Source organism: Hemicordylus capensis, chromosome 10 (genome assembly GCF_027244095.1).
Source record: "Hemicordylus capensis ecotype Gifberg chromosome 10, rHemCap1.1.pri, whole genome shotgun sequence".
In the NCBI taxonomy this organism is placed as follows: Eukaryota; Metazoa; Chordata; class Lepidosauria; order Squamata; family Cordylidae; genus Hemicordylus; species Hemicordylus capensis.
The window spans coordinates 5,378,455-5,439,402 of record NC_069666.1 but is presented as its reverse complement, the minus strand read 5'-3'; the positions used below and the strand labels follow the sequence as shown (position 1 = coordinate 5,439,402).

General features: G+C 46.4%; 1 protein-coding gene across 11 annotated transcripts; it reads left to right on the top strand.

Annotated features, from left to right (window-relative positions):
* The first annotated feature begins 532 nt into the window (after window positions 1-532).
* On the top strand, window positions 533-48,763 carry LOC128334698 (protein FAM169B-like). Of its 11 annotated transcripts, XM_053271722.1 has the most exons (11): window positions 591-682; window positions 2,867-2,927; window positions 16,959-17,092; window positions 18,147-18,269; window positions 22,179-22,278; window positions 32,061-32,146; window positions 34,354-34,528; window positions 39,579-39,761; window positions 43,488-43,616; window positions 46,881-46,957; window positions 47,773-48,763. In XM_053271722.1, the coding sequence occupies exons 4-11, from the start codon at window positions 18,258-18,260 to the stop codon at window positions 47,986-47,988; spliced, it is 978 nt and encodes a 325-aa protein (XP_053127697.1). In that variant the 5' UTR covers window positions 591-682; window positions 2,867-2,927; window positions 16,959-17,092; window positions 18,147-18,257; the 3' UTR covers window positions 47,989-48,763. The 11 variants fall into 11 exon arrangements, with proteins under 11 accessions (XP_053127695.1, XP_053127697.1, XP_053127702.1 ...); XM_053271727.1 differs by lacking the exon at window positions 18,147-18,269 and having other exon boundaries at window positions 16,959-17,096; XM_053271724.1 differs by lacking the exons at window positions 591-682; window positions 2,867-2,927 and adding an exon at window positions 1,118-1,487.
* The last annotated feature ends 12,185 nt before the right edge of the window (window positions 48,764-60,948 follow it).

Genomic DNA, 60,948 nt, shown 5'->3' with positions numbered 1-60,948 from the left:
TATGTATTATTTCTCTGTGTAAACCGCCCTGAGCCATTTTTGGAAGGGCAGTATAGAAATTGAATTAATAATAATAATAATAATAATAATGAGAATCACTTTTTTAAAAGGTGCCGCTTTGCTTAGTTAGCAGGGAAAGTGTGTGTGTGTATATAGTGTATGTATATAGCTTATTATATAATAGCTATATATTGCCGTGTGTGTGAATGTATGTATATATATCGAGGGGCGTCTCTCGAGCAGGGAGCTCCCCCGGCCGCCGGCCCTCGCTGTGCTTCCCCACGACGACTACGGCGGCCCTCGTCCTCAGGCACCGCGCGGGGGCCCATCCATCACAATCCCTCCCCACCGAGGAGGAGCCGCCGCCGCCGGGGCCTCCCCTCCTCCCTGCAGACGGGGGTCTTTCTCCACCACGGCTGCTTCGTTCTGTCGCTTTAGATCCAAAATAAAAATAAAAGGACGCCAGGAAGAACGGCGAGGGGGGGGGCAGGGCCGCACGGCTGCGTGGAGAGCAGCAGGGCTGTGAGGGGAACGGCGCGAAGGGGCGGGCGGGCGGAGGCGGGGGAGGGAGACGCCGCCGCCACCGCCACCGCCACCGCCACCGCCACCGCCGCCTCCTTCTCCGGGGAAGCGGAGATGGCGGCGCCTCAGAAGCGAGCGGGAAGCGCCGCCTCGGCTGCGGGTAAGGCGGAGGAGGAGGAGGCCGCGACGGCCGCCACAGGCAGGCGCGCCTCCCTCTTGATTTCTCCTTCCCTCTCTGGGCCCTCATGGCGGGGCCTGCCTTGGAGACTACAGCCCCCACACACCCCCGGCCGCAGTTTACTGTCGCTGAGGAGGATGGGGGTTGTAGGCCCACCAGGGAGGGGAGAGCCTCAGGTTGCGCGCGCACCCCCTCCCGCTTGACGTGCTTTTTCATTGGTTTTCCTTCTTTTCTCTCTTTCTCTCTCCCCCCCCCCCCATTCTGGGGACAATGCAGGTCGCTTTGTTTCTTTTCTTTTCTTTTCTTTTCTTACAGGCAGTATCTAGACCAGGGTTGGTTTGTTTGTTTTTAATTATTTTAATTTTAATTTTATCTTCTTTGTATCCTGCCTGACTGCAGTTTACACAAATAAGCACAGCAGGAACAGAATAAAACCCACTATTAAACAACAGTTTAAAATCTAAGACATTCAAAAATTACAGCAATTTGAAAAATTTAGACCGCAATTAAGAATTTGAAACTGCCTTACCCTCGGGTCCCCAGATGATGTTGGACTACAACTCCCATCAACCCCAGCTGCAAAAGCCATGGCTGAGGATGATGGGAGTTGCAGTTCTGTCCCGTCCAGTTCTGTTTATTTACGGTCACTGAGCAGAAAAATATATACATACAACTCAAACCGTAACAATAAACCAATCCACGTATTCATAGGGTACAACAATCCATTGTTGCAGTAGTCCAGCGATATCAGGGGAACCAAGGTTAAAAAACCCTGGTCTAGGCGGAGGTAAGCCCTGACTGTTCCATCATAGTGAATGGGACTTCATTTAGTCATGGATAAGTTATCTAATTAATTCCAGTGGTGCTTAGTTCCCTGTCTGGATGTTGTTGAACAACAACTACAATAATTAATAAACAAAATAAAAGTAAGCCATTTAGGGAGCCTATCTATCTTATTTTTTCTAATCCCATGCGTGGCAACTCTCACGAGAGTTTGCAAGCGAGCTGCTGGCAGGGGGAGGAAGGTGCCAGTGGGCAAGATAGCGGCAGGGGGAGGGGAGGAGAGAAAGCAGCAGAGCAGACGGGTGGAAGAAAATGGCAGCAATGGCGGGCAGGAAAAAAAATATGATGGCAGGGGAGCTAGAGGTGCAGATGTTCTGCACCCAGCCCAGCTAGTTTCATTTATTTCGCTGGCGGAATTCAGACTAAAGTTAGCCATGACTCAGCCCCACTGAAATTAATAAGACTTGAGAGTTAGTTAGTCATGACTAACATGCCTCATAGGAACATAGGAAGCTGCCATATACTGAGTGAGACCATTGGTCTATCTAGCTCAGTATTGTCTTCACAGACTGGCAGCGGCTTCTCCAAGGCTGCAGGCAGGAATCTCTCTCAGCCCTATCTTGGAGATGCCGCCAGGGAGGGAACTTGGGACTTAAATGCTCTTTCCAGAGCGGCTCCATCCCCTGAGGGGAATATCTTGCAGTGCTCACACATCAAGTCTCCCATTCAGATGCAACCAGGGCAGACCCTGCTTAGCTATGGGGACAAGTCATTCTTGCTACCACAAGACCAGCTCTCCTCTCCATTGAATTCAGTGATGCTTAAGACCCATTCACACATGATGTTCAAGACTCGCACAAGTGGACAGTGTACCCAGGTACAAATCTGTACACAGATATACAGTCATTCACACATTATGCTGAACGCAGGTACAGAAGTGTACTTCCTATCCATACCATGTGTTTGAAAGGCCTGCAACAGATTCACTTTTAACATGAAGACAGCAGGTACAGTCATTCACAGAAACACATGTACGAGTGTACCATGTCTGCATTGGGCTTGTGTCACCACTAATTTAGTCTGGATGCTTCCAGACTGGATATTTAGTCTGGATATAGATATATATAAATAAAATGGCTCCCTGTCCCCAAAGGGCTCACAATCTGAAAAAGAAACTTAAGACAGACACCAGCAACCAGAGGGATGGATAGGGCCAATTGCTCTTGCCCTGCTCAGGAAAAAGAATCGCCACTTTCAAAGGTGCTTCTTTGCTCAGTTCACAGCTTCCTCTGTTCGTACAGTACATTCATGTGTTTCTCTACTTGCTAATATTCTTGCAGTTCACGGAAATGTAAAATGACAACTGCCTTTTCTCACCCATAGGGCTTCCTTCTGCCCCATGGGATTTAAGTGTGGCCAGAAAAAACAAACTGCAGCTGAGCAGGTGAATTCTAAAGCGGCTGGTGTGGTATTGTGCAATTTGGAGTTATAAAAGAGCTTCAAGAAATACACAATATTTTCACATGCTACCTTCATATCCCCCCCCACCCCGCACTTCTCATTGCTCTAAATTAAATGGAAAAGCTACCCAGACTATATTGATTTAAAAATGTCTCTCTCGTATAGTACATAAACAAAATACAGAAGTGAAGCAAGGATTCCAGATCAAAAGGTATAACTTGTGAAAACACCCAGTGTTCTAGCATTCTTACTGGGCATGTATTTTCATCATTTGGAATGAATTTGTCCAGTGACTTTCAGGTTGGTAGGACACACCCACACCCACACCACACAGTCTCTACAAGTACACAGCCTTCTGCTCCTTTACACATTTGAAATCTTGCATTTTGAACTTATTAAATTGCAATATGGTGACTGGTTTTAGCAATGCAGTATTACCGACCACAGATGGTAAATAGCTCTGATGTAATTTTTACTGTCGTTCGTTCCTGTGAAACTTTACAAACATTTTCATAGAATTTGCAGAAAGCGCTGCCGTCCTTTTGTTGGGCTAGGCAACATCAAGCCAAATTAAATTAAAAACACTTTGTCTTGTTGGGATTCCTGCGGGGTCATGTGATGTTTCTGGTAAAGTTTGCCTTGCGGCGTTTTTCAATAAGTGCACGTTTGGTAGCAATTAAAGGTCTGTGTCCTTTAAGTAATGCTTATTAGTTCATAACAGATGCTGCTTAGATACATTTTGCTTTTTAATAGGCTCTGCTTTCAGATTAAACCTGGCTTGGGAAACAGAAAATTCAAAGGTATGGCGTCTCTTCTGCAAAACCTATGTCAAATTTCTGCTCTGAAATCAAGCCCTTAATTTTTCTTGGGTTTTCTTTTCTCCAAGTTACTTGTAAATTGTTTAATTGTATGTCAACCCCCACACCCTTTTTGTCTGCTATAGCAAATGTACTGGTCTCTGTATAGATTACTCTGTGGAAAATTAGTTTCTAAACAACAACTTCAAGCCTTGACAGATTTTATAGGATTTTCTTTTAAGAGCCAGATAATGGGCATTTGATAAAATTACCATACTTAGTGGTACGGATGTGCCCGAACCACGGTCTTAAGCGCAGTCCCAGCACCCCCAGGTAAATTAGGAAGCAAACGAAGAACACGAATACAACAAATATTTATATACCGCTTTTCAACAAAAGTTCCCAAAGCGGTTTCCATAGATATAAACAAATAAGATGGCTCCCTGTCCCCAAAGGGCTCATAATCTAAAAAAACAAAAACAAAACATAAGATAGACACCAGCAACAGCCACTGGAGGGCTGCTGTGCTGGGGATGGATATGGTCAGCTGCTCTCCCTCTGCTAAATAAAGAGAATCACCACTTTTAAAAGGTGCTTCTTTGCCTAGTTAGCAGGGGTTAAGTAGCTTCCTGCTGGGGTGGCGTATGTTCCAAAACGCCCCACGTGCCCTCAGCACACACATGACATCTGCACATGCGCGGATGCCATGTGCATGCTGACGGCACGCGGGGCTTTTTGGAACATACGCCACCCCCACAGGAAGCTGGAAAGGGCGGCGGAGAGCAGGTAATCACCTGTTCTCCTTTTCCTTAAAGTTCCCTTCCTATTTTCCCAGGGAGTGCTCGAATTGTGCTTCTGCAGATGCTTCTGTGCTTCTGCAGAAGTTTGGGCAGATATTCACCTTAGGGGATGGAGCCACTCTGGGAAGAGCATCTGCAGGTTCCAAAGTTCCCTCCCGGGCAGCATCTCCAAGATAGGGCTGAGAGACAGACTCCTGCCTGCAACCTTGGAGATGGATCAGTGGTCTGAGTTGGTATGAGAGAGATCCTTGGAGATTCTGCTGCCAGTCTGTGTAGACAATACTGAGCTAGGTGGACCTATGGTCTGACTCAGTATATGGCAGCTTCCTATGTTCCTATGTTCTTTTGCATCCTAGTGTCCAAGGATGCAATTCATCCAGCCCTGAAGACTTGAACTTGTGCAAGGTAGATGGGTGTTTCCTATCAGTTTTGGACTGCAATCCTGACCCTCACCATTCATATGGCTTTTGTGAGATTGCACACAGTTCCCCTTTTGGGAGAAGATGGAAACTCAGAGCCAAAGAGTGGAATTCTAAGCAAAGTACTTTATGATCCCTACCATTTGGTTGGGCTGACTGAAGTTGGATATGGGTTGGTCTAATTCAAGAGTGAATGAGAATCTAGTCGATTCGATCATCACTTTCCCATTTATCTCCCCCTCTTTGAGAAAAGTACAATGGGACAATGGTTCTACTTCAGATTCCTCTCTCGCCCTTGAAAAGCAAAGCATGCTCTCATCTTTTTACGATATAGCTGCACCTGGCTTCCCTTCTGTAGTCAAGGGTGTGCCACTGATTTTAAATTCCAGTTTTTCAAGACTCAGCATTTTTCAATTACTGTACACCGAATTGGTAATTATTTACAAGGCTTGTCAATCCAGATGTTTAGTTCTATGTGATACAACTTGTTTTCCCCCAAATGGGCTTATTTCAGTACGTGCGATAGTTTGGGTGTGTAGTGTTTAGTTTTTCAGATATATCATGGCTGCAGAAAAACAGTTTGACTGGGAAGGGGAGAAGAGGCTGCAACCTACTGGAATTCTTCTAGAAAAATCCGCAGCGCTGGGTGAATTCCAGGTTAACTTTAAGCCCCAAGAAATTGTTGTCTGTGGCTTCTTTTATTATGTTCCATTATTCCTGGAGTTAGTGACTCATGATCTGCATTAAACCTCCAAGCAGCAAATTATATGCAAGATACTTCTTAGGGCGAATTGGTTGCTGAATTATGGAGCAGGGAGGACCCCCAATCCAATTTTTTCCTGGAGGAGTTCCTTTAATAATGCTAATATGTGGTACTGATTATTGCTTGAAGCAGCAGGATTATATTCTTAGTAAGATTATTTTACCCAGTGTCCAAAGTGGGTTTCCTCTTCCATCCCCTGCTGTGATTGTAAAAGCCTAGAACCATGTGTGTTCCCGTTAGGCTGGAGTTACTTTGCAAAACCCCTGTTAAATAGTAACTGTCTAAATGTGGCTAAAATGGCTTAATTCCACAAAGAAAGGGTGGCGAGGGTGGGGTAACAAGCATGATCACTATTTGAAATTTGGTAATTACATGATTGGTATACTTAGAGGGGAAATAATTTGGTGATTTGTCATTTTGACAGCATTGGTGCTAGCTGTATATTGATAACATAAATAAGGTAACAGAGACTGGGTGGGAATTGATAAGAGCTGGGACTTACAGAGGAAGCAGCCTTATGCCGAGTCAGATCATTGGTCCATCTGGATCAATATTATCCTTGCTGACTGGCAGATAGGATCTTTAGGCTTTCAGGCAGGATTTTTCTCCAGCTCTACCTGGAGGCCTTACAGACGGAGCTTCTATCCTGAATCTCATTTGGAAGAGAGTGTGTGCATTCACACACCAGCCAAACTTACCCCGAAGTCCCTTCGAGATCCTTGGACCCACTTCACACACAAATCGGGCTTTGTAATGCAAATTCTCACTTAGCTTGACATATTTCTGGATGTTAAAAATGCTGGTTTTAAGCTACTTTTTCTGAGAACGCTGGAGCCAATAAGGAGAGGCACTGAGGTAGAATCATTAGCATGATAAGAGGGATGCTCTCTTTAGAAATGCAGATATCGCTCTTTAGGAAGCTCTCCCTCCCCCACAGTTGGCTAGAAGGAAAATACAGGCGCATGCCATGTGAACTAGTTTCAAAACAAAACCCGAGAGCAGAGGGGAGGGGCTGCTTCTCTCAATGCTGCAGGAATAGTTCGAAGTGGCTTCGCTCAATATTTACCCCGCAGTATGAAGCCAGGTGTGAATAACTCCCTGGAGATGCTGCTAGGGATTGAACCTGGGGCCTTCTGTATGCAAAGCAGATGCTCTGCTACTGATCAGGGGTGCACCTAGTCAGTTTTGTAGCTTGGACCTAGAGGGCTATGGAGGCCTCCCCCCACCCCTGCCGGCAAGGTCCCCTGAAAAAAGCGGTGACCTTTTTGGCCTGTTTGTCTGCCGATCTCCCCTGTTCTGTTTGGCTGGGAGTCTAGCTGAGCGGGCCTGCCTGTGGCCACTGGGCCACTTGCGACGGTGTGAGCATCACAGGTGCATGATGTCATGTATTTGTGATGCTCACGAGTTGCACTGCACAGGTGCCAGTGTTGTGAATGCGTAACATCACACACTTGTGGTGGTCGTGCTGTTGCACTGAGTAGACATAAGTGGCCCAGTGGCCACAGGCAGATCTGCTCGGTGCAGCAGTACAGGAGGAGAGCTGGTCTTGTGGTAGCAAGCATGACTTGTCCCCATAGCTAAGCAGGGTCCGCCCTGGTTGCATATGAATGGGAGACTTGATGTGTGAGCACTGCAAGATCTTCCCCTCAGGGGATGAAGCCGCTCTGGGAAGAGCAGAAGGTTTCAAGTTCCCTTCCTGGCTTCTCCAAGATAGGGCTGATGAGAGAGATTCCTGCCTGCAACCTTGGAGAAGCCGCTGCCAGTCTGTGAAGACAATACTGAGCTAGATGGACCAATGGTCTGACTCAGTATATGGCAGTTTCCTATGTTCCTATGAGATCGGCGGGCGAGTGCAGTGGACGCGGCTGACAGAGTCCCCCCCTCCACCAGGAGCCACTTGGAGCCCCTGGTACTGAGGACCGGACTTTGTCTCTGAAGTCCGGTCCAAAGACCGCAACTGCCACTGAGGCACAGTCCTTCCTCTGAAAATGCATGAATTTATGTTGGTTATGTAGAAATCTCTCTCGTACCAGCTCAGACCATTGCTCCATCTCCAAAGTTTCAAGCAGGAGTCTTTCTCAGCCCTACCTGGAGATGCTGCCAGGGACTGAACCTGGGACCTTAGGAACATAGGAAGCTGCCATATACTGAGTCAGACCATTGGTCTATCTTGCTCAGTTTTGTCTTCACAGACTGGCAGCGGCTTCTCCAAGGTTTCAGGCAGGAATCTCTCTCTCAGCCCTATCTTGGAGATGCTGCCAGGGAGGGGACTTGGAACCTAGATGCTCTTCCCAGAGTGTCTCCATCCCCTGAGGGGAATATCTTATAGTGCTCACACTTCTAGTCTCCCATTCATATGCAACCAGGGTGGACCCTGCTTAGCTTAAGGGGACAAGTCATGCTTGCTACCACAAGACCAGCAAAGCAGATACTCTTCCACAGAGCTATGGCCTCATGCCCTCTTCCTCTCTGCAGCACAAGTAAGATGAAATTACTATTAAAAAACCAGCCTTTGCAAATTCCACGTGGGTTGCAAGTCGGGAACCAGCTAGTGGAACGAGAGGGTGGTCCTTGAGGTTCACCTCGAGCATCGGCTGCCGCTGAACAAGTGGCAGGGCCTAGTTTCAGGGGCTGCTTAAGGACATTTTAGTTAGTAGCTTCTATAACTGAAATGCCACCAAAGACCGTTTTAAGCAAATAGACTGGTCTGAGCAATAACCTCTGGCCAGTTCTTGGAAGGCCTGGCTTGGAGAAGATGGGGACTGAGGGAGGGATCAATTATCTAAACTATATCCAGCAGCTCGATGGCCTTTTTGATTTTCACTTGTGGGGTTTCACATGAAAGCAGCACGGCATGTGTTTTCTGTTGTACTGAGGAGGATACATTCTTCTGGCTGCGGAATAATATTTCCTGCTTGCTTAAGCCCGTACTGAATCAGTAATGAGGCAATCTGGGCCTGTGGGTATGAACGATCATAATTTTAGTTCAGGACAGTAAATAACCATTCTCCAGTGGACCAGAGCCGTGGCTTTATCGTGGGGTTTACATGATGCGGTGATTGAGCAAGCCTGTCAGCGTTTGGCTTTCCCATCCGTCTTGGAGCTGGAGCAAAGGGAACTCGGTGGCCATTGTGTTTAACTCCAGGGCACGCGGTCTTCGTTTCACAAAATGCCTTGCTGTTTGATAGACTGCGTTCTAGCCAGATTGCCACCCTTGTGGTCTGTTAATATGGCAATGCGGCAGAGTACCACAACTGGCAATGCAGTGGTCTTCACAGGGGCGGAGCCACCATTGGGCCAACGGGTTCAAAGAACCCAGGCCGCGCCCAATCAGGGGCCGTGCCTCGTGGCCCCGACACGCCCCCCGTGTCTGATGTCAGATGCACATGGGCCACCGGTGGTCAGGCTTCACGCCTGGGTCTTCAACCTGTATCCGAGAGTAGGGATATAGGAAGCTGCTTTATACAGAGTCAGTCCATTGGTCCCCCTAGCTCCGGATTGTCTCCACTGACTGGTAGTGCCTCTCCAAGGTTTCAGGCAGGGATCTACCCAAGCCTGACCTGGAAATGCCAAGGATTCAACCTGGAACCTTCTGCGTGCCAAACAGAGACTCTGAACTGAGCTGTTCCTTGGAAGCTTTTCAGGGATTTCTCATAAGATCAGTAGCAGAGGACAAGCTTAGCTCACGGGCTCTCAAATTTGAGTCCCCAGACATTGTTGGACCAGAACTCCCAGGATGATGGGATTATAGTCCAACAGTATATGGGCACCCCCTGCTAACTGGGCAAAGAGGCACCTTTTACCATGGTGATTCTCTTTATTGAGCAGGAGGAGAGGAACTGGCCCGATCCACCCCCAGCGCAGTACCACCAGTGACTGTTGCTGGTGTCTATTTCATGTTTCTTTTTAGAATGTGAGCCCTTTGGGGACAGGGAGCCATCTTATTTATTTATTATTTCTCTGTGTAAACCGTCCTGAGCCATTTTTGGAAGGGCAGTATAGAAATCGAATTAATAATAATAATAATATCTGGCCTGCCAAATTTGAGAAACCCTAGCCCAGTACTGATGCCTTTCGCTTGTAATGTTGTGCACCTAAATGTTGGCTATGTTTTAGGAGACATTCTCAGGATCCAGCCAACATTACAGGCGAACTGAGTGTGCTTGTGAGACCTGGACGATCTCCCAATGCCAAGGCAGGGTTGCCAGATTCTGGCTTTCCGAATCTGGGCGCCTAATTTGCATATTATGTAAATTGGCTGGAAAATAATTTCTGCGCAGAAGAGTGACTGCATGTTTTGCTCCATAGCTCCACTTCTACAAGGGCTAGAGCTTAGCTTAAAAAAAAAAAAAGAAAAATCTGAAATCTGGGAGAATCTGGGTGGGCTAAGCAATCTGGGTGAGATGCTTAAAATCCGGTTGAAACCCGGAATTTCAGGGGACATGGCAACTTTAGCTAAAGGTGTCCATGGCGGATGCTTAGAGGTTCCTATGCAGGCAGTTGATGCAGAATGTGTGTCCTGAAGACAGAAAACTTAAAAAACCACAGTACTGTAGAATCAAAGATGTGGGAAGAGGCTTGAGGGTAATCTCTTCTGACCTCTGCCAGAAAGGCATGATTCCTTGTACCCAAAAGGAGTCCTCCTTCTGCCTTTTAATGGAGACTGGATTAATTGGTGCTGTTGCATAGGTTTGCTGCAATATTAAGGGCTTCTCCCTTTCCATCAATTCAGATCATCTCCTTGCTTTCGGAAGTCACATGGGTAACTGCTGGAGGCATGGCTTTTTTTGTGGTGGTGCCAACATATGGAACGCTCTAATGCCAGGCATGTTTTCCTGGCATTAATTTTGTTCTTTAGGCAGTGGGCAAAATCTGTTCTATTCTTGTGGGTTTTTAATGGCCATTATTTATTTATTTAATTTTTCTTATATACTGCCTCCTCCAAAGACTCTAGGCAGTGAACAACAAAATACCAATAACAATTAATTAAAATAAATCATCATCATCACCATCAGCCAATTACAAAAAGCAACTTTTCTGGGAACAGCCTACATTCTGCGATGATATCTGTAATAACAACAGCAACAACATTGATAATAAAATTCAGCCATCCCAGGTCCTTGGGAAGGCCTCGATGTGTGGATAAAACAAACCAGTCAATAACACCTGTCTTGACTGTGTAAACAATAAATAATAATAAAATAAATAAAATTAAAGGGCAAATGCCTGGCAAAATGGGTGGGTCTTAAAAAGGGCCTTAAAAACAGCCAGGGAGGGGGCTGAACGAATCTGGGGCAGGTGGTTCCTATGAAGTGGGGTGCTCTTTTATCTGCTGGCTTTGCTGTTTTATCTATGCTATAATTCCCTTTATTGTATCTGATTGCCGTTTATCATTGTTGGTCCTCTTTGAAACTGTTTTACGGCGAAAGTTGGAGTAGAAATGTTTACGTTGTTATTTAGAATATTTCGATGCCCCTTTTCAACCGAAATGTTCACAGAGTGTTTGCAGAACCAGAGGAATGAGCAGACCGTCTCCTGTCCCAGAGAGAGGAGATTCCAAATTGAATGTAAAAAGTAGCACAAGCCGCTGTAGGGGAGACACAAAGCTGGGCTGATTAGGGACAGTTGCTATCCTGCTGCGCTATATGATCCACTTTAAAAGGTGCCTCTTTGCCCAGTTACAAATGGTTTATAAATCTGTATTATAGATAATACATCCGACTGAAATCAATGAGACTGCTCCAGAAGTAAGCCAAGACAGAAGACGGGCTGCGTTTAAGATTTCAATGCAAATTTTAGCTGAAAACGGGGCACCTTTTTGGTCTTAAATAACAAGCTCTCTGGAACTTCCCCGACATTTCCATAACTGTCTTTATGAGAGTAAAAGAAAAACCCGAGAGAACAGCAATGTAAAATAGCCAGCATGTGTTATTTCCTTTAGATTTAACAAAACTATTTTCTTTGATCGGGAGGAAGCTAATTGCCGCATGCCGAAGAACGCCAGAGGCTGCTACCTAGTGGTTAAGACCTTTGTTGACATTGTTGCTGTAGAATCAGCCTGTGTGATGACATGACCTTGTTTACCAGCTTGGGTTATTTAAGATGGCAGCCCCTTTCGGCTCTGCAGAAATGCATCGGCCAGAATGTCTGGAATCCGTCAAATGCGAGAGGCCCCTTGTTCTAAATATACTCTCCGGATGGTTACACGGTACCTTTTCTGTGGCTGTGGCTGTGGCTGTGTGTGTTTTTTTAATGACTTTTCTTCCCCTTGCTCTGTTGATAAACTTTGTAATATGTATGTCCTTTTAACCAATTCAGAGTGGTTTATAGTAGCTTTTTTGGCTTGGGATCCTCCTTACCCATAGCTATGGAAGAATAGCTGTTTAAATGTAATCCAGCCACTTAATTTGGCTAAAGAAAGAAATAACTTCTTGGACTTTTGGAATCTCTAGTTACTGAGCTGTTGAAAGAGACGCGTCATAAGCCGCACATTTACAGAAAACAATAACTAAGCAGAAAAGGAAAATTGGCAAATGTGAATAGCACAATTCTCCCCCCCCTTTGGCAACTTCTGGATATTTTGGCTTTTGTTTCTCATCTAGAGTGGTTACCAAATCAACTCTTGCTGTTGCTGATGTAGAAAATACACAGGCCTATGACAGCATTATCTGTCCTTTCGTTATTTGCGCTTCGGAAAGTAGAACGGCACATGTTCATATTTCTGCACACATTTGGGGAAACTGAGATTACTGAAGTTGAAATTTTAAAAGGCAGCACTCTCTCTCCTATGGAAAAGTCAAATATCCATTTTTAGAAATCAATTACATTTGTGCCCCTAATTCGAAGGCATTTTTCTGTTAACAGTATTCTGGGTTCAGTGGAACATGAATGAAATTCTTGCCCATTTGTAGAAAACTGGCTTCATCTCAAGGCTGTAATTTGAAAACACGGAGGCAGGAAAAAACAGGATATTGGGCTGAAGGTGTTGCTCTGATACTTTCTGTCTATAGTATTAATCATCCTCATATTGATGTGTAGCAGACCCTTGTGAAGAATACTTACTTTCTAATATGTTTTGGAAGTTTCAGATTAGTTTGGAGTTGGCAGCATTGAATAAATGCCGCGTCTGTAATCCATGCATAAGTTGGACAGAAACTGTGCTTTGCAGCTACATATGTGGAATACCACACATCTCGCTGTTTATGGAAGCACACGCCCAGTCAACTTAAATCTGTGCATAAGAATTTTAAAAATAAGATGGATATCAATCCTGCAGGGCATTCCTCTACTCAGAAATATCTCATTAGCGCATTTAATAATAACGAAGCTTTGCATTTTGTTCCTAATGTAGAGTCGATCCCCTTTACCTTATATGGTGGTGGTTCAACATCCTTCTAGGAGGGTCCATCTACAACTCTCTCTCTTCTTTACAGTAAACCTTTTTCACTGCAAAGTGCGGGTTTATGCTTTGCAGTGGGAATTGACTGTGGTGAGGTTCTGCTTCTTTTCCCTGTAGTCGTCTCAAACACAAAGGTAATGAAAACCTCTGACAACGGGGCTCTATTTTGAGGTTTACTGTCCAACACTGACTCCACAGCATTGCAAGAAAGCTTCAGGCTTGAAGAACACTGCTGAAGGAGCCCGGAAAGTAATTTATGAAGCCTTTCAAAAACATTGTGCATAGCATGATGTGAATGCAGGCAAATTGTGTAAGGGTAGCCAGCCTGTTTCAGATCAGGAAGAGCGGCTTCCAGGGGGTGCGATTGGGAGAAGCGAAGTCGTGGGAAGAGGGCACTCATCACTTCCCCTGTTTGCTGTCTCCCCTGCTCCCAATCCCGCCCCGCCCGTGCTCCTCCCTCCCTCCCCACAAATGTGGTGAAAATATACATCTGCCTGTAATGTTAGGCCTTTTCAGATGTCACATTATAGAAGAGCTAAATGATTGTCTAGGGTGGTGTTGTGGCTGCCTGAACTGTGAGTGTTCATTAGACTGTGTATAGGAACACAGGGACAAGGGAAGCTGCTATATTTTGAGTCAGACCACTGGTCCATCTAGGTAGTGTGCCGTCAAGTTGATTTTGACTCCTGGCACTCACAGAGCCCTGTGGCTGTCTTTGGTAGAATACAGGAGGGGTTGACCATTGCCTCCTCCTGCGCAGTGTGAGATGATGCCTTTCAGCATCTTCCTATATCGCTGCTGCTCGATATAGCACCAGCGGGGATTCGAACTGGCAACCTTCTGCTTGTTAGTCAAGCATTTCCCCACTGCGTCCATCTAGCTCGGTATTACCTGTACTCACTGGCAGGCAGCGGCTTCTCCGAGGTTGCAGGCAGGTGTCTCTCCCAGTCCTGTCTGGAGATGCCAGGAACCTGGGACCTTCTGCATGCAAAGCATCTGCCTTACCACTGAGATATGGTCCTATCCTCATATATTTTCAAGCAGGCAGTGCTCAATGGCAGTCGCCCATCCAAATGCAAATCAAGGTGGACCCTGCTTAGAAAATGGGCAATTCATGTTCACTAACACAAGACCATGTCATGGGGTGGTTTTGCTCTAGTCCACTAAGCTCATAAATAGACAGCAATCCAGGACAAAGGTTGGAGAGGTGTCCCTCCCGCCCGCCCCACCAATAAATTCAAAGAAGAGTATTGGGAGGAAGGGTTGCTCAAGTGATTAATATATTATCTAAATATAATTTGCATTTTTGGCATCTAGAGGCATTTTAGTTAGAAAATGCCTAGCATCAAAGGAAAGAGTAAGGTGTAGATTCTGGCCATTCAGATCTGCCAAAAATTGTTTGCGGGAACCAACGAAGCTGGCAGCTAGTTGTAGGTTGACTTTCAAGGGTCCCCATGGACAAACACTTTCATGTGCAGGGGATCTCCATCTCCAGCTAGTTGTAGGTTGACTTTCAAGGGTCCCCATGGACAAACGCTTTCATGTGCAGGGGATCTCCATCTCCAGCTAGTTGTAGGTTGACTTTCAAGGGTCCCCATGGACAAACACTTTCATGTACAGGGGATCTCCATCTCCAGCTAGTTGTAGGTTGACTTTCAATGGTCCCCATGGACAAACACTTTCATGTACAGGGGATCTCCATCTCCAGCTAGTTGTAGGTTGACTTTCAAGGGTCTCCATGGACAAATGCTTTCATGTACAGGGGATCTCCATTTCAGTTGTAAGACTGTAGACTTCCAAAGCCAAAGGAGAAATTGTATAACTGGCATGTATTTGTAGGAAATAGCTGCGAGGTTTGTTTTGCTACTTTTAAGCCCTGGAAGCACTTTGCTTACGCAGAAATCGAAGAAGGGACCATCTTGAGCTCCTTGTTATTGCTGTGGTTCTGTTATAGAATTAAGAACGAGGTACATAGGTTTTGTTAGCCTTGCTTTTAAACTGTGCCGTTGCTCTGTGGTTCTGGCTACTGTGGAGGCACAGAAATTATTTCCGTGGTTTTGCTACCACATTCTATCAACATAGTCTCAATTTTAGGCCTTCAAGAGAACCACAGAATGATTAGACCAATAGAAAGGTATACACCACTTCTGGTCTCCTTGCTGTGGTCAGGGGTTGAATGTGCAGCAAATCCAGAACTTCGTGTGTGAGAACCGCATATTGACTAAAGACGTCTTAGTCAGTGCCTAGATGGATGGATGGATAGATACTGTATTTACCGGAATCCAAACTAGATGTTTTCCAAGTCCTTTGATGTTAGATTTTTTTTTTTGCGCGGGGTGGGGATAGTTTTAAATTCAGAGTGCTCTTCCTTTGGGGCAAATACACGTATAACCTCTGAAGGATCTTATCTTGAATTCAGTGTCGTCTTCTATTCGGGTAAATACAGGTAGATTAAATTTGCACATCCATAATAGTTTTGAAGCAGGAAGCATGCCTTTTTTTTGTTTTCAGGTTATGCACACATTATGCTAGAAGAGACATTCTCTCCTTTGTGGGCTGCTTGTGAGAAGTGGCGGGATCCTTGCGAATCCCTCTGCTTCCCACCCATCCACCTAAGCCTCCTAAATAACCCGGCTGTTAGCCAATGTTAGGGGTGCACTCGTACCCTTAACCCGGCTGCCGGATATTGCGTGTCTCCTCGGGCAACGCCTGTGCTGCATGGTTTATGGAAGCACACGCCCAGTCAACTTAAATCTGTGCATAAGAATTTTAAAAATAAGATGGATATCAATCATCAAGGAGGCATCAAGTTCCGGCCACGGATAATTGTGGGCTGGGCATGGGTGAAAGGTGTCTGCTAGAAGTGCTGCCCCCTAATGTCACTCCTGTGGAAGTGGTGGTGGAGATGCTGAAAAGGGGGGAAAGGGAAGCCCCATCTTCTCATTTTGCCTTCTCCAGCTGCAAAATTTGAGCCAAAGCTCTCAAGAGGAATACAAATATGAATATGACAAATATTGATATATTGCTTTTCAACAAAAGTTCCCAAAGTGGTTTACACAGAGATAGATAGACAGACAGACAGATAGATAGATAAAGGCTCCCTGTTCCCAAAGGGCTCACAATCTAAAAAAAGAAACATAAGAAAGAAAGACACCAGCAACAGCCACTGGAGGGGTGGCTGTGCTGGGGCTGGATAGGGCCGGTTGCTCTCCCCCTGCTCAGTAAAGAGAATCGCCACTTTGAAAAGATGCCTCTTTACTCAGTTAGCAGAGGGACTATTTCAGTCGATCAGAAATGGTTTTTAATCTGTCAGTGCAGCCCTTGACAATTTTTCTTTGGATCTAGCTCAAAACCGTAGGAGCCAGACAACAGACACTTGACAAGATTATTGCGCTTAGTGACCAACATTTTGGAAAGGAAACGGGCTTCTCTTTATCTCCTTTACAAGTAACATACTGAGAACAGAAACTGGGCTTCTTGGGTCAAATAAAGATGTTATTAAATCACACTTCTGAATATCCTAGTCTGGGCGCCACCGTTAAATTCCTAGGCACCCTGGCTCCCTGGCGCCTGGGATTGGTCAAGGCCTGTATTCATGTAACCAATTAATCAATTAAGTCCCACAGCCCTAGTGAGAAGTAGTATATTTGATGGCAAAATGTCACAGTGTAGCCACCTGGAGAAAATCAGAGCAGTTTTCCTGCCATTTTCCCAGCAGCCAATGATGACAACTGCCAGTGGGCTTTGCTGCTTCTGTAATGTCCTACCACTTAGCAGTACCAGCCTGCACGATGTACATAAACAGACCAGTGCCTGACATATTTTTTTGTTCCTAGGTCCTCTGTATCCAGTGGATATTAAAGACATAAAACCTGAAGCTCTAGAAGCAGAAGTTCGGGGGTACTATGCAAATCTTTTAGACCAGCCACCATCTGCTGCCGAGTTCTTTTCTGTTCCGGGAAGAGATAAAGTAAGTAAGTTTGTTGGTTCTTCATAGGAGTTAGCAAAACAGAGTCACCTCTGACGAAAATGCCTCCGCTGAACTCGTTTGGCCAGTGTTGTGAAGTTTAAAAAAATCATTTAATGTTTTAGGCTAAAACAATGAATCTTTTAGCCTCTTTGAGGAGATGTGTGTGGAATAGCCCCGAATGGAGAAGTGAGTGAAATACAATTTGGAAACTTAAAGTGGATGCCAAAATCTAGCTCCCTCCCCGCAAGATCCCATGTATTTAGGCTAGGCCAAGGCTGTAAGCAGTTGGACCCATCTAGAACTGGAGAATATATCCTTCAGTTCAGAGGCCTTGGGCTTACCAGCTGGAGCTTGAAATGTCGCAAGCAGAGGTTATGGATCTGCAAGGGCCGACGTTCAAGGATTCTTCGTGTATAAACTAGCTGTGGCCAGTCCAGAGGCATCATATTGCCTGCCAGTGGTGAGGTTAATGTTGCATATGCACAGGAACAGAGGAAGCTGCCTTGTACTGAGTCAGACCCTTGGTCCATCTCGCTCAGCATTGTCTGCACTGACTGGCAGCAGCTCTCCAAGATTTCATTCAGGAGTCTTTCCCAGCCCTACCTGGAGATGCTGCCAGGGAGTGAACCTGGGAACTTCTGCATGCATGTAGTAGTCACACATCCAAATGCAAAGCAGGGCAGACCCTGCTTAGCAAAGGGACAATCTGTGCTTGCTACCCCAAGCCTAGATCTCCTCGTCAAGCTAGTTCCCCAAGGCTTTCAAAAAGGGAAATTCAGAACGGTGTAATTTCTTTTATTTATTTGTTGGTTGGTTTGTTTCCCCCCGTTTCTATGCAGTTTACAATATAACTAAAAGAATGCACGATCACAATGCAAATTCAAAGAGCAACTATTAAATATCTGTATAAAAATAATATAGCTCTGTTTAAAAGTTTAAAAACCTATATAAAACAGTAACACTCAAAACACAAAGCAGCAGCAGTAAAAACTCTACACTCGTATAAAAGCCTGGGTGAAGAGCCACTTCTTTTTCTTGTTTTCTGTGACCGGAGAAAACGGTGATGGAGGCTGAGGAGTGGATGCCAGCCGGGAGAGCATGCCCAAGCCTGAGGGCAGTGAGTGAGAAGGAGCAGAGAAGAGACGCCTTCTGATGATCTTGTCAGATGGGCCTAATTGTAAGTGAGTGTGATTTGCTTGCCAAGCGAGCGTGCTCCACTACAACGCACTTGTGCATTTTCTTTGTCTGTGCACACATCCTTGGTTGCCTAGAGTTACAGTCTGTGACATTAGAAGTCTCCATGGAGTGGGAGAAAATCCTCAGAACTGGGAATGTGGCCACACTAGAGCACCTTCCTGATGAGGCAAGGCTACCACACCTGGTCTATTAAGGACCAGCAAACGGAAGGACTTTTTCACACAAGGCATAATCCACTTGTGGAATTATCTGCCACAAGATGTGGTGTTGGCTACCAGTTTGGATGGCTTTAAGAGGGGTTTGGATAACTTCATGGAGGAGAGGTCTATCAATGGCTACTAGTCGGAGGGCTATAGGCCACCTCCAGCCTCAAAGGCAGGATGCCTCTGAGTACCAGTTGCAGGGGAGTAACAGAGAGGGCATGCCCTCAACTCCTGCCTGTGGCTTCCAGCGGCATCTGGTGGGCCACTGTGTGAAACAGGATGCTGGACTAGATGGGCTTCCTTGGGCCTGATCCAGCAGGGCTGTTCTTATGTTTTTAAGAGTGTTCTACTCACTGGTCCAGCCTTAGACATGAACTCCTCATGTCATGCAGGAAATCTCTTCTGAAATGGAAGGGGCTTTAAAAAGCAACTTTTGATAACGCACGGGATGCGTGCATCTTTGTTCAATGAGAACCATCAACAAATCAGACTCCGTGCACATCTGAGCCCATGCACATGACTTTAGTGGTCTCTTCTGACTGTGGACTGCTATGGACTGAGGAGCTCAGTCTGGATTTTGGAGGGCATTTGCATTGTTGACTGAAAGTTTATTTTATTTATTTTACTGCTAAATTTTCATACCACCTTTCATTAAAATAATCTCAAGGCGGTTCACAAAACATTTAAAAACAATGTAAAACCTTTTAAAAAAACCGACACAATGAGAATTAAAATGGAATAAAGCCATTAAAAAGCTACACCATAAAGAAAAGGTTTTTTTGCTTGATATGTGGCTGCTTAGATACAGTTGATTTCCTTTCAGTTCCAGAGGGTGTATTTGGTTCTAACTGTCACATTTTCTAATGTGCATTGTGTTGTCATGGAGAGGTTGAACAAAAAAAGCTTGATTCGAGCGAGATTTTTTTTTTTTTTTAAATGCTTACAGAATAAGTCTGCAAAGCAGGCTGTTCCCAGCTGGAGGTAGACTGGATGTGTAAGCCTTTCTCCCATCACTCATTCCTTTTGGCATCCTTTGCTGCATCTCTGCTTTCCAGAATTGTCTTATTTGCACAAGACAAGAAAAAAGCTCCCATCAATGCATTAGTCTCTTGGGCTGGAGCATAGCAAATTGCTTCTTGCAATTGTGTAACATAAAGTGTGCTGTCAAGTCGATTTCGACTCCTGACGCCCACAGAGCCCTGTGGTTGTCTTTTACAGGAGGGGTTGACCATTGCCTCCTCCCGCACAGTATGAGATGATGCCTTTCAGCATCTTCCTATATCGCTGCTGCTCGATATAGGTGTTTCCCATAGTCTGGGAAACATACCAGTGGGGATTCGAACCGGCAACCTCCTGCTTGTCAGTCAAGCATTTCCTCTCTGTGCCATTAGGTGGTGTGTAATAATTTCCAGGGAGGTTGGGAGAGAGAGAGAGGTTGGGACCCGTTTGTGAGTTTTAGCTCCCGAGAAAGGACGCCTGGCTTAAAATGCTCCTTTATCGCCCTCTAGCTTCCCAAGAATATCTCTGCTTTCCAGGCAAAATAAAAGCACTCTGGGGAGAAGCACAAGAGAGTTCAGGCTGTTGTTCTGTCCTTAGCTCAACCTGTCGTGCGGAGATGCAGCGCTAGCATCCCATCTGGTGCTCAGTTGGGGAGAGGGGGAGGGCGCCTGAGGAGCTTAGCGCACGCTAAGTGACACGGCATCCTTACAATAGCAGGAGACAATCGGGCACGCTGAGGATGCTGCCTTGGCCTGCTTTCAAGAGCATCGTGCTGTCAGTGTTTTGCAGCCAGAACTGTAAATATTATTTCCACTTTCCGCAGCCCCCCTTTCTGGGGGCAGAAGCCGGAGACAGAGAGAGAGGGTGGATCTCCAGTGACCCCGGACCAAATTATTGCATCAGGAAGGATTATCACTGGTTGCCTTTTTCATGCCCTTCCTGTGTTATAACAGACACTTCAGTTTGGACAGTTTGCAAATCAAGTTCTGTTTTGGAAAATCCAAAAGGGGGGAATAAACGGTAGTGCCGAGAAAATGGGGCTCTTGCCTTAATGCTCTAGGACAGGGATTCCCAACCTAATAATAATAATAATAATAATAATAATAATAATAATAATAAAAAAATACCCCTTCTGTCACTAACCTTCAGCTCAGGTACCCCATAGAGATTGTGTGCACACAAATTTAAATGTCACTGTTGTGAGACAGGCTGCTCCAGTTCCATTTGAACTAAGTTACTCACGAGTCCTCCCAATGAAATGAAGGGGATAAGTTTACTTGTCCCGTTAATTTCAGTGGGAGTGCAAATTTTCTGAAGCCTGTCAGTCAAGCTGAGGGGAGGAGTACACTGAGCTTCAGCACATAGCCAGCCAATCAGGAGTTGAGTCTTCACTCTCTTCCTTCCCTCTTCCATTTTGATGTTGGCTTCAAGCTGGCAATCCTCAGATGGGGAAGGAATAGTGTCACTAGAGGCAGGAGGGCTCTGGATATCCCCTGGGAACTCTTCAAGTGCCCTTTGGGGTACAGTTACCCCCCGTTGGGAACCCCTGGTGGTGTAGACAAACCTGAGCGAGATTGATCCGTGGTCTGACTCGGTTTAAGGCAGCTTCCTACGTTCTTCTGCCTACACGTTACTACTAGTACATACTCGAGAGACACCATTGCATGCTTTGGATGGGACTTGTGGCAAAAGTTGTCCATCACCACCCTAGACTATGAAAGGCCGGAGCCATTTGGAACTTCTCAAGTGAATTCCCTTTTGAAGAAATCACGTTGTTGAATACATGGCTAGAAGCCACCTCTCACTAGTCTCTTACACCTGAACTAAACAGCTGAGGGGATGGGGACCCTGAGCTTCAGCGTGGAGCCAGTCGGGAGCAGAGGAGGAGGGAGGACTCCTCCCTCCCTTTCTGCAGCAGGGGGTGAGGACTGCTGAGGCAGTGTTGCAGGGACGTAGCAAGCTTCCTGGCGGCAGGGGACAAATGGCAGCTAGGGGACCTCCGTGCACATGAAGCAAGGTGCACCCCGAGCCTTGTGGGCCCACTGACCCTCCGGGCCAGGGGACAAATGTCCCCCTTTGACCAAGGGATGCTACTCTGCCTGCCATACCAGGAGAAGCTGCCAGGGATGGAACTTGGGACCAGAATCCCTAGCTTCAATGGCTTTTGCTTGGGGATTATGGGAGTTGTAGTCAACAGCATCTGGGAATCCTTGTGAGGGGGAACACTGCTTACGGTGCTCTCATGTAATCACCCATCCAAATGCAAACCAGGGTGGACCCTGCTTAGCAGAGGGGACAGTCTGTTGTTCACTTCCACAAGACCAGCTCGCCTGCCTTCAAATAATAATCTCCTCCTCTCAAATAGTTCTCTGCTCACAGGATGCAGAGTGTGGGCATTCCCATGGTAGCTCATTCCCTAGGGAGTTGTAAGGCCGGAGTCAAACATGGGTTGCCGCTGCCAGAGGTGGACTACAACTCCCATCACCCCCTCCCATTGGCTGTTGTGACCGAGAATGATGGGAGTTGGAGACTCAGATTTGAGAAGCCCTGCGATAGGCTTATCCCAAGCTCAAGATCTCATACGGTTGAGCCATAAGCCGTATTGCTGTTCTTATGATTTTCCCGTCTCCCTATTATCTTATCTGTGTCAGAGATTATGAACGTAAACATCTTTGTTGACCTTGCAGGTTAAACTTGAGGCTCTCTTGATGCGCTTCCTTCCTCTTTACAGAGAAGAGAGTAAACATAGGCTTCTGGTTTTAATTGACCCACAGGATAAGAATACAGGTTAGTATCCCCCCTCCTCCCCGCCGCTTTTGCCTCTCAGTATAATTCAGAGAATGCTCCGAAGGCAGATTGTTTTATTTGGTTTTTGCTTATATCTTGCCTTTTCCCCGTCATGCAAAATGAGGGAACATACATGAGGTTCTCAGGGGGTCACCCCTCCAGACACTGACCAGACCTAGACCTGCTCAGCTTCAGTTTTGAAGCTGATCCTGTTCATGATTCTGAACGTGAACACGATCCTGCTCAGCTGCTGGCGCTGTCTGGTCCTGAGCAGTGTCTGGATGGGACGCCTTCTGCAAATCATATATGAGCTGCTCTGGCCTCATTGGAGGAAGAGTGGAAGATTAATAAAGCTACTATATGAGTAGTATTACTTTCTGCTAAACCAGGATTGCACAACGTCAGCCCTCCAGCTGTGGCAGAACTACAACTCCCATCATCCACAGCCACAGTGGCCAATAGCTAGGGGTGATGGGAGTTGTAGTCCAATAGCAGCAGGAGGGATGGAGTTGTGCAGCCCTCTAGTAAATCACTGATGATTAATCACTACCCTAGTTTTTAATTAAAAGCTACTTATTCTCCCCCGAAAATACTATTTTTGCTGGTCTGTCATCGTGCATGAAAAAGTTGGTGTTTCCCACACATAACATTGAAGAGAGGCTCAATAAACTGTGGGGAAGGGCCCTACCTCCTTGGTGTTTTCTTTTTGCTTGCTGTTCTTTTTAATGTATATTTGTTGTTTCAGACTGTGGTGTTGTGATTTGCTGTCCTGGTGTTGTACACTGCTTTGAGCGCCGCACACAGGAAAGCAGTCTATAAATCTAATAAATAAAACCATGGTTAGAGTGTTGGACTGGGACCAGGGAGACCTGGCCTCCGATCCTCACTCATTCATGGACAGAGTCCACACATTTAGGATTGGCTCACTACCCAGCCATGATTTGTTCTCCCCACCAACTCCCTCCCTCCCCTCATATCCTTTCTGGTGCACAGGCAGAGGGCTTATATGGATGAAGTGGGTCTTCGGTTTGAGAATGAGAAATGAGACCTCTGGGGAGGAGATCTGTGTGGTGCTAGGTGTCCTGCTCCCTAGAGAGCTGGGGGCAATCACCCTATGGATGTGCATGAAATGCGATTCGAGCTCCGAATCGCGGCACGTTCCCTGCACCTTACACAGGCAGGAGAGCAGGTCCATACCTGCTTCTCCTCCACTCACCACAACAGGAGGTTTGGTGTGCTCCCTCCAGCTAAAATTGTATTTATTTATTTTTAAAATAATTTTTTATATCCCGCTCTTCCTCCAAGGAGCCCCGAGCGGTGTACTCCATACTTAAGTTTCTCCTCACAACAACCCTGTGAAGTAGGCTAGGCTGAGAGAGAAGTGACTGGCCCAGAGTCACACCCAGCAAGTGTCATGGCTGAATGGGGATTTGAACTCGGGTCTCCCCGGTCCTACTCCAGCACTCTAACCACTACACCACGCTGGCACGCTGGTGGGGCATCTCCCAACTGCCCTCTTGTGGCCGTCAGGACTAGCAGGCATTGATAGACCTGTCCTCCATGAATTTGTCTAAGCCCTCTTCGACGTCATCCAAGCTGGTAGCCACCACCATATTCCATGGCAGAGAATTCCATAGATTAATTACGCACTGTGTGAAAAAACACTTCCCTTTGTCTGTCCTAAATTTCCTGGTAATCAGTTCTGGTGTTGAATGAGAGTGGGGGAAAAAAAAGTCTATCCAATCTCTCTGCACCATGCGTAATTTTATGAATCTCTATCGTATCTCCCCTTTTTAAACTAAACTAAAAAGCCCCACATTTTGTGGCCTTACCTCATAAGGAAGGTGCTCTAGACCTATGATCATTTTGGTATATTTCTAATATTTTTGTAGATTGGGTATTTCCTAATTTCTTTCCAGAGTTTTGGGGGGCATTTCTTGAGGCACTGTATTGTGAAGAATCTTCTTCAGCAAAACTGGGGGGCCGCCACCCTTTGTACAGGTCTTTACGCATTTTGGGGGATAATAAAAATCTGCACCGGGAGTGCCTGCAAAAGGAGAGGCCTTTCTGTAAACAGAAGTTCATTGTCCTGAGTTCCTCGAGTGTAACCCGATCTCTGAATGGGCCCCCGCTGTGCCACTTGGAATGTGGAGTGCTTCTCTAGTAGCTGAACAAAAAGAAAACGTTCTGGAAGGCAGTGCAGAGCCGGTTTGTAGTTCCACTCACTTCTTTGACTTGTTGCTTTGAATGAGGCAGCCTTCACTGAGTCTCCTTCCACGGGATTCTTCCCCTTACCACACTTCAGTCAGAAATCCTTTTAAAATCTCTCGGTGCCCTCTCTCCTCACGTATCTGTTGTTTCCCCGTACGCCACCGTAATGATTTCCATACCACCTTGGTGGCTATTCGACAGTCTATGCGATTCATTTCAGCAGCCACAAATTCATTCATACCAATAGCCACAAAGCCATGATTTCATCTTCCAAAACCAACTTTAGAAGCCCCATTGTGGTGATGAATAACGTATAAGGGTTGGGTAAGATTGGCCCTCCAGATGGTTTTGGACTACAACTCCCAGCACCCCCCGCCACTGGATGGTAGTTCAGCCACATCTGGAGGGACAAGTTTTGGTGGTCAGCGTACCCACCGATCAGCCTCTGTTCTCTGAACAAAATGGGGAAGCACATTTCGGAATATGGATAGGCAGGATGCATGAGATATGATCAGGGTCCTAAGTGCTTTTGATAATCACCTGTGCTTTTTGAGAAACAACGGCGTTTCTGGGGTTTCCACCTGTAATCTGCAGCATGGGCAGCATTGAGGGGTTATTATTACTAATACTGTGGGTATTTATATACTGCTTTTCAGCAAAAGTTCTCAAAGTGGTTTACACAGAAAGCAAAAGACAGTGACAAATAAAGATGCTTCCCTATCCTCCAAAGGGCTCACAGTCTAAAAAGAAACACAAGGTAGACACCGCTAGCAGTAGCCACTGGAGAGATGCTGTGCTGGGCCAGGAGAGGGGTCTTGGTGCCCCTTTATTCCTTCCCACAGGATGATGTTCTGGTATATATTGGAAGAGAGGAAGGGGGATGGATGTCGCATGTGGACTTTCCACCCTTCCTTCTCTTTCTTAGATTTATATGCTGCTAATGGCACTGTGGGGAAATGACTTGCCTAGCCACCAAGAGGTTGCCTGTTCGAATCCCTGCTGAAACACCTCTATCGGGCAGCAGCGATATAGGAAGGTGCTGAAAGGCATCATCTCACACTGTGAGGGAGGAGGCAATGGTCAACGCCTCCTGTATTCTGCCAAAGAAAACCACAGGGCACTGTGGTCGCCGGGAGTCGACACCGACTCGAAGGCACAACTGTACCTTTATTTTTCATAAATGAATTTGTGGTGGCTTACAACAGACTTCATTTAAGAAACACAGTAAAATACAACTGCTAAAAGAAATGTATAGAGTTTAAGGAAGGAATTAAAAAAGCCTTCAAATTTCATTTAAAATTAAACAGGGAGGGGTGTCAACCTAAGATCAAGGGGCCCGGAGTTACAAGGAGCTGGGGCCACCACTGAGAAGTCCCACCGATGCGTTGCTGATAATCATGCTTCAGAAGGTGGCAGGATGCTCAGGAGAGCCTCTCTGCTAATTGCTGCTGACTTAGATGTCAGTGCAGATTGCCGAGATAACACTTGGCAACTTTCGGTCGCCATATTTAAGTTTAATAAATAAATAATAAATATGTTGTTGGATTACAACCAGTGTTACCCATAATTTTTTTTTAATCTCTGTGTGGAATGACTTTTGTTCTGGGCAGCAGTATTGAGGCACCGTGCGTGCACATGCTTTCAGAGTGGGACCTTCCTAATTCAACCTGGGCAGGATCTAAAATTAACTGCGTGGACGTCAGAAAACTTGTGAGCATGCGCACGTGCGCACACCTTAGAGGGAACAGTGATTACAACTCCCTTTTACCTCCAGCCACATTGGCCTGCTTCTTAATATTAAGATTTAATACAGACCTTTAAAAGAATATTTAAGATACTTTTTGCTCTAATTTATCTCATAAGACTTTACATACATGGCAACGTGGCAACGTGTAATGCATATTTTAAAAATGTGTTTCCTATTTATACCAAATCTGGTGGGGAGTGGGGAAATAACAAATAACACTCTTAACAAATATTCATGGATCTTGTGAAACTTTAGTTCAGATGCTTTTAAAAATATGAGTATTTAATTTTTTAACTTCCTTCCCCCCGACAAGAGAACGTACATTTTATCTCTGTAAGAAGGTGTGTGTAAAAAAAAAAAAGAAAAGTAAGACCACGATATGCTAACTGTGTTTCATCTTTCTATTTTATGCATACATTTGAATTTTAATCCCTAACCCAATTTAATTCCACCTTCGTTACTGTGAACTCCTTAACAGTCCTCTCAGCTCTCTAGTGATTTGGCATTTTGTGAGTTTTGTTAGTTCAGGAACATTGAGGGCCAAAGTTACAGCTTCCCTTCATATATTTTATAATCACCATGTCTAGAAACCTTAAGATTGACATCTCCCTTAAGCCTGCTTTAATCTGATCGTAGTATGGTAATGGTTTGTGATAAGGGATAGAGGGGAACAAAAGAACACACCGTTTTTTGCCATCAACCTGCAGTAATGAAGAAGACTCAACTTTTTAATGAGTCTTGGTCACAAAAAGTTCCCCTTGTACTTTCACGGAACACTCTGTATCCTAATGGCTTTCTACTGAATTATAAAACTAGGTGCAGAAGTTAGCGAGCCATATAATAGGTGAACGGTTTGTCTCTTTTTGTCTGCTGCTTTTGAAGCTATCGGGGGCGAGGTCTGCAGTACGGAAAGCAAGGCTAGCTGGACTTTTCAACCAGCAGCTCCCAAAGGGAAATCCGTGGCCCCCTGACTCTCCCAGGGTTTGTGAGAGCCTCAGTATCCTTCGGGCGGGTGTGTGTGTGTTGGGTATGGGTTGAGGACCAGGCCAAGCAATGTGGCAGACATAGGAAGCTACCTTCTACCAGGTCAGACCACACTGGTCCATCTAGATTGTCTACCCAGACTGGCAGCCGTTTCTCCAGGGCTACAGGAAGGAGTCTCTCTCAGCCCAATCTTGGAGATGCTGCCAGGGAGGGAACTGGGAACCTTCTGCATGCAAGCAGGCAGGTGCTTTCCCCAGAGCAGCCCCATCCCCAGAGGGAAAGATCTTACAGTGCTCCCACAGGTAGTCTCCCATTCAAATGCAAACCAGGGTGGACCCTGCTGAGCAAAGGGGCCAATCCATGCTTGCTCTCTTCCCAGTCCTCTCCTGAGTTGTACTCGAGGCCAGCAGTTCCCAGGAGTCCCCAGATGATGATGTTGGTCTGGAATAACCAACTTGAAACCTTGCTTATGGCTACAGCCATTGAAAAAGCGGTAGCAGGCATTATGAAGTTACTCTTGGAAATGCCCAGGAGTCTCACTCCACCCTACCTGGAGATGCTACCAGGGATTGAACCTGAGACCTTCTGCGTACAAAGCAGATGTTCTATCACTGAGCTATGGCTCCATCCCCAATGTAGAGAGAGCTGCCTCCCACTGAGTTGGGTCGTGGGTCTGTCTCACGCAGCATTGCCCACACTGACTGGCAGCAGCTCCGCACAGTTTCAGGCAGGAGTCTTTCCCAGCCCTGCTTAGAGATGCCAGACTGAACTTGGGACCGACTGCATTCAAAACAGCTGCTCTAGAACTGGGCTCCATCCTCATCTTTGCATTCAACACTATTTCCACAAACATAGGAAGCTGCCATATACTGAGTCAGACCATTGGCCCAGCTAGCTCAGTATTGTCTACCCAGACTGGCAGCGGCTTCTCCAAAGTTACAGGCAGGAATCTCTCTCAGCCCTATCTTGGAGAGGCTGCCAGGGAGAGAACTTGGAACCTAGATGCTCTTCCCAGAGCAGCTCCATCCCCTGAGGGGAATCTCTTACCGTGCTCACACTTCTAGTCTCCCATTCAAATGCAACCAGGGTGGTTCCTGCTTAGCTAAGGGGACAAGTTATGTTTGCTACCACACGATTATAGCTTCATGCTATAACTACAAAGGTGATTATAAGCAAAGGATGAAAATGCAGGTGGACATTTAAAGGCATGATGTCTTCTAACCCCTGCTACCTGGGCAAAGAGGCACCTTTTTAACATGGTGATTCTCTTTATTTAACAGGGGGAGAGCAACTGGCCCTATCCAGCCCCAGCACATCATCCCTCCAGTGGCTGTTGCTGGGGTCTATCTTGTGTTTCTTTTTAGAGCCCTTTGGGGACCGGGATCCATCTTATTTATTTATTATTTCTCTATGTAAACTGCTTTGGAAACTTGTTGAAAAGCGGTATATAAATATCTGTTGTTGCTGTTTTTCTTTTTAGAAACCATCGAAACAATATATTAAATAACTAGTGAATACATGTCCATATAGGATACCTGGAGGCCCTTTTTCCCCCTTTGAGGAAGAGATCTGTAAAATCAGGGTAATCCAACTAATACGTTGTGACAGTTGCTATGACTCCTTTACTAGACTCCTTTCTCTCTGCCCCTTTAAATTATTGAACAGTGCAGTAAATGTACCAGAAAAGTCAAGCCACCCTGTGCATTTTGCTTAGCGTTCCTCCGGACTTCCCTAATTGGTGTGCAAAAACTGCTTGTGTATTTAATACTGACTTCTGCTAGCTAGGGAGCAGATACAGCTCTCTTTAGAAGGCTGCCTCTTTTTCCTCCCTGATTCTTTTCCTGTTTTGTCTGCTGCTGCCCGTGCATCATGAACATAGGAACATAGGAAGCTGCCGTATACTGAGTCAGACCATTGGTCCATCTCGCTCAGTATTGTCTACACAGACTGGCAGCAGCTTCTCCAAGGTTGCAGGCAGGAGTCTCTTTCAGCCCTGTCTTGGAGATGCTGCCAGGGAGGGAATGTGGAACCTAGATGCTCTTCCCAGAGCGGCTCCATCCCCTGAGGGGAATATCTCACAGTGCTTACACTTCAAGTCTCCCATTCATATGCAACCAGGGCAGACCCTGCTTAGCTAAGGGGACAAGTCATGCTTGCTACCACCAGACCAGCATATGAGACCCCATTGCAGGAGTTTTCAAACTTGGGTCCCCAGATGTTGGGATGATGGAAGTTGTAGTCCAACAACTTCCGGAGACCCAAGTTTGACCCTCTGCCCCAAGGCGGCATGACGCTGGCAATGAATTGGGCTTACTTGCCATCATCCGTCGGCACCGTCCCCGTCCCTGTCCCCTTTTCTTTCGCAATGCGCACATAACACATTCTGGCACATGCCTTAATAATTTATTTAATATCTAGGTTAACGAAGCCGTAGCTCTCCCTCTTCCAAGCATGCTTGGGAACGAGTGAAGAGAAACCAACCTTATCTACATGCATTAGAAACATTTGTACAGCCCTGGGGCTGGAATAGGTAATTGATGACAGTTCTGTTAAAGCTTTTGTGGTTTTGAAATGCATCACTTCTTCCATTCCACTTGCTGGCCCATAAATTCTCCCCCACCCCCCACCCCATCTCACACGTTAAATGTTGTGAGGCTGTTCGTCCCTGTTGGTTTTTTTCTTCGTCGCATAAATCTTTCTTCAGCGCGCCAGGCTATGTTTCTTTTGAGCAAATAGTCTTTGACTGAAGATAACTTCCTTACCTTTGTCTGTAGCATTAATGTCTGTAATGGCTCCCTGTTGCCCTCCGGATTCCTTTCAAGGTGCTACGGGTATAAAGCCTTAAATGGCTTGGGTCCAAGATACTGGCTCCGTTCCAGCTGAAGAACATAGGATGCTGTCTTATATTGAGTGAGGTCCTTGTCAGTATTATATTCACTGACTGGCAGCAGCTTTCAGAGGTTTCAGGCAGGAGTTTATTATTTATTTATTTATTTATTTATTTATTTATTTATTATTAAAACTTTTATACCGCCCTTCCAAAAGGCTCAGGGTGGTTTCCCAACCCTACCTGGGCATTTTTTACTCAGGGCTCTTAACTAATTAATTAATTAAGAGCCCTGAGTAAAAAAATCCTTAGGGATAGATTCTCTCTGTCTGTCTGTCTATCTATCTATCTATCTATCTATCTATCTATCTATCTATCTATCAAACTTCTATACCGCCCAAACTTTTGTCTCTGAGCAGTTAACATAAAACAATTAAAACACATATAAAAAGTTAACGCCGTTCAACAATTTAAAATCAACCATAAAATTAAAACAGATAATTTTAAAAAGCTGGGAAAGCTTGGGCAAAAAGATGGGTTTTCAGATGCTTTTTTAAAATTGCCAGAGATGGGGAGGATTGTATCTCAGCAGGGAGCACATTCCACAATCTCGGGGCAGCGACCGAGAAGGCCCGTCTCTGTGTAGCCACCAGACGAGTTGGCAGTAACTGGAGACGGACCTCCTCAGATGACCTCAGTGGGTGGTGTGGCTCATAGCTTTTAAGCCCCTAAGCTCACCTCTGGAATGGAGGGGGTACGTTCACATATTGGGCAGGTTTACCCTGAAGCCCCTGCGAGTTATCTTTTGGGGTTTTCGGGCACACAATTTTGGGCATACAATTCGGGGTTTTCACTGTGCTTTGGAGTGCAGCCCGATTTATATCCAGGGTTAAAAAAATCACCTTTTGCATCAGGATTTGGGGATAACTTTGAGTCCACAGTAAAGCCTCCCAGAAAACCTGCGGCAAAGCCTTCGGTGTGGAGAACTGCCTGGAGATGATGCCAGGGCTCTTTCCAGACTAGAAACACTTCCTTATCCCTACCTCCCAACATCCACCCACTGGCCCAAGTATCTTAACTGCCGTCGCTTCCAAGCAGAGGGCAGGGTGAGGGTAAGATAATTTACCTATCATGCAAATTAAAGAGGTTCTGCCTTCTCTCGGGACTAGCAAGATAGCATCAGGAGGCAGCAACAGACAAGAGACAGGGCCTCTTGGGTTGTGGCCCCTCAGCTTCGGAATGCCCTTCCAGAAGATCTTCCCCTTGCTCCCTCCTTGGTGCTTTCCAGATTAGCCGCTCAACAGCAGCAAAATGCTTCCGTTCAGACAAAACGCATTCAAAATGTAAACAGCAGGGGGAGCAGTTTCGCGGAAACTAACAACCCGAAAAAAGAGCAACTTTCCCACGCCGGATATACGACGTGCTAGCTCTATATCGCAGTGATTAAATTCAAAACAAGGCATTGGAAATGTGAACGGTACCTTGCGTAGGGACTGTGGTGTCACAACGTAGGAAGTGTGGAAGCACACTTCCGAGATATATCCTGACCCCTTTTTAGGGTCTAGTCTGGAAAGCGCCCAGATGCGAGAATGGCTTAATCAATCCGAGATACGGATGCGAAGACAAGATATGGATCCGAGATACGGATCAATCTGAGATACGGGACAATTCATGCTTACTTTCCTGAGACTGGCTTAATCAATCCGAGATACGTCTTGACCCCGTTGTAGGGTCTAGTCTGGAAAGCACCCAGGTGATTGAAGCTGGGATCTTCTACATGTCAAGCAGATACTCTACCACTGAGCTATGGCCCCATCCCCTAAGGGGAATATCTTATAGCCTCATATGTAGTCACCCATCCAAATGCAAACCAAGGCAAAACCTTGCTTAGCAAAGGGGACAATTCATGCTTGCTTCCCCGAGACTGGCTTAATCAATGGCGTCATTGTGGCAACTATTTTTGAATGGATATTCATATCATTTCCTTTTTCTTCTTTTCTTTTCTCATTCTAGTGCTAGCAATTTATTTGTACGGTTCCTGGTGGTGTATTGAAGATGCAGTGAAGACGGTGGATCCTTCCCGAGAGGGACTGATGCAGGTGGAGAAGCTGTTTTTAAACCACTGATCTCCTCATGGGCAATAAGCCTTCAACATGCTACCTACACCTGTGTGTCTTTTTAAAATAGTCTTGGTGATGTTTGTGCCATCTCAACACCCCACCACCCCGCCTTTAACATCTACAGATTATGTAACATTTAAACATAAATTGTGACTGAATGCCTTGGCTCGCTTGCAGTATTTGGGTTTTCAGAGAATTTGGAATGTTTCGGAGTGGTGAAAGGTAGCGGCAGGGGCAGACCAAAGCGCCCCCTTCTAAAACCTCTGCTGAAGGATCGCTTTTGTGAGGGCTCAGCACAGGAAGCGAGTATGTTTTTTTACTAGGGCTGGTCTGGTTGTCAGACAAGAAGATGGAAGCTGTCCCGAGCTCAGAGGAAGACGCAGTCCGTGGGAGGAACAGTGTGGAAGGAGCATCCCTGATCTCCTGACCCAGACATTGCTGTTTGCTCTGCTCCTGGATTGGTCTAGGGCTGGGTGCTTTGGGAACACCTTGATCTTTGCCCTCCGTCACCGCTAAGGCGATGCGGAAGGAAACGCCCGAGGGGTTGGCACTTGAGAGGCTGATCTCAGGTTTCTGGATTTGTTCCCCAGCAGGGCTGCACAATTTTGGCCCGCCAACTCTTGTGGGACCACTACAGCTCCCATCGTCCCCAGCTGTAGCAGGGGATGGTGGGAGTTGTAGTCCAACGTCTGCTGGGGACCTGAAGTTGTGTAGCCCTGTTCTAGGGTGAAAGGGCAGCAATGCACCCCTGCTTTAGTGTTGCTGGAAACAACTTTAGGTACGTTTGGTTTGTGAGCTGCTCTGAAGCCCTCATACATCATCCCGGACTGGTATGGGAGTTGAGCTGGTCTTGTGGTAGCAAGCATGAGTGGTCCCTATTGCTAAGCAGGATCAGCCCTGGTTTGCATTTGGGTGGGAGACTACTTGTGTGAGCACTGTAAGATTTGCCCCTGAGGGGATGGGGCCGCTCTGGGAAGAGCATCTGCATGCAGAAGGTTCCCAGTTCCCTCCCTGGCAGCATCTCCAAGCTAGGGTTGAGAGAGACTCCTGCCTGCAACCTTGGAGAAGCCCCTGCCAGTCTGTCGACCAGGGGTTCCCAACCTGTGGCACTCCAGATGTTTCTGAACTACATACATACAACTTTTTTTTTTAGCATTTGTATTCCACTCTTCCTCCAAGGAGCCCAGAGCGCTGTATATAGTTGAGTTTCTCCTCACAACAACCCTGTGAATTAGGTCAGGCTGAGAGAGAAGTGACTGGCCCAGAGTCACACCCAGCACGTATCGTTGCTGAATGGGGATTTGAATTCAGGACTCCCCAGTATCTTATAGTGCTCACACATCATGTCTCCTATTCAAATTCAAACCAGGGTGGACCCTGCTTAGCTAAGGGGACAAGTCATGCTTGCTACCACCAGACCAGCTCTCCTATTACTATTACTACTACGGATATGTATATACTGTACCATGTTTCAACAAAAGTTCTCAAAACAGTTTATATAAACAAACAAACAAACAAACAAACAAACAAACAAACAAACAAACAAACAAGATGGCTCCCTGTCCCTAAAGGGCTCACAGTTTAAAAAAACAAGCATAAGAGACACCAACAACAGCCACTGGAGGGATGCTGTGCTGGGGATGGATAGGGCCGGATGCTCTCCGGTGAAGTGGTGATAAAAAGATCACCTCTTTTATAAAAGTGCCTCTTTGCTCAGTTAGCAGGGGACCTCCCTCCCCTGTGATAACACACTAAAGCTGAAAGGATTGCAATACTCTCTCCTCTTTTCCATCTCTGCGGGTGTAGCCCTTGTCAAAAATCACAATCGCATTCGTCCCCCAGATGGTACCAAACATCCCAGCGGCCTTGTGTGATAATTGTGTTATCCTTCCTTCCACCCCCTCCGGCAGCTGGGCTTTCTTCTAGTAATCTTATTTGCTTTCCACACATATTAATTATGCAAAGTGTAACCTGCCAGGAATATCTCCTGTGCATGTTCCGGTTCCAATTTGGCCCAAACATACTCTATTTAAAAAATGATCATAGTGAAACTTTCCTGCTCAGATTACCACCACCACCACCATGAGTCAGTGACATAATTTTAAAACTCTTTCTTGGATGTCTGGATTTCCCCCTTTCTAATTTTCTTAATTTCTCTCCCCCCCCCCGCCCATTTGCTTTGTAAGGTCCAGGCATTTGCTGAAAGAATCGTCCTCTTTGTGCTTAACTACGTTATCTTTGGAATGCTAGAAAGAGGCTTGAGCCAAGATGTGCTTTTTGTGCCTCATTCTGAGAAAGAATATGCCAAAATATTCTGGAAGGATGGAGAGGCAGCTGCCTTCTACACCATCAAAGCGAAAGGTATGTTCAGGGCCCACTTTCCTATCAGTAGGCCTATGGGAGAAAACTCGAGGAACAATTTCAGATGTGTGTGTGTGCATAAGATGTTCAGTAACCCCTGCTAAGAGGACAAAAGAGGCAAGTGAAGTGGTGACTTTATTACATTTAGCAGGGGGAGAGCAACTGGCCCTATCCATCCCCAGCACAGCATCCCTCCAGTGGCTGCTGTTGGTGTCTACCTTGTGTTTCTTTTTAGATTGGAAGCCCTTTGGGTTTGGGGATCTTCCTTCCTTCCTTCTTCCTTCCTTCCTTCCTTCCTTCCTTCGAGTGAACGTCTTGTTGAAAATAGTATATTATTTATTATTATTATTATTATTATTATTATTATTATTATTTATCATAAATAATGATAGCAGTAGTGATAGCAGTAGTACTGGGGTACTTTCAAGATGAAATTGACACTTACCCACCCACCCTGTGCATTTTAAGAACCTCTGCTGTGGCCTCTTTTCTTCTTCCTCCTCCTCCTCCTCCTCCTCTTCTTCCTCCTCCTCCTCCTCCTCCTCCTCTTCTTCCTCCTCCTCCTCCTCCTCTTCTTCTTCCTCCTCTTCCTCCTCCTCCTCTTCCTCCTCCTCCTCATAATTATAGCAATGCTATCAGCTCAGTCACCTCCTCCTTGTAGGGAAATGCATGTTGTACCTTTAACACACATACCTCTTATATAAGGTTGTTAAATGTTCACAGCCATAGTTATCCAGTGTGTAGAGCAGGCCAGAAATATAGGGTACCCGTCAGGAAAAATAAATAAATTGCATGTGATCTGCAATGTGGGTCTAGTATTTCCTTTTCAGCACTATTCTTTTATTGTTGCTAACATTTTATTGCAGTAAACTTTAGACGTTATTTTAACATGTGTTCTCCCCTTCCCAAAACCCGAAAGCTTGGTGAGCGCATAGCACAGGCCAAGCCATGCCTTCCTTGGATTTTGTCTGAAGCCAAGGATTTTTTGCTCTCTTCCTTGGGTTTTGTGTAGGCGTGCGTGTGTGTACACAAATCACACAATGGGTTGACTTTGGGCCCCATTCAGCAGCAACATTCTCTGCCTGGACACAAGGGCTCTGTCTGCAGAAGGCCTCTCCGGACCAGCGTCTGCCAAGCCAACTTGTTAATCAGGGAACTCGCTGGAATGTGCAATTTTGTTTGGTTTGGGTCTCTTAGATGTGGGGCGGGATCGGGTGGGGCTTTTCCTGGGCTTTTGGATGTTTGAGAGCCTTAATGGCTGTCTGCTTTCTCTGTCCTTGTAATTGCTGTTTACCAAGCTGCTGGCTCACAGGTTAGTGATTTAGCATGCATGACCTAACCAAACAGAGCTGAGGCTCTGGGGGAACAGACAGCATCAAAGGCCTCCTTCTCTGAGGCCAGCCCCGTATTTCCCTTGTCTTTCCCCTCACCCAGAACCCCCTGTTTTTATACAAACAAGACGGTGGCTCGACAGTGATTGCGAGCGAAACGTGATTGCGAGTGAAATGCCAACGCATTGTGGTAAAAATGCGTGTAACGTGGCTGTGCGGCTTGTTGCTCACTCACTCCTTGCCTGCTCCCATTCATTCGTGACCCTTTGCTCTTGGGCAGGTCAAAAATGGCGGCCTTTGGTTCGTTCCTTAGGATGAGGTGTGCTGGTTGCTAGTAGAGATGGGGGATGCAGCTCTTCCCCGCCTTGGTGCACACTGGCTGTGGTTTGGAAGTGAGCCTAACCAGGACTGGGGGAAACTATATTCCTGTTCACATGCTAAATTTGCCCCCCACCAAAGGCCCCAAATCCAAGTTGGGCTAAGTTGAATTTCGGCATCTGTCCATCAGATTTTCAACAGTCTCAGCATTTCGATGCACTCTTGGTTGTGGATTCTGCTTTTGCCATAAGAACAGCCCTGCTGGATCAGGCCCAAGAATGGCCATCTAGTCCAGCATCCTGTTTTGCACAGTGGCCCACCAGATGCCGCTGGAAGCCCACAGGCAGGGGTTGAGGGCATGCCCTCTCTCCTGCTGTTACTCCCCTGCAACTGGTACTCAGAGGCATCCTGCCTTTGAGGCTGGAGGTGGCCTGTAGCCCTCCGACTAGTAGCCATTGATAGACCTCTCCTCCATGAAGTGATCCAAACCCCTCTTAAAGCCATCCAGGTTGTTGGCTGTCACCACATCTCGTGGCAGAGGATTCCACAAGTTGATGATGCCATGTTTTGAACCTGGTTATCACTTGAACTAATTCTGAACCAAAAAAACCTTCCTCCAGTCGTAAAATGATGTCTACAACATTTGCTTAAAGATTTAGACAAGGCTGTACTGTTCATAAAATCACTAGACATTTCTGTTCTAAAGCAGGAACTTAGGAAGTTGCCTTATATCGAGTCAGACCATTGGTCCATCTAGCTCAGTATTGTCTACCCAGACTGGCAGTGGCTTCTCGAAGGTTGCAAGCAGGAATCTCTCAGCCCTATCTTGGAGATGCTGCCAGGGAAGGAACTTGGAACTTTCTGCATGCAAGCATGTAGGTGCTCTTCCCAGAGCAGCCCCATCCCATCCCAACCAGAGTGGAACCTGCTTAGCAAAGGGGACCATTCATGCTTGCTGCCACAAGACTAGCTCTCCTCCATAGAAGCCTGCAGATGGTGGACTATGACCCCCATCATCCCTGATTATAAGCCACTATGTCTGGGGATGATGGGAGTTGTAGTCCAAACACAGCTGGTAGTAAGGCCATAGTGGTGTAGCCCTTTTCTGAAGGAGATGATCCACCTCGTAATTAGGACCCATTCATCTCTGTCTGTCGGAGCTGGTCGATCCCAGCCTGGTTTCAGGTTTCCGAGAAAGTGAACCGGCGAGATGGTGAGGAGTTCCGTGGCAAGCTCTTTGGCCCTGGACTCGAGACCATCCTTCAGCCCCCTTTTAGGGCTGCTGCAGATCTTGTCGCCAAAAATTCTGGCCCTCTTCCCAAACTGAGTGGTGTCGTGTGGCCAGAATCTGACATCGCTGTTGGCTGCCAGCCAGGCCAGGCTGGGCTTCTTGGCTGACACACGAGGGTCTTGTGCTTTCCTTAGCAATGTCCATATGCTCCAAACTTGTGAGTCATCAGATGGCAGTGGGTCCCATCCAAAGGGTGCCTCGCACAGCCAGATTCTTGGACAGGAGAGGAACTGGGCTGCCCTCGCAAACAGAGCAGAAAAGAAAAGGCGACGCTATCCAGGGCTGGGCGCTGAGCGTGAAAGCAGTTGCCAGCTAACCTGTGTGTGAGAGACCAGGGGAAGAAATACCAGTTTGCTTCTCCAAAACCTCAAGCATCTTCCCTGCAAAAGCAGAGTCCGTTTCAGCTAGCCCTGTACCACAGATTGTGTGCCCAATCTGGCCCAACACAGCTCGCACAAGCCTTGTTTTGTGATCAGCCCAGTTGTTTTTGTAGTCCCAGACAGACAGCAAAAGGAGAAGGGTGACCCGGCCTCTGGTGGGGTCACCACAGAGGCTGTCTTTGGCTTGGCAGGTCATGAGGTCTGAGTTGCTGTCCGTCACTGGCTGATATCCAGACTAATATGGACATTGGTGTGGACAATATCCATGGCGTGGTGGCATTTTTTGATGTGCAAGGGGAGAGATTTTCGGCAATCCTCTCTTTTGCTCTGCAGCCCTCTGTGCCTCCTGAAAATATGTCCCTGAGGGTTTGGGGACTTTTAGGGGCATATTTTTTGAAGGCACAGAAGGCTGCAGAGGGAAGGTGAGGTTGCCAGAAATCCCCCATGTGATGGAAGAAACTGTTGCACCAACATGGTGTTCGTCTGGATGTCAACCATTTGAGAAAATACAGAGGTAGACAGATCAGAGGCCTGCTCTTTCATATAACTCTGTAGAAGGCAGAGTTATATGGCCAGTATCAACCAGCCAGTGGGGAAGCAAGAGGAGGAAGATTGGTTGGAAAAGGGCAGGGAAGGAAGAGTGGGCAAATACTTAAGCTTCGTTACTTTTGAGAACGAAGATTGAGGGGGGTATGTCAAAGGCCACGTGGGGAAGTGAGTTTTGAGGAGAGACCTGAAGGAAATGAGAAAGGTGGCACCATGTTCAGGGAGAGAGTTCTGTATCTAGAGGGCAGCAGGGTAGCATTGGCCGTCATTTATGGGAGCAGAAGTCTTTTGGAACATAGGAATACAGGAAGCTGCCATATACTGAGCCAGACCATTGGCCCATCTAGCTCAGTATTGTCTTCACAGACTGGCAGCGGCATCTCCAAGGTTGCAGGCAGGAGTCTCTCTCAGCCCGACCTTGGAGATGCTGCAAGGGAGGGAACTTGAAACTTTTTCTGCTCTTCCCAGAGCGGCTCCATCCCCTGAGGGGAATATCTTGCAGTGCTCACACATTAAGTCTCCCATTCATATGCAACCAGGGTGGACCCTGCTTAGCTAAGGGTGCAAGTCATGCTTGCGTCCACAAGACCAGCTCTCCTCTCTTTTGGTTGGCTAAGGACCAACCGGGGAGGGTGAGGAGCAGCTATCATGGTCAGTGATGTCATGAGTAACAAGGGCCAAAAGACAAATTTGGGGGAAAGGCTATGGTTAACTTTAAAAGCAAGGCCCAGTTAGCTGCACACATCCTTTCAGTCAACACATCACATGGTCTTTACTTTCCCCCTGAGTCTTGATTAGCAGTGTGACATTAAGAGAGCCAGTGTGGTGTAGTGGTTAGAGTGCTGGACTAGGACCGGGGAGACCCGAGTTCAAATCCCCATTCAGCCATGAGACTTGCTGGGTGACTCTGGGCCAGTCACTTCTCTCTCAGCCTAACCTACTTCACAGGGTTGTTGTGAGGAGAAACCTAAGTATGTAGTACACCGCTCTGGGCTCCTTGGAGGAGGAGCGGGATATTTTTTTAAAAAATGTAAAAAATGGTCTGTGAAGTGGGTGCCATGTCTGAGTGAGGATTTTAACCTAGTTCCCTTGCTTCTGCTTCACACTCATTTTCCAACCATCGCATTTGTGAGCCCTGTGAGAATTCTGTACAGATTTCAGGCCGTTTTGTTTTCTGCTTACAGGAAGCTTGTGTGATGGACACAGCAGCCAAAGCTACATGCTTCCAGTTTTGGACACGGTGTTTGTCCGGAGGAAGTTCAGAAGACGTGGACTTGGGATGGAAATGCTCCATGACTTCTGTCAGATGTTTGTAGCTGAGGATGCCGTAGGAATCAGCTGTCCTGTTTCTGTTGACATGTACCAAGGTAAAAGACTTAGAAATGTTGGGTAGCATCCAGATGAAGTTAGTCATGACTAAGCCCCATTGAAATTAATGGGACTTAACTCAGGCCTTGGCAAATTTTCTTTGGATCTAGGAGCCCACCTGAAGATTTGGGCATCAGGCAATGGACGCATGGCAAAATTAGCAGACTTAGTGACAGAGATTGTTGTGGAGGAGGATAAATTGAATTCTTTTTGTTCCCTTTACAAATAACATACTTAGAATGGAAAATGGGCTGCCTGGGACAAATAAAGATCTCCTTAAATAACACTACCCCTCAATATCTTAGTCTAGGCGCCATAGCTAAATTTCTAGGTGCCATGGCTCCACAGCACCTGGGATTTGTCAAACCCTGATATAACTTAGTCCTGACTAAGCACTGTGAAATCCGTGAAACAAGGTAGTAATGACTGGGACTAAGTTATGCTGTCGAGTTGGTGTTGACTTCTGGTGGCCACAGAGCCCTGTGGTTGTCTTTGGTAGAATAGAGGAGGGGTTTACCATTGCCATCTCCCGCGCAGTGTGAGATGATGCCTTTCAGCACCTTCCTGTATCGCTGCTGCCAGACAGAGGTGTTTTCCATAGTCTGGGAAACATACCAGTGGGGATTCAAACCAGCAACCTCTTGCTCCCTAGGCAAGTTACTTCCCCGCTGCGTCATTAGGTGGAGAATGACTGGGACTTAGCCATGACTTAGTCTGGATGCTACCCATTAGATTTAAAGCAGCAGTTCCCAACCTTGAGATACCAGGTGTTGCTGGATTAGAACCCCCATCCTTTATTACTGCTATTTAGGGATGATGGGAGGGAAACTATAAGAACAGCCCTGCTGGATCAGGCCCAAGAAAGCCCACCGGACTAGCAGCCACTGATAGACCTGTCCTCCATGAATTTGTCTAAGCCCCTTTTAAAGCCATCCAGGCTAGTGGCCATCACCACATCCTGTGGCAGAGAATTCTAGAGATTAACCTTTGCTTTAAAGGACCAGTGTTTATCCTTACTGTATATAGACATAATGATCACATTGTTCATTGTTGCCTCTCCCCATGACTGCTGTCTACAGAAATAAAAAAACACACACGAGCAAGCTAAGTATTGTGTAAGATGCAGCTTTGCCCTTTTAGGACCCAACATTTAGGTATTTTAGCTGGCTGCGACCAGTAGATCAAGCTCCCGAAGTGTTCTGGTTAGCACAAACTGGAAGTGAGGAAGCCTGCCATGTTGTGTGTGCCCACACAATGCACTTCCCCACATTTGTGCTATTTTGTGTTCATAAAACAAATAGAGCGATCGAGTAACATGCACAGTTTGTGACTATTTGTGATCTGTGCCAGGAGCATTTGCTGTGGTTTGTTGGACTGGAAGTCGATCAAGCCTGTCTGAGTAATATTGCATATAATAATGCTAGTAAAAAACACCAAAAAAACCAACCACCAACCCAGCTTTTAAATCCCTTCTGTTCTGTTTTGAATATTGTCATAAACAAGATTTCACTGTGTGGAGAGCCAGGGACCGTTTTAGTTTGCTAAGCAATTTATTTCAAGGTGTGCCTAGAAAACGTGCAAATCAGAAGATCCTTAGTATATGTTTTAAGCACAGAATGAATAAGATGGTGTTGGTTGTTCCTGGAAGTTTTTCACACCCGGCTTTTAGTTTGCATCTCCTCCGGAGTGGAGGGGGTTCACACATCGGCCAAATATACCTCAAAGCCCCTGCAAGCTATTGGGGAGCACTTCACCCACAATTCGGGTTTTTAATTGTGCCATAGAATGTAGCCCGATTTATATCCGGGGTAAAAAGATCCACTTTTTGCTCCAGCTTTTGGGGGCAACTTCAGAACTGCCCAGTAAAGCCTCTCAGGAGACCTGCAGTAAAGCTGCTTTTTTGGAAAGCTACTGGGGGTTGATCTCCACCATGTTACGTTTCATGAAACCAGTGCCATGTTTTTCAATTGTTGCTAGTTAGAAGTGGAGGGTTGTGGTGCCAGCCTTATAGTGTTAAATTCTCATGATGAACAGCTGCACAATGTATACTCCGACAAACCATTAACATTTTTTTTTAAAAAAGCCCCCCAGACAGTATGTAAAGGAAAAGGCTGAGCGGAAGACATAAATTAGCCCTTTTTGACAATACTACTGCTCATCAGTTTCCAAATGGTATAGAACAAATGGTTATGCAAGAAGTTTCAGAAGGCTCAGGCCAATCTTCGAAACACGGCATTCTTCCAAGCCGCTACAAATACTTAAACATTAGATGAATAATTGTGGTTGTGCAAGGTCCCTGCTGCATCAATAAAGCGGTGGGGTTTTTTTTGTCTTGTACAGTCTGCAACGTAGAGCAGGTTCATCATACCAGGCCTGAGCTAGTTTACTGCCCGCTCCTTCCTTCTCTTCTCTTCTCTTCTCTTCTCTTCTCTTCTCTTCTCTCCTCCTTCCTTCCTTCCTTCCTTCCTTCCTTCCTTCCTTCTCTTCTCTTCTCTTCTCTTCTCTTCTCGCCCTCCCTCCCTCCCTTCTCTCTCTTTCCTTCCTTCTCCCTCTTTCTCTCTCTCTTCCTTCTTCTTCTCTCCCTCTCCCTCTCCCTCCCTTCCTTCTCTCTCCTGTCCTTCCTTCCTTCCTTCTTCCTTCCTTCTTTCGCTCTCTCTTTTCTCTTCCTTCCTTCCTTCCTTCCTTCCTTCCTTCCTTCCTTCCTTCCTTCCTTCCTTCCTTCCTTCCTTCTCTCTCTTCTCTCTTCCTTCCTTCCTTCCTTCCCGCTCTCTTCTCTCCCTCCCTTCCTTCTCTCTCCCTCCCTCCCTCCCTCCCTTCCTTCCTTCCTTCTCTCTTCTCTTCTCTTCTCTTCTCTTCTCTTCTCTTCTCTTCTCTTCTCTTCTCTTCTCTCCCTTCCTTCCTTCCTTCCTTCTCTTCTCTTCTCTTCTCTTCTCTTCTCTTCTCTTCTCTTCTCTTCTCTTCTCTCTCTCCCTTCCTTCCTTCCTTCTCTTCTCTTCTCTTCTCTTCTCTCCCTCCCTTCCTTCTCTCTCCCTCCCTCCCTCCCCTCTCCCTCCCTCCCTCCCTCCCTCCCTTCCTTCCTTCCTTCTCTCTTCTCTTCTCTTCTCTCCCTCCCTTCTCTCTCTTTCCTTCCTTCTCTCTCTTCTTCTCTCTCTTTCTCTCTCTCTTCCTTCCTCTTCTCTCTCTCTCCCTCTCCCTTCCTTCCTTCTCTCTCCTGTCCTTCCTCCTTCCTTCCTTCCTTCTTCCTTCCTTTCTTCTTTCTCTCTCTCTTTTCTTTTCCTTCCTTCCTTCCTTCCTTCCTTCCTTCCTTCCTTCCTTCCTTCCTTCCTTTCTTTCTTTCTTTCTTTCTTTCTTTCTTTCTTTCTTTCTTTCTTTCTTTCTTTCTTTCTTTCCCTTTGTGTGAGATTGCCTCACACATCAGGCCATGGCTGTCCAGGAAACGGGGTTCCCTGCAGGTTCCTCCCTGGCCTCTCCAGATCGGGCTGAGAGAGACTCCTGCCTGCAACCTTGGAGAAGCCGCTGCCAGTCTGTGTAGACAATACTGAGCTAGATGGACCGAGGGTCTGACTCAGCATAGGGCAGCTTCTGATGTTCCCACCTTGGAACATCTCTAGAGAGGAGAGCTGGCCTTTATCAGATAGAATGTTCCTAGTGTCAGTGTTCTTGCAAGTAGTTTTTGACTGAGTTTCTACATGCCTCGCCTTACATGGCTTGTCTTTACGATTTAGTTTGTCAAAGGTTCTTGGAGACCCATCCGGAGGAGCAGCCTCGACTGTGGGAAGTGGAGGCACCAGGGGATTGGGGTCAGCGCGTGAATGTCTGGCTCAAGATCCAGCTGGAGCAAAGCCTTCTGAAAAGTGAGTTTTGACAAGCCGCAAGAACTAGGCCCCACTGGGTCTGTTCACTCAGAGCACACCAGGAAAACGGAGGAGTGTCTTCTGGGTGGTGTTTAAGTTGGGCCCTTCGCTCTTGGCTGTTCAGAGAGCTGAATATTCTGCTGCTCCTCCGATCAGCATACTAGTCTTGCCCGGAGCTCACATTTTAAACTGATTCTGAATGGAAACCACTGCTAGAAATAATCTGCCTAGGTTCCTGATTCCTGTTTAACCTTTTTAAGAACAGCTCTGCTGCATCAGGCCCAAAGAGACCCATCTAGACTAGCATCCTGTTTCACACAGTGGCCCACCAGATGCCACTGGGAAGCCCACAGGCAAGAGGTGAGGGCACACCCTCTATCCTGCTGTTGCTCCCCTGCAGCTGGGATTTCGAGGCATCCTGCATCTGAGCCTGGAGATGGCCTAAAGCCCTCAGACTAGTAGCCATTAAGAGACCTAGTGGCTATCACCACTTCCTGTGGCAGAGAGTTCCACAGGTTAATAGTGTGTTGTGTGAATTATGTGCTGCGTTTCTTGTGCTGGTGGGGTGCTTCCTAGCACCACACATGCAAAAGTGGGTCCCTTCAGATGTCAGGCACACAGACCCGTCATTTCTGCCCAGAGCTGTTGGACGGGGAGGAATAGAAATAAATAAATATCAAGCACCCACAAGTCGCACTGCATAGATCTGTCTTCTGACCCCCAGTGATTGTAATGGAAAACAACGGCATTTATGTAGTCAGTCTGGGTGGCACCAACATCACATTATAGAGAGATGTGCCACTTCATGGTAACTCAAAGCAGTGGGTTGGATCCAAAGGTGTCCTTCCACACGCCAAAGGTGCCTTACATCTGGCACTAAAATGTTGCACAAGAAAAGTGAAACTGCATCCAAAGATGCAGAAACTGCCTCTTCCTCCTCCTCCTCCTCTTCCTCCTCCTCCGTGAACCCCGCCACCATACTGAGATCATCGAGGAAGATCCCGTTGCGGTTGCCACCAACATGATCGGTGGTGGCGACTCAAAACGGGGCCTTTTCCAGGGTTGCCCCGGGACTTTGGAACACGCTCCCTAACAAAATTGGAGCTTCCCCTTCTCTGGATGTTTTTAAGAACCATCTGAAAGCTTACCCCTTTTGATCAGGCTTTTAGTTTACAGTTTACAGTTTTAGAGTTTTTAATCTATATTTTAAAATTGTTTTAATTGTGTTCATGTGTTAATTATTGTTGTGTTTTGAACTGTAAACCACCCAGAGATTTTTATATGGGACGGTATAGGAATTGGCCACAAACGAACAAGAGCTTCTGTAACTTCTCCTGCAAGCGGAAATGTAAAGAGTGGTAGAGAATCTCCCTGCTCTCGTGCTGTTGGGATGCTTGTACAAGCCTCCACGCGAGCATTTGTGGATTTGCCTTTTCCGCGTGGTTCTTGGATCCACTCCGGTGCCATACCCTTCTGGCCCTACCATCTGAACTGCAGTTGGAGGGAATACAGAAAAGAGGCCTCCTTTGTGGCCACACCTGGGCCATTGAAGCCCTGCCTAAGGCTGACTGGTTTTCTGGTTATTTTCCATGGTTTTGAGTTCAAATCCCCATCCAGCCATGAAACTGACTGGGTGATTCTGGGCCAGTCACTTAACTCCCAGCCTAACCTACTTCGCAGGGTTGGTGTGCGGATAAAAATAACCATGTACCCCACTCTGGGCACCTTGGAGAAAGAGCGGGATAGAAGTGTCAAAATAAATAAAGATCCTTTTCTTTCAGCAGGCTTTGGGACACGTGCTTTGATTTCTTGCTTGCTTCTGGTCTGACTGTCGTTATACTGAGGAATGTTCGCTGGCGTTGTTATTGGGTGTTATTTTTCCCCTTTTAGATCTTGGTTTTACAAATGTAAACTTTTAAAAGCTGGGCGTTTTTAAAAATGGAAATGAGGGATACTGTGTACATGTTTTTAATTAAATGCTACAAGCTGGAACTTTCCCAGACGCCCCTCCTAAGATCTGAGGTTCAGTGATTTTGCTCCCCTTGTAAAATCTGAACTGCTTTCCGCTATCAGTGAGTTTAACCTTTGATGAAACCAGGGCCATCAAAACCTCACCCCTTGACAGCCTGACATGCAGGCTGAGTGCTGTTCTTTAAGTCACGTGGTAGGGATTCTGGTACCAGCAACATGTTCCAAGAAACCTCTCCCATGATGTGCATAAATGTAGATTTATGTCTCGCAGTGCTAGCTGCATCTAGTGGTGAGCGGGTGAAATCACATGCTAGAAATCCCATCTAGAGTCTTAACTGTGGACCGAACAGGAATATGGGAAGCTGCCATATACTGAGCCCAACTGTTGATCCATCTAGCTCCATATTGTCTTCACTGACTGGCAGCAGCTCTCCAAGGTTTTAGTGAGGGGTAGGGTTGCCATGTTCAAGCTTCCCAAATCCGGGCGGTCTAATTTGCATATTATGCAAATCACGTGGCAACTAACATTATGCAAATTATTATGCAAATAATAGCATGCAAATTATATGGCAATTAATCTGCATCTTATTTATTTATTTATTTATGTGACAGATGTGTATACTTTCTCCTCCTGCTCTGCCCTCCCATGTGATCGGATCCAGAGTAAAATCCAGGCAATCCGGGCAGCGCATTTGAAATCCTTGTAAATCCGGGTGGAGTTTAGGAGCCAGGTGGAGGAGACAAAATCCGGGGGCTACCCTAAATTCTGGGGGACATGGCAACCCTAGTCACGGGTCTCTCCCAGCCCTACCTGGAGATGCTTCCAGGGATTGAACCTGGGACTTTCCGCATGCAAGCTGATGCTATTCCACTGTCACTGTGTAAACAAGAAATAATAATAATAATAATCCTCCAGCTAATTATGGAATTCTTCAGCATCACTGAAGGGCTTGGATATGGAAGGAAGAAAAAAATCTCGAAAAGGACCTCTGATGCAGGTCTTAAAGAGTTAGCAGGTTCACATGGGAGCAGGCAGTCTCTTCAATATTCAGGTCTCTGGCCTTTTCGGGATTTAGATCAAAACCAGCCCCTTGAATTGTACCTGTTTATCATTGCGTTTGAAAATTGCTTGGCGGTTCATCAGCTGAGAATCTTTAACCAGCTGGCAATCCTATAGGTTGTGTCATCAAGACGGGGTGCTTGTTTGCAGTTGTATTTGCATGGTTGGTAATTTGGGTGTGTTAACGCTGCTAACATTCTTTCGTTATGTTTCTTCCTGTGGAAATGGATCAGAGGCGGATACGAGCTGCCAGATGGAGCGGTTTCAGGAAGATGAACCTGAGCAATCAGATGAAGGCAGGATGAATAAGGTGCGCTGATGAATTGGCCTTTGTAATAATCTGGTTTTCCATCACCACAGAGGACCCTGATTAGCAGGAGGTCTGAACAAGGGAGATTGACACCAGGCTGGTGTTCTAATGCCAGGCTCTTGATATATCCGCCAAATCAGAAGTCTGGGTGATGGACTATTATAATTGAAATTCCTTCTTTTTTTCTTTTTTTAAAAATGAGACACCTAAGCCATGAGTGACTAAGGATCACGGTTCTCGAAACTCCATAAAATGCTAGCAGACTACATTCCTCTCAAAATGAAATGCTCCAGTCTATATCTTACTTAAGAGAGCCCCTTCTCTGTCGTGAACCCTGTCGCCTATTAAGATTATCTGGAGAGGTCTGGTTACGGGTGCCGCTGACTCGTTTGGTGGCGACTCGAAACAGGGCCTTCTCTGTGGCTGCCCCGGGCCTCCCTGCTGAAATAAGAGCACATCCTTCTCTGTTTGCTTTTAGGAAGGCCCTGAAGATGTACCTGTTGTCCCAGGCTTTTAATGTTTTTACTTATTGAGATTTTTATCTGTTCTCTGAAACTGCTCCATGGTTTGCATTTGAATGAGAGACTGGTTTGCCTTGCATGTGCAGGCGCCTTATGCTTGCTGATGGCTCGCAGGGCTTTTTGGAGTGTGTACTCCCCGGCAGGAAGCTGGAAGGGGCAGTGGAGAGCAGGTGGAAGGGCTTTTGTCACCCTCATCGTCTCTGGCCTGTTTATCCATGGGCTGTTTTTCAAAGTGTGTAATCTGATCATTATTAGGCATCTATAACCTGGGTGCACGTCTCTGTCTGATTTCAGAGAGCTGGCCTTGTCCCTGATATTCGGGAATCACCGGATGAGGCAAAGGAACCGAAGGACGATCAAGGGCAAGCGTTCAACTTACGGCCCTGTAGCAAAGAACTTGCTAATCAGCAGAACACTCAAGTGCATCCGTGTCCCGGATCAAAGAAAAGAACAAGCAGAGGAGAACCAGCTGAAGACGCAGTTCCTAAGCAGTTTAGAGCAATGCCCTAACTTTTGTGCAGGATGAAAGCAAACTTAGAACAAGATGTGGACCAGAGTGGCTCTAGGTGGGAGCTGTCATCCAGGTACACTTCCTGTCTGTACCAGGCGCTTTAGAGGCCTGTACCCAGGTTCGCCTCTAAAATGAACGCAGTTACAGTCATTCACACAAGAACGTACACGAGTGTACAGACATCCGAATGTAGAGACGACATGATCAGCTTGTCCTCATGACCAAACGGAGGGGAGTTAGAGTATCGCCTTGCAAAGTGATACATAATTTGCAAAGTGATACATAATACAGAATTGCAAAGCGATACATAGGAAGTGATACATAACCACCCAGAGACATAAGTTTTGGGTGGTATAGAAATATGCTAAATAAATAAATAAATTCTAAATTTTATTTTGAGCAATGCAGGAGATACTATTGGTCCTGTGTTGTCAGCTGATCTGTGTGGGACACTCGGCTGCCAGAAAGAGTGCCTTCTCTGTACTGGCCCCAGAATTCTGGAATCTTCTCCCTCCCCTGAAAGTCCCTTTGTCATGTTCTTTTAAAATTCCTTCCAGAACGATGCAAAAACATGTCGATTTTGCCATGCTCCGGGCAGCGGAGTTTTCATTTATTTAATTATTTCGCCATTACCGGTACTTGTTTTTAGTGTAATTCTTTTTTGGGTTTCTTGAAATGTTTCTAATGACTGTTTTATTATGTAAACGGCCCGGCGACTTCTGCTGAAAGGCAGCATACAAATGTTGTCATGTAAATAAATAGAAACTCCCCCCACCTCTTGACATTCAAGTGACTGCTTCTTTCCAACTCTCGCATTATGCTCTGAAATGTCTTGTTTTGGAAATAAAGGAGTCCGTCAGAGTTTCATTTCAGAGTCTCCTAATAGGGTTAGGAGAGATTCCTGCCTGCAGCCTTGGAGAAGCCGCTGCCGGTCAGTGTAGACAACCCTGAGCTAGATGGACCAAAGGTCTGACTCAGTATGGCGGGTGTGTGTTTGTGTGTGTACAAATGCCATGTTTTGCTTCTACCAGGAGATGGTGCTGCTACACTGCTTAAGAACCATCACTGTCCCCTGGAGAGCTCCGTGCCAAAGGTTCAGGCCTGGCCTCTTGTCCTCTTACTGTTTTAGCAGAGGTACGAGCAAGGAGGCAAGGAAAGGTTGTCTCTGATATTTACTAATAGATTCAGTTTGCTTCCAGGAGGCAGGGAACGCCAAAGGCTTTGTACTTTGGGAACTTAAGGTGAAATCACAGATGTGTTCTGTGTACAAAATAAGCACAAGTGACATCTGCAGAGAGGAAACGGGCGAGGCGGCTTCTGTGCCGGCTAGCATCACATATTTCTAAGGGCCCCCGCAATTGTGGAACAGCGTGTGTTCACAGTTTTTAAGTCCACATAGGTTTTTAGCGCTCATGATAAGGATTCAATGCATTTCTTTATTGTGAGATTTCATGCAGGGATTAATTCGGGTCCTCCCCTGCCCAGATCTGAATGGACATAGGAAGCTGCCATATACTGAGTCAGGCCATTGGTCGTTCTAGCTCAGTGTTGGCTACACTGACTGGCAGCAATTCTGAGAGAAGGGGCGATCCCACTCACGGTGCCAGGGAGTGAACCTGAGACCTTTTGCATGCAAAACAGATGCTCTGCCATTGAGTTATACCCCTTACACATCCTGTGCTTGGGAATACAGCTGAAATATTGGGCTTGCCTACCAGTCCCTAAAACCCTGTGAAACCCCCTTATGAGGTCTATGGGAGGAGAGCTGGTCTTGTGGTAGCCAGCATGAATTGTCCCATTTGCTAAGCAGGGTCCACCCTGGCTGCATTTGAATGGGAGACTAGAAGTGTGAGCACTGGAAAATATTCCCCTCAGGGAACGGAGCCACTCTGGGAAGAGCAGAAGGTCCCAAATTCCCTCCCTGGCAGCATCTCCAAGATAGGGCTGAGAGAGACTCCTGCCTGCAACCTTGGAGAAGCTGCTCCTAGTCTGTGTAGACAATACTGAGCTAGATGGACTGATGGTCTGACTCAGTATATGGAAGCTTCCTATCTTCCTATGAAGGACTGAAGGGAACCTGGGGAGGAGAACTGGTCTTGAGGTAGTGTGCACGATTTGTCCACTTTGCTAAGCAGGATCTGCCTTGGTTTGCATTTGGATGGGAGATGTGCGAGCACTGTAATATATTCCACTTTGGGGGTGGGGCCGTACTAGGGAGAGCAACTGTGGGCGTGAATGCAGAAGGTTCCATGTTCCCTCCCTGGCTTCTGTAAGATAGGGCTGAGAGAGATTCCTGCCTGCAACCTTGGAAAAGCCGCTGCCAGTCTGTGTAGACAATACTGAGCTAGATGGACCTATGGTCTGACTCAGTATATGGCAGCTTCCTATGTTCACCCTGCAGGGTGCCTTTGCTTAGTTTTATGGGAGCACTAATGGATGTCATGGATTTGGACTAAAAATAGATAATTGTCAAGTAAACTAATATAGTGCTGAGTCAATCTGAAACTCTCTAAGGGGGAAAAAAACCTCCAAGATTTTTTCAGAGAGTTCTCTAACTCTGCTTGTAACTGGTGAGCCACTTCTGAATTGAGCTGAAAGGAGTTTGTCCGGTACTAAGAAGCAGCGGAAACTTCTGCCGAGTGAGGACAAATCACTGGTCTTCGCAGTTACCAGATGGCTTCAAATGCTGCTCTCAGGTAATCCTAGGGTTCAGACGATCACAGAGAAGTCACTTATCAACTTTGCAAGTAGGTTCTGCATTATGTGCGAACGTGCCCTGTGTGTTTCAAGTCACATCCGCTTTGGCCTTCTCCACCTCTCAACCACTATGCGACACCAGCTCACAGTAGCTGGTACAGTACCTGTCTTCTCGCACATTTGTGAAATGCCAGCGTGGTGTAGTGGTTAGAGAGATGGACTAGGACCAGGGTGACCCGAGTTCAAATCCCCATTCAGCCCTGAGACTTGCTGGGTGACTCTGGGCCAGTCACTTCTCTCTCAGCCTAACCTACTTCGCAGGGTGGTTGTGAGGAGAAACTCAAGGATGTCGTACACCGCTCTGGGCTCCTTGGAGGAAGAGTGGGATATAAAATGTGTAAAAATAATAATTTTAAAAAATGGCCACTGAGAACCTTCTTTCGCTTGCTTGTTGCTCAGATGACATTAAGATAGCAACATAGCGAAGATGGCTGAAAACCTGTTCCTTAATTGGTGCAGCTGTGGAAACTATTTCTCCCCCCACCAGCTCCCCACTGCCGTAAAATCCACACCCACACTTTGGCCACTTGGTGAATCAATGCCTCCTTCGTGTTGGATCAACCGATGTTAAAGGTTTCTGACCTGTAGGAAACAAGAGGCCGGCCGGTGTCCCTGCCCCCTGTTTAGATGGACTGACCTGCTGTTAACAGCATTAGTTTCGCGCTGCCTCTGGAAAATACAGACAGATGACATGTCCATAAACCGTCCTGTATGGAGACAATAATCCCCTTCCAAGCTTTAAGCCACCTCTGCGAAAAGAGAAAGAAAGAAAACCTTTAAACCCGCTGAAATATAAAGCCACCTCCTAACAGGATTATTTAGACTGGCTAATTTACCATTTAGAAATTCTGCATGGCGTCTCCGTTTGCTTTTGAAACTTTTGGGGTTGAATTCCTGAACCAAGAGGGAATCTAAAGCAATCAATCCTCTGCCCCAAATGGCCCCATATGAAGAAGGGTCTCTGCAGCCGCAAACTCCCTCCAGATTCCAGGGCTGGTTCAGTCTCTTTCCACCGCCTCACCCATCGCTTTTTATTTTTGCACATTGCCTTCAAGGCCATCTGCTGCAAGATGGCTTAGAAATGCTTCTTTTATTCTAAGCCTGGGGCGGGCGGGGGGTGGGGGCAGAATCACTGGGGCTGTATATCGTCCCTGAGTGCCCTGTGCCACAAGCACAAATATCTTTATTTTGACGCTTTGCTTGGAGGCAGCTGAGGTCCTTTGGCACAAGGCACCTCTGCAAGTTTAACCTCTTGCATGTCTATGGAATGACAGGAGAGGCTATCAGACACAGAACAAACTCCAGACCGGGGCGGGGTGGGTGGGAAGCACAATTCAGACATTGTTCTGCACGAGTGTACAGACATCTGTACACCCGTACGCATGTTGGTGTGAATGACCGTACCTGTGTCCGTTTTAAAAGTGAACCTGGATACAGGTCCTTCAAATGCAGGTTACAGATAAGAAGTGCACTTCTGTGTACCTGCTTTCAACATGATGTGTGAATGGCAGGCACCTGTGTACTGTTACCAGCTACATATTTCCTACTCAGCTCCCCCAGTTCCATTAACTGTACACTTGTACAGTGGAATTCTGTGGAATTCTCTGCCACATGTTGCGGTGACAGCCAGCAGCCTGGATAGCCTTAAAAGGGGCTTAGACAAATTCATGGAGGACAGGTCTATCAATGGCTACTAGTTTGGTGGCTATAGGTCACCTCCAGCCTCGGAGGCAAGATGTCGCTAAATATCAGTTGTAGGGCAGGGGAGAGGGCATCCGTTCCCCTTCTGCCTGTGGGCTTCCCAGAGGCATCTGGTGGGCCACTATGGGAAACAGGATGCTGGACTAGATCGGTTTTGGTCCTGATCTAGCAGGGCTGTTCTTCTGGTTAAGAACCAACTTCGAACTGAGCCAAGTGTTATGGCACGTCTGCAGAGTACCTCCTTGTAGCCCTGGTCGGCGTCGTACTGGAAGTGTCCCTAAATAAACAAAATCCCGCAGCAGATCAGGTCTGCTAGTCCCACGTCAAACATTGGATCAGAAGCTGGGAATCGGAAGTGCAGTTCGCTTGTGTGTTTCCAAGCGCTCTTGTCTGTTGAGCCTTCAAAACTGCCCTCAACTGCTGCACACTGGGAGAACAAAGCGTTATTCCGTTGACTCTCCAGTGATCTTCTGCTCTTTTCTCTTTTTCTGGGGTGCTTGGAACCAGTCAAGGCTGGCTAACATGGAGTTGAGTGGCCTCCCCAAATATTTCTTTTAGGCAAGCTTGGGGGATGAACTATGCCCCACCAGCAGATCCCTCCTAACTAAGCAAAGAGACTCCTTTTCAAAGGGGTGATTCTCTTTATTTAGTTTGTGTGTGGGGGAGCAACTGGCCCTATCCATCCCCAGCACAGCATCCCTCCAGTGGGGATGAAAGCTTTGCTGGTGTCTATCTTATGTTTCTTTTTTAGATGGTGAGCCCTTTGGGGACAGGGAACCACCTTATTTATTATTTATTTTTCTACGTTGAAGCATAACTTCTGTTGAAAACTTCTATAAAAGCGGTATATAAATATTTGTAGTCTTAGTCATGAGAACTAAGGACATCATTCATCCTGCTGGATCAGACCCACGGGGTCATCCAGTCTCGTGTCTTGTTTCTACCAACGGCCAGCTCACAGGAAGGCAACAGTTTTCCGCTATTGTTGCTCTTCAATATACCTAGTACTCCCAGGTAGACTGCCTCTGAATGTGTAGGTTCTGTTCAGTATTGATGGGGCTTCACAAATCAAAATATGAAACTTGCAGTTCTACAAGGCAGAGTTCACAGTGCAGTTAAAAGCATGGGTGGATATATTTGTTTCAGTCTGGAAACTTTACATTTTGTGATGGGGTCGAAGCTTCGTGGGAAAGCATGCAGAAAGTCCCAAGTTCACGTGCTAACATCTCCAGGTAGGGCTGGGAAAGATTGCTGAAACTGAATCTTAGAGCCGCTGCCAGTCAGACTAGACAATACTGAGCTAGATGGGACCAATGGTCTGACAGTAGAACATCCCTGGGCAGGGAGTTCTATAACTGAGGTGCCACCACAAAAAAGACCTTGTCCTTGTCCTTGGACTCCCTCCACCCAGCCTCCAAAGATGGGGCACCCAAACAAGGCCCTTGGCTAAAGATCTCAAAGTTCCTGTGGGGCAGCTGAACTTTCTGTTATCCTCACTTTGTCTGATCAAAGAGTCTAGTGATCCAAACTCTGTAGGAATGCAGTCGTCTCAATGCAGCTCTCCTATTAAAACGGAACACCTGCTTATAGCGGAGTGATTTGGAAGTTCCTTAAGACTCTTGGATAATGGTGGCCGTGTTGCTTTTATCTTAGGCGGACATCGCGCCTTGGGGATCAAGCCACCGACTCGTTGGGTTTTAAACAGGAGAGATTATTTGACGTCTGCGGGCTTTGAACGGCTGAAGCCCCCAATATGCAACACGGGCCCCCTCCTCCTCCTGCTGTCCCCAATTAAGGAATGTAATTTAGGATCAATGGATGGGTCAGTTGCACTGAAAGGCTCAGATAATCGTAGACAGAAGCAAGTCTCGGACTCAACGAAGACTTTATTAGTCTTCTAAGCCTTCCTGATTGTTTGCAAAGATCCAGTCAACCTTTAAATAGCTCATCCCCAATGGGGAGAATAAGCGCCTCAGGTTCGGGGAACTCGGGGCATGGATTAGTAAGGCTTTATGCTCTCGTAACCTTTTGTGAATCTCCAAAAATGAATGTGAGCGTCCCCTCCGTTAGATGTAGCAAGACCTTCCTAATTAATGATTTTATTTTCTCTTTACTGGGGCTGCCCCGACTTACCGGTTCAGCAGGGCCTGCTAATCAGCAGAGCAGTGGTAGACCCAATGTGTTTATCCAGATATTGGTTAAAACAGGGGAAATAGCGGGGCTGGGTGGGTCGTGGAATCTAAGAACTCTGAACAGGTGATATATTCAGTGAACCAGGTCCACACATTTTGTCCATTGGTAGCATCTCAGTGGGGATGGGGCGGGAAAGACGCATCATGATTTTTGGCAACGTCTAGTGGCACAGCGGGAAATGGCTTGCCTAGCAAGCATGAGGTTGCCGGTTTGAATCCCCGCTGGTACGTTTCCCAGACACCTATATCGGGCAGCAACGATATAGGAAGGCGCTGAAAGGCATCACTTTACCTTTACCCTCTGAGAGATGTAAAATAGATGATTGCACTGTTGCTCTTAAAGCTTTCTGTGCCTTATTAACCCTGCTTTATCTATGGCCCCCCACCCAACAATTAGGGTAAAATTGCAGTCATTTTTGCAGAGGAAAAGGTTAGCATCAGGGTACCAATGAACAAATTGTCATACTCTCTCCATGGAGTAATCTTTGTAGGACATTCTTGCCAATTTTCATTTCCATTCCTCTGACGACGGTCATAAAACTTCACAGTAATTTTGGTGTGTTTAATTTCTTTTTAAAAAAAGTTTTTGAAACCCTATTGCAAATTTGACTTCCGCAGGCCTGATGGTCAGGACAATAAAAGCATGAGAACATGCTGAAAGCTGAAAGTATTGGAATGCTATCACTGATTTTCCATCTCTAGGGGTGGTAAAGGTAAAGTGTGCCGTTGAGTCAGTGTCAACTCCTGGTGACCACAGAGCCCTGCGGTTGTTTGTGGTAGAATTCAGGGGGGGTTGACCATTTAGACCTTGTCAAAAATCACAATTGGCATGTGTCCCCCCAGATAGCACTGACCACTCTAGCCTGTTCATGCACGAATACCAAGAAGGAAAAGATCTAATTTGCTTTAGGGCAGGGACGCTCAGGCTTGGGTCTGCGGACTACAATTCCCATTATCCCCTTTGACCATTGTGACATGGTATAATGGGAACTGCAGTCCAGCGGTATCTTGTGGGTTCATGTGTGTGAATCCTTGATTTAAGGTTATTTATAAAACTGTAACTAAATAGGTCAAAGCTGTTCAGGTCTTTTGCTGGGGGTGGCGGGTGGTATTCGTGCTTTTAGTGATATGGCAGCAAATCAGTAATTATATTATTACAAAACGTTTTGAAGATTGCCTTAATTTAATACGACCTTGGATCAGCCAGGATCACACGTTCATTATCTTGAAAAGATTCCTTGGCCTGAAATGTTGATCTTGGGTGCCATTAAAGGGGTTGGCCAAGGAGGAAACAATTCTCGGTTTGAACACAAGGTGGCGGTGTTGTTCTTCGCTTGGATGCACAATTCACTTTCTTTTTGAGTTCACCTTAAACAGAGGCCGTGAACTTTTCCCCTTTGCTTTCAAGAGGTTTTTTTTTTTTTTACACATAGGCTGTGTATTAAAAATTCTGTGCGTGTAGTAAACAGAAACTGCATTCTCCACTCAAAGCTGCTTTAAAAAAAAAACACCCAAAAAACTGCGGCAAGGCGTCTGCTGTGCCGTTGCAGTTGTCACAACCACTAGGAGGTCTGGCCTTGTCATCAAGACTTCGAGGTATCATTTGGCTATTTGGAGCTGTTGTAGTAATACGGCCAAACCAGTCGGGATTCAAGCGCGCAGAAAACCTAAGGGATCTCAGGTGGAGATTTGGACAGGGTGTCCCTCAACAGCCGTTGCCCGTTTGAGAAAACAGCTTCTGTCTAAACCCGCATGCACAACCCGGGGTCTACAGTTTCAAATGTGGCCTGCAGGCACCTGGGAGCATGGACTGTGGAAAGCAAGGCTGTGGGTGGTAGGGATCAGGGGCTGGTTTCCTTAGCAGTCCATAACGTGTGCAATGAACGACCAGCCCACCTCTCTCTGCACAAGTGGTTCTGATCCATAAGAACATAAGAACAGCCCTGCTAGATCAGGCCCAAGGAAGCCCATCTAGTCCAGCATCCTGTTTCACACAGTGGCCCACCAGATGCTGCTGGAAGCCTACAGGCAGGAGTTGAGGGCATGCCCTCTCTCCTGGTGTGACTCCCCTGCCACTGGTACTCAGAGGCATCCTGCCTTTGAGGCTGGAGGTGGCCTATAGCCCTCCCACTAGTAGCCGTTGATAGACCTCTCCTCCATGAAGTGATCCAAACCCCTCTTAAAGCCATCCAGATTGTTGGCTGTCACCACATCTTGTGGCAGAGAACTCCACAAGTGGATTGTGGGTTGTGTGAAAAAGTACTTCCGTTTGCTGGTCCTACATTTCCCAGCAATCAATTTCATGGGATGGCCCCTGGTTCTAGTGTTATGGGAGAGGGAGAAGCATTTCTCTCTCTCCACTTTCTCCACGCCATGCATGATTTTATAGACCTCTCGCATGTCTCCCCGCAGTCGTCTTTTTTCTAAACTAAATAGCCCCCGGTGTTGTAGCCTTGCCTCATAAGGAAGGTGCTCTAGGTTCCCTGTGTGAACCAGGCAAGGATTACATTTGCAGAGGAGAGCTGGTCTTATGGCAGCAAGCACGAATTGTGCCCAGCAATGAATTGTGCTCAGCAAGGTCTGTCTTGGTTTGCATTTGGATGGGAGACAGCATGTGCGCACTGTAAGATTTTGGCCGCATCCTTGGAGGATGGGGCCAACGCTCCATGGAAGAGCTCTTGGTTTGCATTCAGAAAGTCCCAGGTTCACTCCCTGCCCAAAACCTTGGAGGGCTGCTGCCAATCAGTGTAGACAGTACTGAACTCCTATGTCCCTAGGAAGCCTCACGACACATTTTTGGGCCCAAGTCTGATAAACCTCACTACCCCCTCTAATGACGTCTAATTTGCCCTCTGTTACAGGTCCCCCGTCGAGATGGATCACACAATTCAAATCTCCCCCCAATTTTCACCTGTGATGATTTATGGCTGGTATCCTCTCTGACCACATGGTTGAGGGCTGGAAATCACACAACTTTGGGGTACCAGTCTATATCCCAGGGTTGCGCAACTTGGGCCCTCCAACTGCTTTTGGACTGCAATGCCCATTATTCCCCGTCACAGTGGATAATGGGAGTTGTAGTCCAACATCTGCAGGAGGGCTGACGTTGTACAGTCCTGTTATATCCTAACAGTACCCCTGCTAACTGAGCAAGGAGGCACCTTTTAAAAGTGGCGATTCTCTTTATTTAGCAGGGGGAGAGCAATTGGCCCTATCCACCCCCAGCACAGCATCCCTCCAGTGGCTGCTGCTGGTGTCTGTTTCTTTTTTAGATGGTGAGCCCTTTGGGGACAGGGAGCCATATTTGTTGAATTATTTATGCTTATGTCAACCGCTTTGGGGAGTTTTGTTGAACAGTGATATATAAATATTTGTCGTATTTGTATTTGTATTTATTTTTAACCTGAGTAGAAAACAGTTTCAGTTAGGAAACTGTATGGAACGCCTTGTGTAGAGCAGCTATTTTATTTTATTTTTTTATTCTTGTTTTGAGTATGCTGCCAGACCATGGCACAAATGGTGTGGGTCATAAAGCCTATCGATTAAGTGTCAGGCCTTTCTGTGTTGGTAATCAATAATACTAACCTGTAGAAAAATGGACAGGATTTGCTAAATCACCTTAAGATCTCCATCGTTCACTGCCTTTTCTTAGATCCTGCTGCCCTCCAGCATCTGAAAACAACCAGAGATGAACATGTATCTAAGCCAAGATTTTTTAAAAAGGAAACCCAATCATGCCTTGCTTCTGATTTGATTAGCAAGACGTTTGCCAAAGAAACAGCGGTGAAAATGGAAGAAAATATGAAAAGATCTAAGAGAAAAGTTTTTTGTTTTTTTTTAAAAAAAGGGACGGGGCTGCAGGTTCAATCCCTGGCAGCATTTCCAGGTAGGGCTGGGAGAGATTCCTGCCTGAACCCTTGGATTGCTGCTGCCAGTCAGGGTCGACAATCCTGAGCTAGATGGACCAAGGGTCTGACTCGGTATTCTCATGTTCCAATGAAATGTATATTCTTAAAGGTAAAGTGTGCCGTCGAGTCGGTGTCGACTCCTGGCGCCCACAGGAGAGCCCTGCGGTTGTCTTTGGTAGCATACAGGAGGGGTTGACCATTGCCTCCTCCCACGCAGTATGAGATGATGCCTTTCCACACCTTCCTACTGCTGCTGCTCGATAGAGGTGTTTCCCATAGTGGTATGTTTCCCATAGTCTGGGAAACATTCCAGAGGGGATTCCAATCGGCAACCTCATGCTTGCTAGGTGATATGTATATCCTTACTGAAATAAATTGACCTACTATGGGAATATTGAAAAGATGCTTATCAGGCATCCTTATTTATTTATTTATTTATTTATTTATTTACTTACTTACTTATTTATTTAACATATTTCTATACCGCCCAAAACTTACGTCTCATCCTTCTCCCTCTAGGATGCGTATACTTAGCCAGTTATTCCTCATGTTCCCCTTAGTATGTTTACCAAATATGTGTCTTCCTCTAAAAAAATTATTCCCACATTCCAAATCATAGGAACGTAGGAAGCTGCCATATACTGAGTCAGACCCTTGGTCCATTAAGCTCGGTATTGTCTACACTGACTGGCAGCAGCTCTCCAAGGTTGTAGGCAGGAGTCTCTCCCAGCCCTATCTGGAGAGGCTGCCAGGGAGGGAACCTGGGACCAGTGTTCCTGCTAGCAGGGATTCCCAGATGTTGTTAACTACTATTCCCATAATCCCCAAGCAAAAGCCATGGTAGCTGGGGATCCTGGGAGTTGTAGTCAACAACATTTGGGGGTCCCTGTTAGAGGGAACACTGCCTGGGACTTTCTGCGTGCAAGCAGATTTTCTACCTATGACCGCACCCCCCTAAGGGGAATATCTGACATTACTCACAGGTCGTCTCCCATCCAAATGCAAACCAAGGGGGACCCTGCTTAGCAAAGGAGGACTTCATGCTTGCTACTACAAGACCAGCGGTTCTCCCTATATTGTCAAAGAAAAAGGTGGATCTTTAGCAAAACACCGTCCTTCAAACGGTTTGCAGTTCCTTGACAGGTTTGTGTCATCTGATTTTCAGTGGCCTGGGAAAGCCAATGGCCTAGTCCGCACGATGACCCATCTCGGTTCCCTCTGCTCTGTGCAATGTGAGTGAATTCCACCCCACTGCCCTGCCCCACACGCCCTGCCCCACACTTGCTTTTGCAGTGCTCTTTGAAATGAATGCGAGCCTTGCCCTGTTCTGTTTATGCTGATGGTGATTTATAATCCTCGCCTCTTTTTGCTGGTGGCAAAACCCCCTTTCCCCTGGTGGGAAACGGATGCGAAAGAGAGAGCAGAACGCCCCACGCCTGCTCAGCCATCTTTCAGGAAATGGGGGAAAGCTTTTAATAATTCATGCCCTTCCTTTTCATGTTGTTTCTGGTTTTAGAAGAGTTATCATTAGAGTGGTTAAGGCCATGGGCTCTGCATAGATCACCGAATAAATAATAAATAAATCATCTCTCGAAGTAATGAGTTGGTTTTTCCCCGTAAAGAGCGCGGATGGGGTGATGATGATGCTATAAATGGCCAGCGAGTTTTTAATGGGGAAAATACATACCTTAATCATGGAGTCATTATCCCGAGGGTGTTTTCATGCATGCAGTTTTACTGGGCCTGTTGAGCCAAGAGGCACCTTTTAAAGTGATGATTCTCTCATATTTAGCAGGGGCGGGAGGCACAACTCTATCTATTCAGCCCAGCCCAGAATCCCTCCAGTGGCTGGTGCTGGTGGGTTTCTTTTTAGAATGGGAACCTCTTTGGGGCAGGGAACCATCTTCAGGGTGTGTGTGTGTGTTTTGGTGGCACACAGCTTATGAACCACCTCTGCTAACTGAGTAAAGAGGCACCGCTTAAAGTGGTGATTCCCTTTATATTTAGCAGGGGGAGAGCAACTGGCCCTATCCAGCCCCAGCACAGCATCCCTTCAGTGGCTGTTGCTGGTGTATGCCTTTTCAAAGTTTTTTTAGTTTTTTTAAAAAGACTATAAGCCCTTTTGAGGCAGGGAACCATCTTATTTATTTATTATTACAATGTAAATGGCTTTCAGTACATTCATTGAAAAGTGGCAAATAAATATTTTTTTTGTAGTAATTGTTGAGCCTCCCTCCCTCTTACACACACACACACACTCTCTCTCTCTCTCTCTCTCTTTGCCATGTGTAGATCCTGTCAAGATGGAAGAGAAATTAGCCTTGCTCAGAAATCATGTTGTATGTGCCAACAGATGTCTCACCACATGAACATGTGTTTGTGCGAATGACTGTCCCTGTGT

What these genes read in the sequence shown, in the direction of transcription:
- LOC128334698 (XM_053271718.1), top strand. Translation starts at nt 11,826, where the DNA reads ATGGCAGCCCCTTTCGGCTCTGCAGAAATGCATCGGCCAGAATGTCTG. An exon ending in CTGTTCCGGGAAGAGATAAA is followed by an intron (nt 17,093 to 22,178) that starts GTAAGTAAGTTT and finishes TTGACCTTGCAG; the next exon opens with GTTAAACTTGAGGCTCTCTT. An exon ending in ATGAAGGCAGGATGAATAAG is followed by an intron (nt 46,958 to 47,772) that starts GTGCGCTGATGA and finishes GTCTGATTTCAG; the next exon opens with AGAGCTGGCCTTGTCCCTGA.